The 68704-nt window shown below is 55.0% G+C and overlaps 2 protein-coding genes and 1 long non-coding RNA gene across 7 annotated transcripts in view; 2 read left to right on the top strand and 1 right to left on the bottom strand.

Moving 5' to 3' along the window:
• The first annotated feature begins 9216 nt into the window (after nt 1-9216).
• Nucleotides 9217-37432, top strand: BCL9L (BCL9 like). Of its 4 annotated transcripts, XM_082683554.1 has the most exons (10): nt 9217-9962; nt 16300-16364; nt 24912-25013; nt 26278-26663; nt 27333-27452; nt 29952-30162; nt 30323-30407; nt 30491-32783; nt 33269-33550; nt 33997-37432. In XM_082683554.1, exons 3-10 carry the CDS (start codon nt 24988-24990, stop codon nt 35088-35090), a joined length of 4497 nt encoding a protein of 1498 aa, XP_082539680.1. In that variant the 5' UTR covers nt 9217-9962; nt 16300-16364; nt 24912-24987; the 3' UTR covers nt 35091-37432. The 4 variants fall into 4 exon arrangements, with proteins under 4 accessions (XP_082539680.1, XP_082539681.1, XP_082539683.1 ...); XM_082683555.1 differs by lacking the exon at nt 16300-16364; XM_082683557.1 differs by lacking the exon at nt 24912-25013.
• On the bottom strand, nt 37304-51362 carry CXCR5 (C-X-C motif chemokine receptor 5). 2 transcript variants are annotated; one of them, XM_082683644.1, is made up of 4 exons: nt 51232-51362; nt 50860-51152; nt 48217-48333; nt 37304-40052 (listed from the first exon to the last, which is right to left on the bottom strand). In XM_082683644.1, exons 3-4 carry the CDS (start codon nt 48271-48273, stop codon nt 38985-38987), a joined length of 1125 nt encoding a protein of 374 aa, XP_082539770.1. In that variant the 5' UTR covers nt 48274-48333; nt 50860-51152; nt 51232-51362; the 3' UTR covers nt 37304-38984. The 2 variants fall into 2 exon arrangements, with proteins under 2 accessions (XP_082539770.1, XP_082539769.1); XM_082683643.1 differs by lacking the exons at nt 50860-51152; nt 51232-51362 and having other exon boundaries at nt 48217-49164.
• A 14510-nt stretch (nt 51363-65872) lies between these two features.
• The window catches only part of LOC309840967, a 19249-nt gene continuing 16417 nt past the window's right edge, over nt 65873-68704 (top strand). The window contains exons 1-2 of the long non-coding RNA XR_014298871.1: nt 65873-66039; nt 68399-68500. This is a non-coding gene — a long non-coding RNA (uncharacterized lncRNA). The remainder of the gene's footprint in view (nt 66040-68398; nt 68501-68704) is intronic.

Raw genomic sequence — 68704 nt, 5'->3', positions numbered from 1 at the left:
TTCTGTAACTAGAAGGCAACAGAGCTAGGACTCAAAATTGGATCTGTAGAGTTCCAAAGTCAGTGCTTTGTTTTATTTTTTTGCTATATCAGCCTGCTTCTAGAAGACTCTTGTACTCAAAAACCTTTTGAATTTTCTTATTCTTCCTTTAGGCTTTTGAGGTTTATGATGATATGATACCACCCCACCTATAAAACCAGGTGTCTTCTTGGCTCTCAATGTGTATCCACCAGAACATTTGTGTGTTTTAGGGTTTTGCCTTCATCTCTCTCGTGTTAAATATTTTTATTATTATCTTATATGAAAATACAGTATCATGTTTCACACATATAAGCCTAGAGAGATAGTAAACACTTTGAAGAACAAGAAAAGTATCCCCAAGTCATCTCCACCCATAGAATGTTAGGCCAACTTAATAAGAGGAGATGATCAGAGGTCTATATAAGACCTCAGCAATGTATAATGGACCAGACATGGTTCAGAAGCGGTTCGGGAGTGGGGGGGGGGGCAGCAATTCAGGTGAAACAGAATCACAGAATTGAGGGGTTTAGTAAGTTCAGTCTAAGTCATCAGCATAATATGGTTGCCAAGGGTAAATTCAATTTTAGGCCATATTAATAGAGATACACTATTTGGAATAAAGGAGAGGTTTGATAGTCCTGCTTTACTCTGAGTTGGCAAGGTATCAGTCATCATAGCAGTGGCTGTTTAGTGAGCTGGGAACGTTGAGGCTGGAGGGGAGGAGTCAGGACTCATTAAAGCTCAAATTGTGAAGGGGAGGAAGAATTAGACTAACATCATGTGACACACTGCTTACCAGGGCCGGTGAAGGTGACGGTAGGTCCTGATTGGGGATGGTGGGGAACCTGAACCAGGTAGTTGGGTCTTTGTTGAGGCCCCTTCCCACCAAGATCTGTGATTCCTCCTGCTTTTGTCCTTTTTGTACCCCTCACCAAACCTTCGTGCTCCCCTGGACCTGAGGTCAGTCTCCTCTTTCTCCACAGGGCTCCCTGAGGATGCCACCTGCACTGATTACATCAAGTCCCCATCTTTTCATTATTTAGCATCTTTCATTGTGTTTAACTGTTACTACCTTATGAGCTCCTTGAGGGCAGTGAAACATGATACTGTATTTTCATATAAGATAATAAGAAAAATTTTTAACAAGATGGAGATGAAGACAAAACCCTAAAACACACAAATGTTCTCCTGGTCAATACGCGGGATCAAAACTTACTCATCACTGACTGTTCTCAGCCTCCCTCATCTCCCCTCCCCTCACCCCCAAGATAATTTTATCCCTCACCTGTTGTGGGAAATCTTGTCTCGGCCTGCTCAGTTCCAGAGCTTTTGTGATGCAGAACTGGGAGCCGAGCAGGTGAGAGACAGGAGGCCGGAGCCAGGCAGCTTTCTTGTGGGTTAGGGAGAATCTGGGTAATGGGTGAAAGAAAAGGAAAATAATGAAGCCTGACAGGCTAAGCCAGTCTGTATGATAAGGGGATGAAAGCGGGCTAAGGGAGGCAGAGGAGCTGCGTGGACTACAGAGGACAGAACCTGGTGGAGAGTGAGTCAGCTGCCGCACGCTGTAGCAGACAGAAGAGGGAAAGGGAATTTTAACAAGTGGAGCCCTAGGTTACGAATTGGATCATCAGGAGATACGAATAAACTTTGGGATTCCTTTTTGAAATGATTTTTGGTGGTGGCAAATTATTTGGGTGGCGGGATCCCAGACTATTTTCGGGTTTCATATTCTGCCTCTTTCCTGGGTTCCAGCATCGTGCAGGGCATGGGCACCCCCAAGACGCAGGACTCCAGTCCCAGCAGATGAAGTGGACATGGTCCCAAGGCCATGAGATTCTGCCAAGAAGATTGGAATGTTAGGCTTCTTCTCTTACCTTCTCTTACCAAGAGGTTTGTCTTGGAAAGCCATCGCCTAATCTGGGGCTTCAAGAAGTGCCAAATGCCCAGCAGTTAGAAGCGGTTATAGGTTTTGACAGACAGAGAACATGAGCCCCAGGCAAGTCCATCGGCTTGCTCGAAGTCACAGAGCAGGTCTGAAGTCTGACTGGGACTAGGACTACGCTGGGCCCAGGGATTTATCCACAATCCAGGGATGGCATTGTTCAACTGGGCCAGAGAGCCACCTGCTTATGAAGAGAGTCTTTTTTTTTTTTTTTTTTAATATTTTATTTATTTGACAGAGAGAAATCACAAGTAGATGGAGAGGCAGGCAGAGAGAGAGAGAGGGAAGCAGGCTCCCTGCCGAGCAGAGAGCCCGATGCGGGACTAGATCCCAGGACCCTGAGATCACAACCCGAACCGAAGGCAGCGGCTCAACCCACTGAGCCACCCAGGCGCCCCTGAAGAGAGTCTTGATGAGAGAGAAAAGGGGGAGCCCCAGGAGCCTGGGCAGCTGAGCCCCCCTCCCTGTGTTCAGAGCCCTGATAAGGCGTCCAAGCCTGCCTTCCCAGATCTTGTGGCCTTGCAGGAAAATGAGCCAGACACAGGAAGAAGTCCAATGGAAAGTTGGAAGCAAGCACTGCAGTGGTGTGGTGGGGAGGGTCTGGACTGGGAACCAGGAGGCCTGTGTACCACGGCCAGCCATCACCCACCAGCCACCGTCCTATCACCACACTGGGCCTCAGTTTCCTCACCTGTTAGGTCTATTTTTTTAATTAATGAATTATTTTATTGGGGGGCAGGAGCAGAGGGAGAGGAAGAGAGCATCTTAAGCAGACTGCACTGAGCAGGGAGCTGACACGGGGCCCCATCTCAGGACCCTGAGATCATGCCCTGAGCCCGAAAGCAGGAGGGGGAGGCTTAACCGACTGAGTCACCCAGGTGCCCCGACCTGTGAATATTCTCTCAAAAACAAAAGCTCTCTAATGCCACTTATAAGAGCAAATTACTGCACTAACTAACGTATCTTGTTGAGAGCTTCATGCTCGCCCCTCCCAGCACAATCTCAGAAAGGTCCTTGCCCCTTAGTTGATGGCAGAAAATAAAATGTTCCCAGGACCCAGAACTGCCAGGCAAAGTGCACGGTGAAGGGTAGGTGACATGTGACTCTGGGCCCCAGCTTCCTGGTAGCCTCTCCAGGACTTCTAAAAGCCACCCTCCTCCCCCCCTCCCCACGCCCACCGGCGCCCCGGAGTGTGTATTTCTGGATCCACTAACCAAGCCTGCTTGTTTGTTATCTTCCCGATAAAGAGCCCAGAAGATAAACTCATCCAATCCTTTTGGTTTACATATGAAAAAAAATAAGGCTGGAGGCAGGGTGTGACTAGGCCAGGGTCACACGTGACTAGGCCAAGGTCACATACTCTTGACTCTCAGGTCTGTCCTCTTTTTAGGTCTCGGGGAATTTCTTAGCAATGGATTATTGCTGTGGGTGGGGTGAGGGAGGTACCTGGCTGGCTCAGTTAGCACAACATGCGACTCTTGATTTCGGGGTTGTGGGTTTGAGCCCCATGTTGGGTGTAGAGATTACTTAAAAAATAAAATCTTTAAAAAATAAAAAGAAAAGGAATGGGTTGTTTGGGAAGACAGCCTTAGAGATCCCTCCCTCCTCCCTCGTAACATCTGGTGAGATTCCTTGCTGGGATCCTGGTCTATCTTTAGGCCTCCAGGGATATGTACTGTCTGCCCAGAAAGAACCTTAGGCGCACCTTAGGCGGCCATAAGTCTCAGCTCAGATGTTGCTCCCTGAGTTTGTAGGAGACTTTTCAGGCTCCTAACTCCAGGATAAGGGTCTCTTTCAAGTGCTCCCCAAGGCTTCATGATACTGAATTGAGATCACTTGTTCGCTTGTCTGTCCCCACCTAGACTGCAGGCTCTGAGGGCAAGGACCACATCTGTCTTGCTCACCGACATATACCTACTGTCTGGTCCAGTGCCCGGTGCATAGTAAGTCTTCAAAAATAGTTTTTGAATGAATAAGTAGATGGGGTTGGTCAGAGGAGGATTCCAGGAGGAAAAGGCAAATATTGAGGCAGGTGTCACAGCCTTAAAGGAGGACAGAATTGTCCCTATTTGGGTGAACTGGCCACAGAAGAGGGAAGTCTTAGATCCTTAACGGGAAATGGGGAGAGGGTGGGAAGTAAGGCAACTGGAAGGAAAAACAAAGGGAGGAGGGAAGGAAGTCTGCAAGGGCACTGGCCTTCAGTAACCTGGGAGGGCTTCTGGGTGGAGGGGAGAAAGGGTCTCAGCTCTGAGGGGGAGAAAGGGAAGTGGTTTCGATCACTTAAAATCCCTCAAGCGGGGTACTTTTATGAGGAGAAACCCAGAGGGCAGCTTGGCTGGAGGAGAGGGAAGCTGGAGTGCAGCAGGCTAGCTGGTGGAAGCTTTGAATATAGGTTTGAATTTGATGCTGGGGTCTGGAAGGAATAGGCGTTCTGGGAAGGCTGGGGGCACAGAAAGAAACAGGTGAGGAGCAGCTTCCTTCGACTGACCCCCTCTGTTAGGTTGAGACCCTCGGAGGACGGGGTCATGTCTTCTGTTACCCGCCCCCCCTTCCAGGTCCCTGGGCACCTGGGACCCACAAGTAAGAGTCCCCTCAGGCAAAGATCTGGAAGTAGCTGAGGCAGCCTGCTGAGTGGGGGTGGCAGAGCAGGCGTTGTGGGAGCTCCCTCCTTCCATCAGTCTTCCCAGAGGAGTCTCTTTACCTCCGGAAGTGCTATTCCTTCTGGAGTAGTACTCCAGCTGTCTCCCAAGTCCTCCACCCATTTCCACCTGAACAGAGCTGGAGCCGTTAACTGCTAAGCCAGTTCTAGCCACCAGGGGGCCCAAAACAGGCAGCCCTTAGGTCAGTGTCCCTCCACTCCCCCAACCCACCCCCCCACACCTGAAGGCCAGGATGGGCGGTGCCTCACCTGGCTCTCACACGGAGTCGGGTAGCCCCGTTAACCCCTTCCTGCCCAGCCTGGGTTACTTCCCTCAGGCGGAGTCATTCAGAGTACTGGAAGGCAAATCTGATGGTGGAGGGGTTGCTGCCCGAGAAAGGGGCTGGGGTGAAGGCGATATCAGCGTTTCCAGTTACTCAGGCGCTCGTCCTAGCCGGAGCTGGCGGAGGCTAGCATTCCCTGCCTCCGTTGGGGAGCTGTCTCCGCAGAAAGGCGAAGGCAAAAGAGGCAAGGGTTGTGGTCACCTGCGCTGGGCCTCACAGGGGATACAGAGAATGCTGGGGCAGCCGCAGGAGCCAGACTTCCGGGTTCTCCGCCGCCTTCCGTCTGTCAGGGACCTTTGTAATGACTAGTGTTGGTGGGGGAGGGTGGTCAGAGACTGGAGGGAGAGACACGGAGGACTGGGGTTGGGGGAGTAAGGACAATTAAGATTTGCCCCAGAATGGGCCAGATCACTCAGCTCTCAGGTGCCCGGTTTTGTGCTTATCCCCTCGAGTATCGGTCAGCCAGCCTTCCAGGGCTCTGATCAGCCCAAATCCCGAGACTGCATTCCGGGCCACAAGGTGTTAAACAGTGGTGGGAGTGGGGTCCGGAGTCCCTCCCTCTTTCTCTCCCTCCCAGCGTCACCACCCCGGAGTCCACCAGGCTGGCACACAAGGAGTTAAGTCTGCCCGCAATCTGCAAGACTGGAGCCGGAGAAGGGGAGGAGGGGGAAAGGAGGGGGGAGAGAGAAGAAGGGGGAAGCAGACTGCAGGGAGACAGCGCCAGGAACCCCCTCCCCAGGGACCTGGCCCCTGGGCCCCCAGCCCCAAAAGAGGCCCTGCCCTCCCCGGGGTCGCGCTCTCTTCCCCCGCCCAGCCTCCGCCCTCCAGCTTTGTGTCCCCAGGAGGGTGGGCTGCTGGATTTCCAGCCAAGCCTTGGCTGCCTGCTCAGTTTTTCCAAACCCTCCAGTCGGGGAAGGCGGGAGCCCTGTCAGGATAAGAGTCCCTCCCCCACTGCCCCTGCCGGCCCCCTCTCCCAGCCTCCTTTTTCCTGCCCCCGCACCTTTCCCAAACTTCTTTCCCTTTCCGATCCTGGCCCCTGCGCCCCCTATCCCCACCTCTGTTGGCTCCCAAGTTCCAAGTTCAGGTTGTAGGGGCCAGGTGGGTCCCATATTCCTGGCGAGGCGCTGGTAGAGCCAAACTCCGCAGGCCGACACTGAGACCTGCTGGGCGCCCGCCCGACTGCCAGCTGGCGCCCGCCCCATCCCAAGACGTGGCCCCAAGTCCACCGGGGAAGGTGGCCCAGGGGTCTCCCGCCCCGGGACGGAGGTGGTGCTGGGGGCGCCGGCAGAGCTGGACAGCGGACTCTGGGCTGCTGGTGCCAGGCCTTGGGGCACGCTTCGGGAGGGGGCAGAGTGTTCCCAGCGTTGGCACGGTTCTGTCCAGCAGGTCTATTACATAATAATCACCATCTATCAGGAAGCCAGGCAGCTGGAGTGAGTGGGGAAGCCAGGATGCCCGGATCCGCTCCTCCTCCAGACCCAGGAAGGTGTCTCCATCAAGATGGGGGTGTGGGCGCAGCCCAGAAGTGAAACGATGTGGGGGTCGAGGGGCAAGTGAGGGGCCCTGGGCAGTCTGAAGGCGGCCCCGAAAACCCCGCCCCAGAACTCTGACTGACAGTGCTCTGAGCCAATGATTGAAGTCACTGTAGGGCTCAACGTTAACCCTTTCTTGGGTCCTTAGTTGCTTTAGGGGATTAGAGTCCCTTCCCAGGAACTGAATCCCTCCCACCTGCGAGAGGTTAGGTGAGGAGTCCCAGCGGGAGGATCCTTGCGTCCTAATCGGCTCACGAAGTAATCTCAGATCATCGGCAGCCCTAGCGCCGCGCCCCCTACCCCCTACCCCCGCCTCCAGTCCCAAAGTTAATTGTGTTACATGATGCGGTTGTGTGTGTACACTCCGATTCCAAAGCCAGGCCCGCTTGGCACCGGCACACCCACACTGAGCCACGAACAGGCACCCTCACACACCTATACCCATGCCGGCATTTCCACCGTCAGTCGCTGGCACACCTGTGACACTCCTCGTGACACAGTGACACACAGATGCATGGAAACACCCGGTGATTTCTCGAGTTGGCCAGTAGAGGGAGCCGCTCGATTCCAGCAGTGGGCTGCCAGCCCCTCTTCTCCTCTCCTCGCTCACTCCAGGGTTCCACCCAGAACTCGTGGCTGCCTGGAGCTCAGCTCCGCATCCCAACCTGGACCCTACTCTGGGGGAATGAGTCACAGCCCCACCCAGGGGAGCGCGCCACACGGCTGCTCCACTGGACATGCAGCATGCACTTGAACTTACTGTGTACCACATTTTACAGACCTTTTGAAACACAGCCGTCACTCACTTCTGCAAACACTGTTTTCTGGACCTCCTGTGAACCGGGCATTGTGCCAAACAGATCGTAACATGCCCATGTGGTTTGTCATGTATGTAATGGGAAACTGATCCACATAAATGGGGTGGACCCTTCCTCCTAACAAGCATTCTGTTTGAGAAATAGCCCCCTTTCCCTTGCGGGTTATATTATATCCACTGGACCCTGGAAAGCGGAGAAGAAATTAAACCCTTTTTCCATGGGTCAGGAACTATCCTAGGCTCTAGGATCTTTCACACCAGAGCTCAGCTTTTCTGGGCTTCAGTTTTCCGTGGGAATACCTACCTCATGAGATTGTAATGATTCAACCCCTAACCCATCTTGGTGTTTGGTACAGCAGTTAGGAGGCATTTGAGGAAGTTTTGTTGAACAGATCAAAACACGATCTAGAGATAATGTGTATGAAGAAGCTTTGTAAACTGATGTTAGATACACGGGGGGGGGGTGGTACTGTGATCTTTTTTTAGTGTTTGTCCCCCATCTCCACCTGTGCCTCCTCAGACTTTGCCCAGTGCCCAGCTGCTGGCACTCTCAACTCATTGAGTGAGTCCCCTGCTCCCCCAGCAAGTGAATGGAAGTGCTACTATGAACAGAGTGCTTGAGTGCTGTGGGGAATACAAAGGCATAGGAAGCAGAGTTTGGACCCTAAAGGATCTTTTGGGGCAATCAAATAAACAAAACACCCATCTCTGTTGGGTGGCATAGATGTAATAAGTAGTCAGAAAGGAGGATGGTCTATAAGGGTTAGGGCTCTCTGGGGACCCAGGAGGGGCCTGGGAAAAGGCAGTGAAACTGAATACCAGGAGCAAACAGGCTTGTTTGTTTTCTTCATTTCTGAAGCAGTCTTGTTAGTAGTTGGTATTAATTTTGGGTGGGAGCAGTAGGATATAAGGAAAGCATCCTGGGACAAGGAGTCCCAAATTCTTCTCCTGGGCTTACCACTTTCTAGCTGTATAACCCTGAGGAGGTTATATATACTATAAGGCTCAGTTTCCCCATCAGTGTAATGGGGCCATAACCTCTTTCTCAAAGGTCAGTGGTAAACACTGACATCACATTTGTGAAATGCTTTTATTTTTTTTTAAAAGATTTTATTTATTTATTTGACAGAGATCACAAGTAGGCAGAGAGGCAGGCAGAGAGAGAGAGAGAGGAGGAAGCAGGCTCCTGCTGAGCAGACAGATCCCAGGACCCCGAAATCATGACCTGAGCCGAAGGCAGCGGCTTAACCCACTGAGCCACCCAGGCGCCCTGTGAAACGCTTTAAAAAAGTGCTTTACAATTTCTTATTCATTGCATCTACCCTCTTATAGGGTCTTGTGTGTGTGTGTGTGTGTGTGTGTGTAGCACTTTGAGGTTAGGAGTTCTTTGGAGAAGACAAAGATTTTACTTCCACATTTTCTTAGCATCCACTTTGTGCTAAGGACTGAGATGAAAAACATTCAGTCTATGCCCTCAAGGACCTCATGGTCTACTAGGAAAGACAAATGAATAAAGAGATGCTCGGTTTATAATGAATGTGGGTGGGTACAGTGAAAAGGGATCCAGCAGAGAGAGAGAGAGAGAGAGAGAGAGAGAGAGAGAGTGTGTGTGTGTGTGTGTGTGTGTGTGTGTTGGGGGTTGAGGGGAGTCCAGGGAACTCCCACCCCTTCCAATCAGTGTAGACTGGAGGGTAGTTTTGTGAAACCTCTCTCCAGCCGGGGATGTTGTTGGCGCGCCTCTTCCCCAGTCCTCAGGAATGGGGAGGAGAGGCGGATAGAAGCCCCCTCCCCACCCCCGGGCCAACCTGCCTCCCGCATCCCGGCCGGGCGCCTTACCGAGTCAGACCACTGGGAGGCTGGGGGAGCCGGGTTGGGCGAGGAGGCGAGAGAGATGGGGGAGCTCTTATTTTGACAGGGGCCTCTCCGGGCTCTGGTATGAAGGCAGAAGGAGGCAGCCAGAGAGCCCCGATGCTTATTCAGGCTGGGGAGAGGAGCCGAGTGGAGGGGCGAGCGAGGCTCCGGCAGCGCAGGGGAACCCGGGGAGGCGGCGGCGCGCGGCGGAGCCAGTGGCCGGACATGCCCCGGACCCGGGGCCGCTGCACCACTGACGCCGCCCGGAGCCAGCCGGCCGGACGCCCGCACGCCTGGGTCCCCCGGCGCCGCGCCGCCCGGGGGCTGCGACCCGGACCCTCGGCGTCCGACCAACAATAAGCGCCCAGACAGCCCCCTCCCCGCCCCGCGCCCGCCGTCCCCGCGGGCCTCGGGGAAAGTGAAAGGAGGAGGCGAAGGAAGGGAGGAAGGAAGGAAGGAAGCAAGGAAGGAAGGAAGGGAGGAGGAGCAGGAGCCGGAGCCGTGAGGTTTGGGGCCGAGACCCCAGCCCCGAGCCCCGGGCCGGGCGGGTGTGCACGCTCTCCCGCGGCTGTCCGGCGCCCACGACCATGCTCGGCGGTTGGGAGGCAGGAACCCAGGCGCCCAGCGACCCCCGGATACCCTCTCCCGGGCCGGGCTGGTATTGAGATCAAGGCGTCCAGGATCAAAAGATCACCGCCTGCCCGCCCCCCTCCGCACCTCCAACTGGCAAGCCGGAGGACCCCAATCCAGTCACCGACCCTGATCTGGTCATGGCGTCCAGCTCCAGTCTGGCGTGAGGACCCCCGACCCGCGCGAGGTGAGGGGTGGGCTGGGGCCGAGGGTGAAAGTCATGCCAGGCGGGCAGAGGCGCGAGGAGGGAGATCCAGTTTGAACTGGGGAGGGGGAACACAGTCTGATTGTCTGTTGCCCTCTGGCACGCACCCCCAGGCTGTTTAAGGGCTGGGGGACTCCCCCAGGGTTAGTGGTGACTACTCTTGGGCCCCCAGTCAGGTTGGCAGCCCCAGAGCTCAGGGGGGAGGGCTTAGGGACAGCCAGGGGACCCTGCCACCCTAGCGCAGAGAACAAGGCCGGCCTTGGGCCAGCTGGAGCAGCAACCCTGCCCTGGGGGCTTCTGGGAGATGTAGTCCCCCTCCCAGGCTCCCCAACCCCTTGGGTCTCACACCCCAGCACTCCTCCCCTGGCTGATGGGAGCCTCCAGAAGGAAGTGCATTAGGATTGGGGATTGCTGGGGTTACCCTCTGCCCCCAAGCAGTGCCTAGGAGCAATAGGGGCTGTGACTCCTGGAGTCTCCCCTGCCAAGGATTCTCAGCAGTGTGGGCTTGGCTGGGGGGTGGGGCAGTCACACAGTTCCTTGGAGGTGTCCCTGCACTGCTAAGGGGAGGCTCCCTCTGCCTTGGTGCTGGGAGCTCCTGGGGGAGGAATATGAGGAAGAGAAGTGAGACTTAAGGCTTTTAGCTTGTCTGGAGTATGCCCTATCCCTGGGCTGCTGGAATTTTGGTTTCTGGAGACACTAAAGTCTATTCTCCCCTTCTCCCTCTGGGCTGCTGAGAAAGAGCATGTCCCTCACAGTCTGGGAGTCTGGAGGGTGTCTCTCTGGAGCAGTGAAGCCAGGATCTGCTTCTGTCTGTCTGTCCAGCCTCCTTCCTTCCGGGTTTTTCTGACACCCCCTCCTCCCGCCTCCCTCAGTCTGTCTGCTGCTTGGGGTGTGTGTCTGTGTCTGGGGAGGCATGGAGGGGGGCTCTGCTGCAGGGAGGAAGAGTGTTGCTTTGGGAGAGTGAGCTGGGCATGTGACTGAGCCATGGGATAAGGGGCTTGAGGCCCACTTGATCTTCGGCCTTGGTTTCCCGTTTTACCTAGGAAAGCTGTCTTCACTCTGTGTCTGCTGGAACCCTACTGATGTCTCTGGGCAGCTCTCTGAGCCTGACCTCCAGGGTGGGTGGCCTTCTACTCCTCTTGTTCTCCCCACTCCTCAGCCTCTCCGGAGAGCAGACACTTCTGCTGGGCCTGGCTTTTCTGCGGCTCCCAGCACGGGTCTTGCCTTCTCTGGGTCAGGACCACGATTTCATGGCCCCAGGGGAAAGCATGATCAGGCCCCGTCTTTCTGTGTCATCTGTGAGGCCACTGGTTTGAAGCCTCAGGATGCAGTGAGAATGGGTCAGGAAGGTGAGGGGTAAGGGAAGTCTGGTAGAAAAGGAAGGTGTTGCCTCCCCAAGGTGATCAGGCTCCTTGGCCTTGGAGAACCAGGCCTGGAAGGCCAGGGTCTAGCCACCTCTCTCTAGAGGCTCCCTGCTTACCTGTGTTGCTCCTGATTAGGGGTGGAGCCTGGGGGAAGGGTTGATGTTTGAGAAGGGTGCTGGTTTGGGGGTAGAGTACCTATCATCTTCCATCCACGGCAACACTTGTGTTTGGAATAGCAGGGGCCCCATGGCTGGAGATGGGTCCTGGAGGTCCATGTGCGGGTTCAAGATGAGTTTCTAATTACCGGGCTTGAGGGTCAAGGTGGGATGACATTACAGAGTCCTGGGGAAGGTTTGGTGGTCCACAGAAACCTGGGACTAGTGCAACAGTCGTAATGGGGGGACTTGCGAACTTGCTTATTGACCCTGTGCAGGGCGCCTGTGCCTCTGTCTGCGTAGTTCCTGGCCCCCAGCTTCTGGGTACCTGGGTTAAACAGAAGCCTTGGGCTGGAGACTCTGCTTCCCTGAACAAGCAGGACAGTAGCCTTCTGGGCAGAGGCCTAGTGGGTGGCAGTGTGGACTCAGCTGGAATGCCTGGCACCTGCTTTAGATTAAAGAAGATGCCTGCAAAGGGGGGATGCCTGCCTGTGGGGGAGTGGCCGGGATGGAGCCCAGGAGTGGGGTGGAGGGAGAAGAGAACCAGGGTTGCAGGTAGCAGCAGCTCTGGCAGGAGTGGAAGGAGTCGGAACTCACCCAGCTCCGCAGCCCCTCCTCCAGGGAGTATAAGACCCGGAGCTGGGGGCACCCCCACACTGCCTCTGGCGCCACAGGCTGAACTTCTGCCCCAGTGCCCAGGGGATGGGGCAGCTAAAGGGAGCCAGGGTGTCTGAGTATCCGTTCTTCCCGGGACTGGGAAAAGCCTGCAAGGAAGTGGGGGGAACACTTTGGGGTTCTTGTTTACTCTTCCTGGGGCTCCTTGGTTGCTGGTGGTGAGGCACCCCAAAAGCCTGGGTACCCAGGGGTGTTGGGGAAATGGCATTCCTTCCTTGTGCCAGGAGCCCTGGGCACTGCCCGGGTGCTGACCTGGGGGGAGGGGGCAGAAGGGGATGGCAGCGTGGGAAAGCGGGCAGCCGTGGGAGCCAAGCGGGTGCAGGCTGGGTGCCGCGGGCAGGGAGCCTCTGCCAGGCCCGCTCTCCCTGGGGTGGGGCTGGCTGTTCCAGGGACTGGCTCAACCTGTTGAGCTCCTGGCTGCTGTAGCTTGGCATGTGTGCCCCTGCCTGCCAGCCCTGGCAGCTGCCCACCATAGCCACACTGGAGGGGCTGCCCCCAGGGATCTGGGGAAAGGCAGCTCAGAGTGGCCAAGAGGCCGGGATGGGTCTGGTAGAGGCTGTTTCCCCAGGTCCAGTCCTCTAACTATCAGAGCTGGGCTGGGGCCAGTTGGAGGGCTAGGTAGCCGGAAGCCAGGAGCTGGGGGGCTAGGCAGAGAAGGCCCCCACAGCGCTCTCGCTCTCGAGGTGCTGCTTGTCCTTTGGATGGGCGGCCCTAAAGGCAGCCTGGAGTTACAGCTTGGAATTTCCTCTGCTGGGTGCCAGGGCCAGGCCTCCAGAGCCCCACCTCCAGCCTGGCCTGACCTCCCCTCCCTGGGAGAGAACTGCCCACTTTCCCTAGAGGCTGGGGGAGGGGCAGTAAGGGCATTCTGCTGCCCTGGGAGGGGAGGGGTGACTTCCTGGGTGTGGGGGTATGTGGCATTGCCTCAGTCTCCCCAAAAGCCCCCCTCCCCATGAAGAAGAGGGAAGCCCCTGGTTCCCCAGGAGCTGTCTCCCACCTTGCTCTGAGTATGGGGAGTCCTGGGTCCCACGGAGGATCTCTGAGCCCTGTGGGGCCCTTGCTGTCCCCCCACCCCCTCGGACCCCTTAGCTTTGGGCCCACCTTTGGGCTCTACTAGCTGGTAAAGGGGAGCCTGGTTGTTACTCTGTAGAGGAGAAGGTGCTGACCACCGCCCGTAAATGGGGGAAGCGGGCACAGGCAGCTTCCCTCTTCCTCTCACTCCTGAGGGGAACGGCAGCCTCCCCTGCCTTCTTACTTTTTCAGTCAGTGGCCAAAGCAGAGTCCTCTCGTTCTTCGCCTCCTTTCCACCCCAGGCCCTTCCTGCTGGTGCCTAGACCACCTGACCTTCCTAACCTTGGTGTCTCTTCCAGGCCCCCCCTCCCTGGGGGGCTGGGATTCCCTCTGCCCCACCCCCTCTCCAAAGGGCTGGTGGCCCTTCGCTGGCCTGCCTTCCCCTCCCCCTACTCTCCACCCCCCAGCCTCAACTGAGAATGGCCCTGAATCCAGCATTTCCAGCATTTCGAAACCAAGATTGTTTTGAAATCCCTGAGTACTTCTCCACCCCCCTCTGGCTCCCCTCCTCCCCACTAGTCCAGAATTTAGTCCTCTAATCTGACCTCACGCTGTGCATTGCCAGGGTCTGTGTGTGTATGTGAGTTCGAGTGCTAGCACTCAGCCACGTGCATACTACTGTGTGTGTGTGTGTGTGTGTGTGTGTGTGTGTGTGTGTGTGTGTGGTGTTTGTGTATCCCAGTGTGGGTATATCTTCTGTCTGTCAGCAGGTCTGTGTGACTGGCCTGTGTCTTTTGTGATTCTGGCTCTCCTCATTCCTTGGGAGTATGGCAGCCTCTGTGGGTCTCGAGGCATTCTTAGGGAGTTTGGGGTTATTTTTAGGAGGTAGAGATCTTGGACGTGTGTCTTTGGGAGTCGTGTCTGCGTCTCAGTTGCACGTCCCAGGGAGTGTCTCTGAGGAGTGTGTGTGCTTGGGGTTGTGTCTCTTCGATGAGTTTATGTGTGTGTAAACATGTGTGTGTGTGTTCTGCTTCTGTTCCTGCTTCTCTCCTCCTCCCTTTGAACATGACTGGTGTGTGTAGTCACAGGTCTCCCCGCAGCAACCTGGGACATGGAGTACTCTGTCCCTTGATAGGGAGATTTCCTGGAGTGGGGCCAAGGCTTCTGGCAGGGCCAGGGTCCTTGGAGAGAAAGTGGTGGCATGGGGAGACTTTGGGATAAACTGCTCCCCTCCCCCCGACTGGGCTCTCTTCCTCTGCCGCTCATAGACACCCAGCACCTTTGGGGTCCCAACACCCTCTTCTTGACCTCATGATACAGTGGTGGGTGATCATAGGGAGGCCAGTCCCCAAAGGAAGGGCTAGGAGAGGGAGTTAAGCCTCCATCCCAGTCACTTGCTTCACTGGGGTTGAGGAAGGGGCTGGCCGCATCAGACCTGGGAGCTTGGTGGCTAATTTAAGATTCAGGAAAGTTGACTTCTTTAGCTAGGGGGAGACAGCAAAACAAGACAAGACATTCATATTTCCAGTCTTTACAGAAGACAGAGGAAGCTAGAATCCTAAGGGGGTGATATTCCACCCCAGAAATACAAGGCATTTGGGGTATTTGGGGTGGGGCCAGCTGCCATTGTAGCCTGGGAAGTCCTTCATGTTTAAGTTCATTCTGCAATTAGACAGTGTTCTACAGTGGGGGAGGAGGCCGGGGGGAGTTTTTTTTTTTTTTTTTCTTCCCAAAGCAAGGGTGGTGATAACAGAGTTATGTTAGCATGGGATTCGGGCCCCGGAACCCTTGTTAATCTCCTATGACTCAGTATCCCATCCTGGGGTCTCAGGCTCTAATTGAATGCTTTCTTCTAGAAGCTCTTGGGTCAGATCAGTGAGGAAGAAGAGGGCCCAGGCAGGGGCTGTTTGTAGGAGTCCAGGGCCTGTGCAGACAGCAGCAGGATGTAGGCAGAGGATAAGCTGTCCCTTCCCCCCACCCCCGTGGCCTCTGGTCCCAGGACACAGTGGGAGGAAGGGAGGCCTAGAGGCACAGGTTGGTACAGTGCTCAGTGACCCAGCAAGGGGAGGGCTTTGGCCAGGAATTTTCAGTTTGTTTCTCAATCTCTGTCTCTGAGACACGCACACACACGTCACTGCAGACACCTTCAGGAGATGAGCCTAGAAAAGTCACCTAGGGGGCGGCAGGGCAGGGCACTACCAGATGGGGCTGTGTGGAACCAGCTTCATTCTGGCAGAAGAGGACCCGCACCTGCCCTCTTGAACTGGAAGTTGGGCCCAGCTGGAGGTCTCCTACCCAGCTCCCCCTTCCTGGGCCTGGGAGCAACACAGGCTGGACAGGGTTAAGTCTGGTTGGCAGGGACACCCCCCTGCCCCCAGTGCAGAGAGAGAGAGAGAGAGAGAGAGAGAAAGAGGGAGGGGTGGTTCGCAGCTTGCTCTAGTTGGCGTCTCTCCCAGAATTCTTCGGAAAAGAACTCCCCTTTGACCCCCAGTACAAACTGAGCCCAGCCACCAGCTTCCCTCCCGCCTGCCTGTGGGAGCTTCACCCAGCCCCCCTCCTACAGAACTGCTAAGCCAGATCCTCTCACCCCAGGCCCTCCCAACCAGGCCGGTGGGGACTTTGCGTCTTCAGGGGACAAGGGGTATAGCCAAAGGGACCACACATGGACACGGGAGAGGCCCCATTTTTATCTCTGACATAGGATGACCCTGGGGCTGGCTGGCACTGAAAGCCAGGGTCCTCTGGTCTCCCCATCCCTTCCCCCAGGACCTCAGGCCAGGTCATGGGAGTCATTGGCCCCGCCTCTGTCGAAGGCATCTTCCAGTGCCTTCTCCTTTCCTGCTTCCAGGATAGGGAGGGGGAGCAGTGTGGTGCAGCAGCTGGGTCAGGCCTGGCTCCCAGCCAATCCACAGAAGTCCTGGAGTGGGGGGTGTGTGTGGTCGTGTCCGAGTAGCTCAGAGACTTCCTGGAGCTGCAGGCTGTGTGTGTGTGTGTGTGTGTGTGTGTGTACACGTTTCTGTGGTGTACATGTTGGGGGAGGGGCTGGGGTTATGGGAGGAGCAGGGCCCTAGATTGCTGGCTTGGGGCTTCTAGCTTTGAGTGACCCTCTCTCCACAGGGAGCCCCCTTCCCAGACCACACCCTTGAGCCTGAGCCCGGCACACGGCACACGTTACTCCTGAGGTGAGAGCTCCGTGTGCTTGTGCCCGCCCTCTGCAGCCTCCTTGCTGCTCTCCTGTCTGCTGGTCTCCTGCTTGGCTTTTTGTCTTGGGCACCCTCCTCCTGGCTTTCTGCCCCCACTTCTCCTTTCATTCTCCTGCCCCCAGAGGAGGGGAGCTAGCAGCCTTACAACCTGGAACCTGGGGGGTGGGGCTGGGGCAGGGAGGGGTAAAGCCCCACCCCTGTGAAAGTCCCAGGTCTTCTCAGAGCTGGAATCTTTCCAGGCCCGGGAGGTGGGGAGCTCCTGCCCAATCACCCCTGGAGGGCAAGGTAGGGTTTCCTGGTCATCCCAAGTGCTTGCCCCGCTCTGTCCTGGCTTTGGCCTCCCCCTGCTGAGTCAAAGCCAGGGTGGCTATCAGCCACTGAAATGTGGTTTCTGCCCTGGCTTCCAGACACACACACACACACACACACACACACACACACACACACACACAGACACACAGACACACACACACACACACACACACACACACACGCAGGCACGCTCTCTCCCTACTGCTAACCCCCCCTCCTTCCCTCCCTCCCCTCCTTCCTTACTTAGCAACAACTCCCTGAATTCACAACAAACACGCCTGTAGGCTCCTGGGCTGACTAGGGAAGGCTGCAGAAGGCCGAGGTCTGGGAGGAGGCACTTCTCTCAGACTGTCCTCCGGAGGGAGGGGCTTCTGATCCCCCCACTCTCCTTCCTGGGGGCCCGCTGGAGGCCACTGCCTCTCAGGGACCAGGAGGAAGTCATCCCGTTTCCAACTCAGGCAATGAAAAAAGTGGGGAGCAGTGACAGGTGTGGCTGAGCAGGTGTGGGGGCAGGGCTTGGACTCTACCCTTCATTAGTGAGTCCCACTTGACTTTTGACCCCCACCTGGAGAGGGAGAGGGGTGGCAGACTCCTCTCCAGCCCACCGGTCTCTCTCAGCAGGGGCCTGGTATTGTTGTCATGGTAACTTGCCTGGCTCCCTTAGGACTATTAGGGACCTGGATGGGCGAGGAGGACATAGCGGACTGGGGGTGGGTGGGACTGGGGGCCCCCCTGGAGAACTTTGCTCTCAGGGCACCTGTGCCGAGGGGGTGGGGAGGGGTGCCCTCTCTCTGATCTCTTCCTTGGGCAGGAACTTGTGGTCTCTAGCCAGGACCTGGGGCACATCGGGCGTAGAGGGAGTGTGTGTGGAATGGTGAGGGGCGCCCATTCTCTCGTTAGAGCACTGATACAGGGTGAACTGGTCTCGCAAAATGGTTAAGAACCCAGTTGCGGGCATGTCTGGGTTCAAATCCCTATTCTTCTCATTCTGGACTGTGTAATTTAGGCAGGTCACCTAACTTCCTTGTGCCTTAAAGTGGGGGATCATAAAAGTACTTTGGTGTAGAGCTGTTGTGAGGATTAAATTAGATCGTGTGTATGTGTAGTGTTCAGGATAGCCTGATGCGATGGCGTAAAATGCTCAGTATGAGGTAGTGAGCCTCCTCTTTGCTCCTAGACATTGCTTTCTCCAGGAACTCCTAACCCCACCCCTGGGGGCACTTTGGCCTGGAAGAACGGTTGGCCATCGGCAGTGGAGGACTGGGGAGTGCGGGTGGGGGTGGGGGAGAACAACCTTCCCAGTACTCTGGACTCGGAGATTCTAAGACCCTTCCAGACTCACTTTCTCACTGCCTCAGTCTCCCCACTGTTGGAGCCAGCTCACATCTTGGGTGCAGGTTCACCAAATGGCTATAGGCCCAGAGAGGGGCCTGGGGGACGTAGGACATGTCCCTCCCTATCTGCCAGTGCTTCTCAGGCTGAGCTCTCCCTCCCCCAGGCTGCTGGCTCAGATCAACTTAGCACCCCTCCCACCCTTCCATCCCTGCTGCTCTGTTCTTGCACCAGGCTGAACGCCACATTCTGTCCTTAAATGGCTTAACTGGCTGCCTCCTCTCCTTCCTGGCCTAAGGGGTCAGGGACCTTCCTTGGGGAGAACAGTGGCAGTGTGGAGCTGTGACATGCATGGCAGCTGATAGGGTTGCCCCAGGGTCCCCCGGATTCCCTGTACCCTCTGCCTGGGCATTTTCCCCGAGTGTGGCAGAGCAGTGCCCAGGCCTGTGATATGTATAGAAGCCCAGATGGGCATGCCTGGCACCTGCCACGCACAGACGGGCAGGGAGGAGGCATCCTGAAGCTCAGAGGAGGGGTGGGGTCACATCAGTATCCACAGGGGCCAGAGGACTCTTTTCGTGGGCTGCGTGGTAAGTGTGGGCAGTGCTGGAAAGAGTTCTGCTTCAGCCCTGTGTGCCCTGGGGTAGGGTGAGTGCCAAGGAACACGGGGTGAGCAGGGCTTCTGAGGGGAGTGTCATGGAGCCGAGGCTTGGGAACCTCTGGAGGAGGACCCCAGGCGTGGACAGCAGAGTGGACAGACAGCGTTTGGCTCTTCCAGGGAGTGAGTATCCAGATCTCAGGGGAAAGTGGATTGTAAGATGTGGCAGAAGTGCCTGCGATCCCAGGGCTCCTGGGTCTGAAACCTGGGCTTGGTGGCCAGGAACCTTCTCTGGCCTGGTACCGCCCCTGGCTCCACGCATCCTTCTGGAACCCTCAGCCCTTCTTCTGGAGCCAGAGAGGACCCTTCCCTTCTATGGGCCTGAAAGTGAGCGCTCTGGGTTGGCCTGGGCCGTGCTGCACTGCTGGGCTGGCCATGCTGCCTATGCCTGGCCCCTGGGGCCTGTTCCTTGGGCAGGCTGGGGCTATTTTTGGGATCGGGCTGGGGCTCTAGGGCTGGTTTCAGATGTTCCAATGTGAACAGGAGAAAATGGGAACAGATGGCTGGAGGGTCCTGCTGGGAGCAGGTTATTTTTAGGGCCTTATTAACCCTTTGGGGGCTTGTGGGGCCACCCTGAGAGGGACAACCCTCTCTAGTTGAGAAGAGGACAAGTCTTTTCCCTGGACCCCTGCTTTCCAGAACTTCCTGCACCAGTTGCTACTCTGGCCCTCTCAGACCCTTCGCTCTTTAAGGACGTGCATGCATGAGGAGAAAGTAGGCTCCAGCTTCCTCCACCCCACGTCCTGCAGGAGATGACCAAGTAGGCAGGGAGAGGGCTGCCTGGCTGGGGGCAGCTGGGCCACTATTGACGGGAAATCCCCTCTGACTTGCCTCCTGGGGTTTTGAGACACACACCTGAAGCTAAGAGAGTGGATAACTGCTTTCTGGGTTCACACTCTGGTTTTGAGTGTATGTCGGTGAAGTCAGTGATGCCCAGGGAAGAGCTAGCTCTTCCAAGAGAGCAGAAGAGCCATGTCTTTGTACCTGGTCCCCCTTATATGATGTCCTTGGGCCCCATTCCCTTGGATGCTCCAAGGGCAAATGCCTACCTTTATTTACCAAATGCCCACATATCTGGGGGCTACAAGAGGGTAAAGAAGGGGAGGGACATTGTGGCCAGAGGTGGTTTCTTGAGGGCCAAGTATGTCATAGGCATTCTCTGAGCTGGTTTCACTAAGAAAACCATCTTACCCTATACATGTACCCTCACTTTGAAGATGAGGATACAGGTCAGAGGGACAAGTCCTCTAGCTCAGACAGGGCGGGATGTGATCGGCACCTTGTCTCCCTGACCGTGAACCCGGCCCTCGTAGCCCTCAATGCACTCCAGGCCTGGCATCCCAACCCCAGGAGGTAAGGCTTCTGGGGACAGGATCTCTTCAGGGAGCAGGTTTCTGGAATGAGTGTGGGAAAGGAGGCCTGGGGGCAGGGGACCCTGCCTGTCCCTGGTCTCACAATCCCCTAAGCCCTTCTACCCTGAGGGTGCCAGGACTGACACCAGAAACCCCGTTTGGCCTTCCTGTCTTCCCTGCGGGAGGATCACAGGCATACATCCTGTCTCTCAGTCCCCACCCCCACCCCGTCCTGGCCCACAGGCTCCTGCTTCCTGCAGGGTCACGGCCATCTGGATGTCAACGTGGGCAGAGCTGGAGGGCCCTCCAGGTGCTGCTGGGGCCAGGGGCTTGGGCCAGGCAGGCGGGGTGAGGGGGCAGGGAGGATGTGTCTGCCGCTGGCGGTACCTGGGGGAGCAAGCAGAGTGTCGGGCGCTGGGTGAGGTCCCGCCCCGTGGTGCGCTGCTGGCTGTGCCAGCAGTCTGCCCGCACTCTGGTCCTCTCACAATGGCCCCATTGTTCCCAGCCGCCAGGCAGTTTGGAGGAGGTTCCTAGGCCACCCCTAACCCCCCCCCCCCAAACAGGGGCCAGATTAACCCCTTGGAGGACAGGCCAGGTGAGGGCCTACAGGGGGCTACCCTGCCCAGTCCTCCCTTCTGGGCCTCCGGGCTTTGGGAAGTCACCTTTCACCCACATGTACCCAGCGACAGGACCACTGCAGACACCGGGGTCTCCCCCAGGGAGGGAGGAGCACCTAGACCCTCTCCCACCCCCACCGTGGTGCAGGTGCCAGGGGCCAGGAAGTGCCAGTGGGGTGGCAGGCGGAGACCAGATATATTTGGGCCGGTGGGGCTAATTCCAGCCACCACTGCCTGCCCTACTGGCTCCTGAGCTCCTTTCCTTCCTGTGAAACCAGAGCTGGGTTGGGCCTAGCTCAGGATTTCGGTGGATTTAAAGAGGCAGCACCATCCCTGCCAGCCTGGCTTCCTCTCCCCCTCCCCAGGTAGGGTCTGGGGCAGAGAGAGGACTGAAGAGAACTTCTGGCTCTTGCCTTGCCCTGGGCTAACCCTGGGCCCTTACCCCGGTTGGGGGTACCAGGCTCTTGGCAGCTCCTCTCTCCCAGAGCTTTGGGCGGGTGGGGTGGGCGGGGGTGGGCTGTGGTTTCCTGTGTTGGCTGTTTGTGCCTGGCCCAGAGTGCCCGCCGCCTGCCTGGGCTTCCTGCCCTGTCTTGTTTCCTTGTGCCCCCCACCCTCCCTTCCCCCTCCGCCCTGAGGGAGGGAGCAGCCAGGGACTGGGCAGCAGCCTTTGGGGGCACCCCACTGCCAAGGCATGACTGCGTCCCAAGGTCTGGCCACCTTGGCACTGGCTGAGGGAGCCAAGAGAGGTGACTTCAAGCTTGTCTAGGCAATGCCACTTGTCTTACAGACTCCAGAAGGGACAGTGGGCACCAGAATGGGCAGAACACCCCCTTCTCCCCAGAAGCACCTTGTTCAGAGACCCCGACTAAAGTAGTCTGGGACTAGGAGTTCCCACAGAACTGCAGGACTGGGGTTGCCTGGCAACACTCTGGGGCTGCAGGTAGGGCAAGGTGGTTTGTCAACCAGACAAAAATGATTGATTTGCATGGTCTCCTTTGGCAAGAGGTGGGGTTGGGGGAAGTGGGGAGAGCTGCCAGGAGCCAGGGTGAGGGGAAGGCCTCCGAGGACCCACACAGAGGGTCCCAGAGCAATACCTTGGTCCTCGAGCAGATTTCCTGCTGGGCTGTGAATCCTTGACCTCCCCACTTGGGCTGAGTCACCACCTCAGGAAGAGGAAGTGACCTGGGTGGTAGAGGAGAGCTTCTAGGGACCAAGGAGTCCAGAAACCCAGGGGAAAAGGGACCCAGCTCTTGTCTTGGGAGCTGCATCTCCTTGAGCCCAGGGACAATAATTCCACCCCCATGGCTCACGGAGGGCCTGAGCAGCCCATTTCTTCTCTATAGAGGAGTCTGCCCACCAGGCTGGGGAGCATGAAGCCTCCAAACCATTTTCTTTTTCTTTTAAAAGATTTTATTTATTTGACAGAGAGAGATCACAAGTAGGCAGAGAGGCAGGCAGAGAGAAAGAGGAGGAAGCAGGCTCCTGCCAAGCAGAGAGCCTGATGCGGGACTCGAACCCAGGACCCTGAGATCATAACCTGAGCTGAAGGCAGCGGCTTAACCCACTGAGCCACCCAGGTGCCCCTCCAAACCATTTTCTTGTTTCCTCTCTTTGGTGGTTTTGAGGTAGGCAATGAGGCCAGTGGGCCAGCTGGAGAACCAAGCAGGGGGTCCCAGCGCTGGGGCAGCTGAAAATAGTCAGGTTGCCACTGGTGTGTGAATGCCCATTATACCTGTGCTGGTTCTGTGTTGAGCCTCCATTGAAGGCATCCGTGGAAGCCTTCCTGATCTCCCTCCCCCCACCGGGGTCAGGTCCACCGGCTCCCCCTAACGCCCTAGAGAAGGCCATGGGGAAGCAGCTGACCTCAGGCTCTTTGTCTCAACAGCCTCCTGGTTTGTGCCCCTGGCCCTTTGCTCCTGCTTGTGAGCACAAGTCACCACTCCAGCGTCCCATGCCTTTCCTTTCCCTCATCCCAGGCGCTCCTGCTCCTGTGCTGGGAGGCCCCCTTCACTCCCAGCACCCACCAGGAGTTAGCCACCCCCCATCCCTAGGCCCTCCAGGTATCTTGGGGGGAGCTGAGGGTGTAGAGGAGGAATGGTCTTTGGGAGCCCCTGCAAACTCCTGAGGGGTAGGGGGGAGGTGTGAGATGGGAAAGTCCTGACTCATCTGTGCTTGACTCAGCTCGCCCTGCGGTGGGGTGGGAGCGAGGGGGTGGAGTTGGAGAGGGGAGGGCCACTCCAAGATCCTTCTGAGGACTGACTGGGGACACCGGAGAGAACTAATTTTCTAACAGCCCCTTCCCAAAATATTCCAAGTCCCAACATTTGAAGCTGTAAACACAGGAGGTAGTGCGGGCCTAGAAGCCCACCTTTCTGGTGCTGGCTCAGATGAGGAGTCTTGACTTCAAGGGAGGGGGGAGGAGACACTGAAGTTGGGGTAGGGGAAGCCCCAGGAATGGGCTCTTGGAGCTGCCACATACTGGTCACATGACCCAGGGGCACACAGATTCCTTTTGGCACACCTCAGTTTCTTTCTGGTGAAATGGGGATAATAATACTGTCTCTTTAGGTGATAGGTAGTTTTGAGGACTTTGTTGGTGAAGGTGCGAGCTTGACTGAGAAGCGTCAGGCCACAGGCCCCGTCCCTAAGCCCAGGTCCCTCTCCAGCCCTCCTCTTAACTGCTTCTGCTCTAACCTGTTGCAGGAGATTGGGGCTGGCGGAGGGAGGTTTCCCAGCCGGCCCTGGACTTTGGAACCGTCCCCTGAGGAGCCTCTCTTCCCGGAGGGAGACCTAGCAAAGGGAAGGCCAATACCCTGGGGTTAATTTAGGGTTAGACTCCCACACGGTTAGGGGTGGGTGGGGGCCTCGCCTCCGCGTCCAGCCCAGCCTCCAGCAGCCCCGCTGGGAGCGGCGAGAGTGCGCACCGGTGTCACGCTGGGCGGATCACGAGGGCGAGGCTGGGCCCAAGTCTCCCCCCTCCCCCACCTCGATCGGTGGGGCGGGGGAGCGCAGGGCAGGGGGCGGTTGGGTGAGGCTTCTGTGTTTGCGTGAGTCTGTTGGTGTATCTATGGCCTCGCGTGTTTGTGTGTACGCGCGCGTGTGTTCCTTTGTCACTACCAGGCTCAACTTTCTCTGGTTCCCTTGGGGCCGGGTCTCGGTCTTTTCATCCGTTCCGTGAGTCGGCGCGCTCCCTCTCTGCCGTCGGGCAGCTTGGGCGGCTGCGGGTGCCCCAGGCTGATTCCGTGCTCCTGCTTGGGCCAGCGCCTCCCTCGTCCTCCAGCACACCTCCGCGGGTCGGCGTGGGCGCGCCTCTAGTTTCCTGGGCTCCGTGCGTGTCTTTGTCTCCCCGTCCACGTGTGAGCTGTGAGTGTGTGTGAGTCAGAGTTCGGGTGCTTGCGGGTCTCGGCGCCCCTGCCAGGCGGCGCCCAGGGCTAGGCCGAACCCCGGCCCGCAGCCGCCGCCGCCGCCCCGCCCAGCCCCTGGCCGCACTTGGCCGGGTGTCTGTCCGTGCGGCGCGTGCGGGGCCCGGCGAGGCACGCTGCAGTCCTGTCCGTCTCCCGCTCCCTCGCTCGCTCGCTCGCTCGCTGGCTCCCTCGCTCGCTCTGCCTCTCCGCTCGGGCTCTGCCGAAGGGGGCGGGGTGGGGTGCAGGGGCGGGGGGGGGGGAGGAGGGGAGGCTCCTGCATTCTTGCGGTCGGGGAGGAATCTGAGCCAGCGTTACTGGTCTCCAGAAGAGCCCAGCTGCAGCCCCGGGGCCCCGCCAGGCCTCTCGCTGCCCGCCCGGGCCTGCTGGAATGGGCACGGGCTAGGCCTCGAGCTGGGGGCGGGGCGGGGCATCGCCCCTACCCAGGCCGCCTCGGCGCCGGGGGGCGCCATGGGGGCGGGGCGAGAGGAGTACCCCAGCCGGGGTGAGGGACGTGCCTGGGAGCGGGAGTCCCCCAAGGGGCCAGAGCAGACCTCACGGCCGCCTCACGCGGGCGCCTTTGCAACCTATCCTTTTAGTGACTTCTGCCTCTGCCGCCCGGGGAAAGGGGGGCCCTGCTAGAGACTGCAAGCTCCCTGAGGGTCAGGTGCGGGAGGGATGGGGATACAATCGGCCTCTAGGATAGAGACCCCACCTAGTAGTCCTTCCTTTCCATTCCCACCTTACCCTGTCTAGTTCCCTAGTCCTAGGGCTGTTGGGTCCTCCCTTCTCCCCTCCCCTCCTACACCCCCTCCCCAAGTCACAAGTTTTCTCTTTGGGGCTTGTTGCTGCAGTCCGTGCTCCAGTACCGAGTACCTGGCTGGGCCCTGGGCACGCACAGGGGCCGTAGCCCCACTGTGTGTGGGAGCCATGAGGATCCTGGCTAACAAGACAAGGTGTGTGGGTGTCGTGGAGGGCGGGAAGTGTGTGTGTGTGTGGAGTGCGGGGAAGGGAAGGGCCCAGTGATCATGGGGCTGAGATGTGCTGGCTTGGACAGTGAGCCCTATGGCCACTTGGCTTCTAAGGCCACCGGTGGGCTAAAGGGGGGTCAGAATGGGATGGCCTGCCCTGAGGCAGGAGCCCACAGCCTTCATGTCTGGTCCCAGGGGACAGAGGGCAGTGGCAATCAACTAGGCCTGCTGTTCTAGTCCCTCTCAGCCCTTGCCTCCTAAAAAACGCTTTGAGCAGACCCCGGCCCACCCCACTGTCGGGTGCAGTGGCGCCCTCTGGCCTCAAGTCTAGCTGGGGGTGGAAGCTGGAGGGAGGGGCGGTGCCTGCCTCCCTCCTCTTCCCCAGGAGAAGCCGGCAGACAGGGCCAGGCGGCAGCAGCAGGACAGCAGAGCTGAAATAAATCTGAGCTGGTGTGGAATGAGGGGGGATAAATATCCTCTCCCGTGATGTGATCTTTCCAGCGGCTATTAATAGGTCTCCGGGGAGGGGGAGGCGGTGGGGGGAGCGGGCTGGAGCTTAAAGGGCCCGCAGCCTGGCTGCAGGAATCCTTGGCTTCCAGCTTCGCTCCAGTCTGCTCTGCACACCGTGCCCCTCCCCCTTCCCTCCTGCTCCTGCCTGCCTGCCTGCCAGCCCTGCTGGTGGACCCCCTTCAGGCTTTCCCCTCCTGCTCTGAGGAGCTGTCTGGACCAGTGGGTACCACTCTGCAGTGTGCTTGTCCCCATGTCCCCAGGGGACTAGGGCTGAGGCATGAGCAGTGACCCTGGGGTCCTGTGCCCCTTACCTGCGGGTGTGGAGCACATCAAAGTTGAGGATTAGGACCTTGGAAGGAGTCTGGAGAGAGCAAACCCTGAAAGAGATGTTCAGGTGTTGGTCAGGTGCTAGTTGGGGGGAGTTGCTGGGAGGCTTGCTGTCCGATGGATGTTGGGGGTGGGGGTGGATTCTGCCTCCCCAGGCCCTGGTTTGTACTTGAATTGTGGGGTCTGAGAGGTGGAGAGGATTGCCCTATCTTCACTCCCCAAGGTGGAGAAAGGCATCAGCCCTTGTCTGAGGGACCACAGGAGGAGATAGGGAATAGCTGGTGGTCTTAACACGCTCCTTGGCCCCCCCCGCCCATTACCATTAAGTGAGGCAGGATGGGGACAGTTAAAATGCAGGCATGCTAGGCCCCTAGCAAGATTAACCTTTCGTGTTTCTCCCACCTTGTCCCAGGTTACCCCACCCCAGGAGGAGAGAAGCTCCAGGGAGCCCGCCGCTGTCCCCGCGCGGCCACTGCCCCCCAGCCCCAGCCAAGCCAATGCACCCAGAAAATAAGTTGACCAATCATGGCAAGACAGGGAATGGAGGGGCCCAATCCCAGCACCAGAATGTGAACCAAGGACCCACCTGCAACCTGGGCCCGAAGGGCGTGGGGGCGGGGAGCCATGGGGCCAAGGCCAACCAGATCTCACCCAGCAACTCAAGTCTGAAGAACCCCCAAGCAGGGGTGCCCCCTTTCAGCTCACTCAAGGGCAAGGTGAAGAGGGAGCGGAGCGTGTCTGTGGACTCTGGAGAGCAGCGAGAGGCTGGGACCCCATCCCTGGATTCAGAGGCCAAAGGTACCCCATTTCCTGATTCCTAAGACCCCAGTATGTTCCAGTCCAAGGCCCATGCTTGCTGCCCCCTTTGTCTAATCCTTTTCCCTTGCTTCTCTCCAGCATTTATGTGGGGTCACCTTTCTCTTACCCCTGTTATACCCACTGGCTTGGCCATTCTCTCAGGAGCAGGGGTGGCCAGGGTGGGGCCTTGTTATCTTCAGGTGCCACCCATGGAGGGGCCACACAGCGTGATGGTCAGCTTCATTCCTCTCTGGAGGGGGAGAGGGGGGTGCTCTGGGGTGAGGAGCAGACCCACACACCTCCTAAGGAACCTCCTGGTATCCCATCTGGTGGGAGTCTTTGAGCAGGCTCTGGGGCCTGCAAGGGTAGCAGTGGCTCTCCCCTCCCTCACCACCCCCCCAGCCCTAATTAGAACCAGTTGTGGTTGGGGATTATGCTGTGCTTGGTGCTGGGTGGGGGAAGGGAGACAGGCAGCGGGGCTGGAGAGAGAAATCAGAAACAAATGGTGTGGTGGGGGCCAAGGGCTGGCAAAGTGCCCACCATGGCCTGGGCAGTGCCCTCTTAGGGTGGGACATCTGGGAGAATGGGCCCATGGAGACCCTGGCTGTGGGAGGACGGGGCCTCTGGGCATTTGGTTTGACCCCTGCCCGCCTTGTCCTGCCTGGGCAGAGGTGGCACCCCGGAGTAAGCGGCGGTGTGTGCTGGAGCGGAAGCAGCCATACAGTGGGGACGAATGGTGCTCAGGACCCGACAGCGAGGAGGACGACAAGCCCATTGGGGCCACCCACAGTGAGTGCCCATTGCTGCCAGGATCTTGTGGCCCATGGTGCCCCAGGGACATGTCTGCCCTGAGGGAGCCTCCCTCTCCTCACCTTCAAAGGCCTGAGTCTGAGATAGAGCAAGGGCCAGAACCCAGACTACTTCTTTCCCGTCTCACCTGTCACTCGGTCCCTCCCTACGCTGTGACAGCTTAGCCCCTGCCTTCCAGGTGCTCAGTAAGCCCCTCTTCCTAGGGACAGAGGTGCAGTGGGGTAGCCCCTCCTGGCCCTACCACCCCCACCTCCTCCCATGAATTCTTGGCCTCTGCTGCCACCTACTGGTCAATAGAGGGAGGGTGGCGAGCGTCCTGCATTGCTGGGAGCCAGACTGTTGGTTCAGAAGTCTGGCTGAGCCTGGGTGGGAGCTGACCTTGGCTCTGTCTCTGGCTCCCATCCCCAGCCTCTGACTGACGGCTGGCAAATGCCTAGCGTGCATCACCAGGACGAGGTGTGGGTGTGGGTGGATGCCCACCCTTCTTATTCTTTTATTGACCAGTGTGTATTTGGGCCTTGCTCAAATAATGGGGAGAACCGGACACTCTTCCACTCTTGGGAAGCCCGCACACATTTATTGGGTGATTTCCCTCACCCTGACATCTCTTTGAGGGGAGAAACAATTTAATGCCGGTGAACTAGCCAGAAAATGTTAAATTGTGACCTGCTCGGTGGGCTGGGACCCTAGAAAGTAGGAAGGAAAAAATGTTCTGGCTCCTTTGCTACTTGGTTTAATCCTTCCAATAGCCCTGGGAAGTAGGTGTGGTTACGGTTAAGATGCCTGTTGCCTGGTCACAGGCCAAGCAGATGTTTTTGGAAGGAGTGGACCATGTCTGTGGAGGTGGGGTGTACAGGCTGGAACTTTAAAGGTCCTCTGGTCCCAGGTGCCACCCCAGGGGACTGGCCGTCCATGAGCCCCTCTGAACCCATCAGGGACAGATGGGGGTGGTCACTGCCTCCTGGGACCCACAGCCCCCATCAGTTCGCTTTTATAACTTTAGACTGCCAGGATGTAGAAACATTGGAAGAAACAGGGAAATACGGAGAAGGTGCTACCATCCCGTCCCCAGCACTAAGGCAACCACTGATACTATTTTATTTGTAGTTGCCAAGATGTTCTCAGAGAGTTCTTATCTTGGGGGCAGCCGATGTAGCGGCTAATAGCGCAGACGCTGCAGTCACACAACTTTGGTTGGTATCTTGGATCTCCCATTTATTATTTGTGTGAGTTTGGGAAAGGGTCCCAGTTTCCTCATCTATAGGAATGGGTTTCTTCACAGGATTGGTGTGAGGAGTAAATAACTTGCTACGTGTGACACTTACAACACTGCTCGTTTTCATTATTGTTATTGTACTAGAAAGTTCCTTATTGGAATAAAGCCTGCCTCCCTCCTGTAACTTGTACCCGGGAGTCCTAGCTCTGTGTACGGAATATTATGCACCTTCCTATTCCCAGGACAGCCCTCACACACTGAGGCCAGCTCTCAGGCCCCCCAGCCCCCAAGCTTTTGTCTCTGTTATTCTGTGCAGAATTTGTTTATCTTGGCATGGGAGTGGGTCCACTGACTTACCTAGTCTCGTTAATGACCACGCATAGATCTTTTTGGGGCTTGGACTTCGGTCTACTTTGTGACCATGGGACAGACATCATTTGGTGCTCAGGTGGTCAGTCTACGCCGGGAGGGCACCCACTATGCCAGTCTTTTCTAACTCTGTTTTCTAAGTGATTGTTGTTGTTGTTGGCGACATATTTCTGAAGTTGCTGTAAAAATAGATTTCTTTGACATGTCCCGCTGTGCAGAGCAGGGAGTTAGTGTTCCCATTTTATAGATGAAGCAACAGAGGTTTAAAGGGATGAGCTGTCTTGTTCCTAAGGGCACAGAGTCCGTTAGTGGTGAGCTAGAATGCAAAACCAGTTATCATTTGACTCATCAATCTGTGCAGTCTCTTGGCCTTCTTGCCTCACCTGGTCAGAGCATTTGCAGGTGCACACCCCCCCCCACACACACACACCCGTAGTCTGTGGGCTCAGAACAGGCCTTTGGAGTCCCAGCCCAGGTTCAGATCCCGGTTCGGCACTGATGGGCTGTGTCATGTCGGGTGAGTTAATGTCATTCCTCCAGAGTTGTTTCCTCCTCTGTAAAGCAGAGTGTAGGACACCTGCCTTCCAGGGATGTTGTGGTCAGAGGGAATCACATCTGTAAGTGTCCTTTGGGATGCCACGCACAGGGGAGCCTGTTCCATTTCCCCTCCCCCTCATCTCCATATGGTCCCCATGATTTCTGTCCTGGTTGAAGATGTCTAGGGCAAGTAAGCGTGGACACCAGGCACGTACCACCGGAGTGTGGCAACAGATCACCTAGCTGGCCTGAGCTGAAAAGCAGTGAGCCTGCCTGGGATGGGGGGGGGGCAGCGCCAGCGGGCTCTCCTTTCTGAGTCGAGGCTGCTTACCCGGCTTCTCTCCTCTCTCCTGCAGACTGTAATGTAGCAGACCCAGCCATGACGGCCCCACAGCTGGGTCCCGGCCAAGCCGCCCAACTTCCCCTCAGCGAGAGCAGCGCTCCAGGACCCCCACATGGGCCGCCGCCTGGCCTCCGGCCAGACGCCCCTGGGGGTGGGGGTGGGGGTGTCCCTGGCAAGCCTCCTTCACAGTACGTGTACGTCTTCACCACCCACCTGGCCAACACGTAAGTGCCTCGGGGCAGGCCCAGCCTGTTCTGTGCCCCCTCAGCCTGCAGGGAGCCAGGGCTGCGCTGGGCTAGGTGGGGGAAGGGCAAGAGCTCCCCCCCACCCTCCCGCCAGCCCACCTGCCTCCCTGACCGATTTGTGCCTGACCCTTCTGTGCAGGGCCGCCGAGGCCGTACTGCAAGGCCGGGCTGACTCCATCCTTGCCTACCACCAGCAGAATGTGCCCCGGGCCAAGCTGGACCAGGTGAGTGGGGCGCCTCTGAGAATAGTGGGATTGGCTGGTGCCTCCCCTTGCCTGGCTCATGCTCTGCCTCTGTCCTCCCACAGGCCCCGAAAGTGCCACCTACCCCAGAGCCGCTACCCTTAAGCACGCCATCTGCGGGCACCCCGCAGTCCCAGGCCCCTCCGCTGCCACCGCCGCCCCCATCGGCTCCCAGCAGCGCTCCACCCACTCTGCCTTCAGATGGGCCACCTGAAGACGCCAGTCAGGACCTGACACCCAACTCGGTGGGAGCAGCCAGCACGGGCGGTGGCGCCGGGGGCACCCACCCTAACACCCCCACAGCTGCCACCGCCAGCAACCCACTGCCTCCGGGAGGAGACCCCGGTGGTGCCCCTGGCCCTGCCCTGCTCGCGGAGGCTGCCCCCACAGGAAACGGGCAACGGAGCCTGGTGGGCTCTGAGGGCCTGTCCAAGGAGCAGCTGGAGCACCGGGAGCGTTCCCTCCAGACACTGCGGGACATTGAGCGGCTGTTGCTCCGCAGCGGGGAGACGGAGCCCTTCCTCAAGGGACCCCCAGGAGGAGCCGGCGAGGGGGGACCACCAGCACAAGCCCCTCCTGCCCCCCAGCAGCCCCCCACAGCCCCTCCCAGTGGGCTGAAAAAGTATGAGGAGCCCTTGCAGTCTATGATTTCACAGACGCAGAGCCTGGGGGGACCCCCGCTGGAGCACGAGGTGCCTGGGCACCCCCCAGGCGGGGACATGGGGCAGCAGATGAACATGATGATGCAGAGGCTGGGCCAGGACAGCCTGACACCAGAGCAGGTGGCCTGGCGCAAGCTGCAGGAAGAGTACTACGAGGAGAAGCGGCGGAAGGAAGAGCAGATAGGGCTGCATGGGGGCCGCCCCCTGCAAGACATGATGGGCATGGGGGGCATGATGGTGAGGGGGCCACCGCCTCCCTACCACAGCAAGCCTGGGGATCAGTGGCCCCCCGGCATGGGTGCACCGCTGCGGGGCCCCATGGATGTCCAAGATCCCATGCAGCTCCGGGGCGGACCTCCCTTTCCCGGCCCCCGTTTCCCAGGCAACCAGATGCAACGGGTGCCTGGTTTTGGAGGCATGCAGGGGATGCCCATGGAGGTGCCCATGAATGCTATGCAGAGGCCTGTGAGGCCAGGTATGGGCTGGACCGAAGACTTGCCCCCCATGGGGGGGCCAAGTAATTTTGCCCAGAATGCCGTGCCCTACCCTGGCGGGCAGGGTGAAGCGGAGCGATTCATGACCCCCCGGGTCCGGGAGGAGCTGCTGCGGCACCAGCTGCTGGAGAAGCGGTCGATGGGCATGCAGCGCCCCCTGGGCATGGCGGGCGGTGCCATGGGGCAGGGCATGGAGATGGAGCGGATGATGCAGGCACACCGGCAGATGGAGCCGGCCATGTTTCCTGGGCAGATGGCTGGTGGCGAGGGCCTGGCAGGCACCCCCATGGGCATGGAGTTCGGCGGAGGCCGGGGCCTCCTGAGTCCCCCCATGGGGCAGTCTGGGCTGAGAGAGGTGGACCCTCCCATGGGGCCGGGCAACCTCAACATGAACATGAATGTGAACATGAACATGAACATGAACTTGAATGTCCAGATGACCCCACAGCAGCAGATGCTGATGTCACAGAAGATGCGGGGCCCCGGGGACATGATGGGGCCGCAGGGCCTCAGTCCTGAGGAGATGGCCCGGGTGCGGGCCCAGAACAGCAGCGGTGGCATGATGGGTGGCCCACAGAAGATGCTTATGCCCTCGCAGTTCCCCAACCAGGGCCAGCAGGGATTTTCTGGGGGCCAGGGGCCCTTCCAAGCCATGCCCCAGGACATGGGCAATACCCAAGACATGTTCAGTCCCGACCAGAGCTCAATGCCCATGGGTAACGTGGGCACCACCCGGCTCAGCCACATGCCCCTTCCCCCTGCATCCAATCCTCCCGGGTCCGTGCATTCGGCCCCCAACCGGGGGCTGGGCAGACGGCCTTCAGACCTCACCATCAGTATTAATCAGATGGGCTCGCCCGGCATGGGGCACCTGAAGTCGCCCACCCTGAGCCAGGTGCACTCGCCCCTGGTCACCTCGCCCTCCGCCAACCTCAAGTCACCCCAGACCCCCTCACAGATGGTGCCCTTGCCTTCGGCTAACCCGCCGGGACCTCTCAAGTCGCCACAGGTCCTCAGCTCCTCCCTCAGTGTCCGTTCGCCCACTGGCTCGCCCAGCAGGCTCAAGTCTCCTTCCGTGGCGGTGCCTTCTCCCGGCTGGGTCGCCTCACCCAAGACAGCCATGCCCAGCCCTGGGGTCCCCCAGAACAAGCAGCCGCCTCTCAACATGAACTCTTCCACCACCCTGGGCAGCATGGAACAGGGTGAGTCAGCTGAGCCAGGCCGTGGGGTGGGGGTGGGGGTAGGGGAGTGGGGACGACTCTGGCACTGGGGACCTGGGAGGGGAGCGGTGTGGTGTGTTCTTACTGGGGCAGGTGAGCGCGCAAAGGCATCTGTGCGGGGCGCAGAGGCGGACACTGCTTGAGGGAAACATGTCAGCAGCTGAGTGTGAGCTTCCACAAGGAGTGCCATGGGGCTCTGCCAGGCATTTGGAGGGGTTTGCTCTTGGGCTGTCTGCAATGTCTGGGGGCCCCGAGGCTGCAGGAGCTGCCCGAAGCAATGGGGCAATAGTGGCAATGGTGGGCAATGGTGATAATGGGTTGAGCAGAACACTGGAGTAGAGGTGTGCCTGGTGGAGTCAGGAGATTTGGGGGCTGGCCTCTTCCTAGCCTACCATGTATGTGAACCACCAAACTCGTCTTCCCCTCCCTGGTTACCCGCCGCTCTTTCTGTCTCCCTGCTTCTGTAGGTGCCCTCCCGCCTAGTGGCCCCCGGAGCAGCTCCTCAGCGCCTCCCGCCAACCCTCCCAGCGGTCTCATGAACCCCAGCCTGCCATTCACTTCCTCCCCAGACCCCACGCCTTCCCAGAACCCCCTGTCACTGATGATGTCCCAGATGTCCAAGTACGCCATGCCCAGCTCCACCCCGCTCTACCACAACGCCATCAAGACCATCGCCACCTCCGACGATGAGCTGCTGCCTGACCGACCCCTGCTCCCACCTCCGCCACCTCCGCAGGGCTCTGGGCCAGGTGCGAGGCCAGAAGGGGGTGCGGGGAGAAGAGGACCTGGGGGTGGGCCCCGGGTGTGGGAAGAGCTGCCACGGCCAGCTGTTGCTCCTGTGGTTATGCTGGCTCTCCTGTGCTCCCAGCGGGCCCTGGGAGTGGGAGGGTGATGTCCCAGGTCAGGTTTCCTCTTGACATGGAGTAAAACCAAGCCCAGGGCAGCGGAGTATCGTTTCCGACATCTGGTGAGTGACATTGTCTGTGGCAGACTGGACCAGAACTCGGGTCTCTTGGCTTCTAAACTGCATACCTGAAATCTGTGTCCCTGTGGCCAGCACAGGCCCATGGTAGAGGCCCTCACCTCTATTGGCATGAGCCTGGCTGGGGTGGGGGAGGGTAAGAACTGAGTCCTGCAGCCTTCCCCAGCATGGCGCACACAGCTCCTGACCCCTTTTTCCTCTCTCTCGCCACAGGGATCAGCAATAACCAGCCCAACCAGATGCACCTGAACTCCGCTGCTGCCCAGAGCCCAATGGGCATGAACCTGCCAGGCCAGCAGCCCCTGTCCCATGAACCCCCACCTACTATGTTGCCCTCCCCTACCCCTTTGGGGTCCAACATTCCACTGCACCCCAATGCGCAGGGGACAGGAGGGCCCCCTCAAAACTCGATGATGCTGCCTCCAGGGGGCCCAGACTCCCTGAATGCCCCCTGTGGCCCAGTGCCCAGCTCCTCCCAGATGATGCCCTTCCCCCCTCGGCTGCAGCAGCCCCATGGTGCCATGGCCCCCAGCGGAGGTGGGGGCGGGGGGCCCGGCCTGCAGCAGCACTACCCTTCCAGCATGCCTCTGCCCCCAGAGGACCTGCCTAGCCAGCCGCCGGGCCCCATACCCCCTCAACAGCACCTGATGGGCAAAGGCATGTCTGGGCGCATGGGTGACGCCTACCCCCCGGGCGTGCTCCCTGGGGTGGCGTCAGTGCTGAGCGACCCCGAGCTGAGCGAGGTGATCCGGCCCACCCCGACGGGGATCCCTGAATTCGACTTATCGAGGATCATCCCCTCTGAGAAGCCAAGCAGCACCCTCCAATACTTTCCCAAGAGTGAGAACCAGCCCCCCAAGGCCCAGCCCCCCAATCTGCATCTCATGAACCTGCAGAACATGATGGCGGAGCAGACCCCCTCACGGCCCCCCAACCTCCCGGGCCAGCAAGGCGTCCAGCGGGGTCTCAACATGTCTATGTGCCACCCTGGACAGATGTCCTTGCTGGGCAGGACAGGTGTGCCCCCCCAGCAGGGCGTGGTGCCCCACGGCCTGCACCAGGGAGTCATGTCCCCACCACAAGGTCTCATGACCCAGCAGAATTTCATGCTGATGAAGCAGCGGGGGGTTGGGGGGGAGGTCTACAGCCAGCCCCCCCATATGCTCTCCCCACAGGGCTCCCTCATGGGCCCCCCGCCCCAGCAGAACCTCATGGTGTCACACCCACTGCGGCAGCGCAGTGTGTCTCTGGACAGTCAGATGGGCTACCTCCCAGCGCCGGGCAGCATGGCCAACCTGCCCTTCTAGCAGTCCCCTGGGGCGGGTGGCTGGAGCTGGGGCGGTCCCGCAAATATGATACCCTTAAAGAAGTTCCTTCCCCTCCAGTGTTGGGATGGCCTGGGTCAAGGGGTGGGGTGGATGGGGTGCGAGGGGCTTGTGTGGGGAGTGGCATTTGTGGAAACCAGACTTGCCGGCAGCTTGGGGGGAGGTGGCAGAGCGGGGTGGGGGGGTCTTGGGTTGGGGTTCCATTTCGGCCACTGGGACTGCCCCTTCCACCCCTCCCCAGTCAATGGAGCCTTTCTCGTCCCTCATTCTCTGCACCCCTCCCCTTCTTCAGCTGTGCTTTCAGAGTCCTATTATGGAATCCTTGGGGGGAGCAGAGAATCCTGGGTGGGGGGCAGCCAGAGTAGAGGAGAGATCTCCCCTACTCTGTCTCCTTTCTGTGGCTCGTTTCCTAGGCTCTGTGTGCTCCTGGAGCTTCATTCTGTTTCTCTGCTCCCACCGGTTTTTCCTTCTGTCTCTTCCTTCCTCCTTTCCTCTCCCTGCTGCTGTGGCTGAGCCCCTCTCCCACCCCTCCCTGCAGGCGGCTGGCCCGGTGGGCAGTGCCAGCTGCAGCTGTAAATAGAGCGCTGCGCTTTTGTGCTGGTTTGTGTGTGTGCTGTATTTCTGTGTTTTGATAGAAGTCACAAAAAAGAGAAAAGGTTAAAAGCAACCCTTCCTTCCCCTCCTTCTTCAAATTGTTGCCCCTTTCCATTCCCCTGGACTCAGGACCACGCAGTCCAACACACTCTCCCACTGTTTGCGGGTCTCTGGGTCCATAAGGATACCATTCCGGTCCCTTCCTCAAATGGTGAAACGACAGATACCCCACACCTAAGCTGAGGTCAGACCACCTGGGCTTCCATCTGGAGAGCCCCTTCTGGGCTGAGATCCGCCCTCCACTTCCCACCCCCAGAGTGGCAGCCTGTCTGCTGCTGAATGAATTCAGGAGAACGTGTGCTCAGGCTGGCTTGTTCGCCCGACGCAGGAGACCCCAGGAGACCCCGGGCCCTGGCTTCCCAGCTATGGATGTCTGGCGTCCCCTGCTGCTACACCTTAGTCAGAACTTGAAGTCCTTCGTCCCCAGTGTGGGATGAGGGAAAGGAGGAAGAGGTGGAGGCTGTGTGGCTCCTTGCGCAGAGCCAGGGAGGCACAGCAAGGCGGCCCAGATGGCTTTGTGCCTCCTGCAGCAGCCCCCAGCCGGGGGAACCCCCAGGCCCTGATTTTTCTGGGAGCTGCCACCCACTTCTCATCAAAGGTGGAAAGAAAAGGGGTTGGCTGAGTAAATCTGTGTCCCTCCAGTCTCCACCCTTTGAGGAGTGATTAGAGAAAGTGGTGGAGAAGCAGGGGGCGTCCTACCTGCCCACTCACCGGCAAGGTCCCTCTGCCTGGGGCTCCGGGCACTGTGCCCAGGCCCAGGCACAGCCACTGCCTCCCCCTTGCTCCCCTGCTCTTTCCCAAAACTCCCCACCTGCCTCTGGTCAGAGCTGAAGCCATACAGACTCAGTGTTTTGCCCCCTTGGCCCCAGGAGTAAAACACTTCTCCTTTTCTCACTTCCTTTCCTGCCTTGTGAGGTGGCAGGGCAGTTCCCTGGCCTCCGTGCCCTGCCTCCAGGGCCAAGGGCCATTTCTAGACAAGGTGTCTTCTGCCACGGCCCCGTCCCTAGCCTTCCTGATCTGCAGGGTCTGGCCTTGCATTGGCAGCTGTGATACAAAGGGAATTTGCCCCACTTTTCCCAGTCTGGTGCTGTCCTCAGTCCACCGTCAGCCAGGTCAAGCGCTTCCTCTGGGGCTGGCTGGCTGCAGGCTCCTGCCTCCCCCAGCACCTCCCTGGGGCCCCGGGGTCAGGGCCCTGACACCTGTGTTTGGGGGCCACCTGCCTTCCATCCTGCCAGGCGCTTTGCCCACCCTGCCTCAACCTGGGCCCCGGGCCTGCCAGCTGCACCCCCCCACCCCCACCGCCACCCCAAGACTCCCCAAACTGACTCTTAAGTGTTTCCTGCCCAGAGGAGAGGGATCAGACCGCAAAGGGCCCAGTGTCCTCCCCATTCTCCTCTTGCCCCATCTCCGCCACCAGACTAGCTTTCCAAGGTGAACTCCACAGGCCAGCCTATGTCCCTCCATCCATGGCCATACCCCCAGCCATTTTGTACCATTATATAAATATATATATATAAATATAAATATATAAATACAATATGTGAAGACATCTTCTTGTTTTTATTTTGAAACAATTTTTAGGCTTGTTCCGGGGGTCTCTGTGCTGCCTGTACTGTATTGACCTGTTTTATAGGTGCCTTTTTATTAAAAAGAGAAAATTAAAAATCCAACCTCTTGCCTTCTTTGCTTCCGTGTCTGGCTACTCCCCAAACCCAGCTTACTGTTGGATGCTGGGAGGAAAAAGGGGGACCCTGGGGCTTTCCCAGTGTTCCATGGTGAAGAGAGAGTCTCTCCCTCCTCCCCTGGGTCACAGGTCTGATTTCCAACATGGGGCCCCCCAAGGGGGCTTGGTTGGCTGCCCTGGAGTGGGACTGGGCCTCCCCCAGATGTCCCCTCAGCAAGGGCAGGGGTCCCTGACATCATCCCACCCTAGCCAGAGCAGGGGCTGCGGAGGAGGGCGGGAGAGCCCTCCCCGCAGAAGGCGGGCAGGCAGGCACGGAGCGGTTTCCTCTGGTTCCATCTGAGTAGTATCCTCTCAGGGGCAGGGCTCGGCTTCCTGGGGCTTGGGGACTTCCCTGCTTCTCACCCTGCCTGGCCCGAGGGGATGCCTTGTGGCTCTTGCGAGGCCCAGAGAGGTGGCAAACTCTGGGTCTGGCCCGCAGGTAGGGGGCTGGATGAGATGACCCCAGAGGCCCTTTTCAGTCTGTCATTCTTCTCCGGGGGTCTGCATTTCTGTTCCGACCCTCCGTGAAGTGCTCCCTCTGTGTGATTGGGACCCCTCTGCTGCCCCAGTTTCTCCTGGTTGTCTGGCCTGTGGAGAGCCGGGGCAGGAAGGAGCAGTCTGCCTCCTTCCTTCTCAGTGGCCAGACCTACCAGGGCTCCAGACCTGACTGCCCCTGGCCCATACTGGGGCCTCTCCACCCTGGGCAGAGAAGACAGACAGCTGGCTTTGGTCTCTACTTGTCCCTCCTTGAGGCTGAGGAAGGAGAATCGTTTCTTTCAACGGCTTTTCTCTGCTGGCTTGGCCTCCGTTCTTCCCTAGGATGCCGGCTGATGTCTGAGGGTGCCTGGAGTCTGCCCTGAGTCTGCAGACCTCCCCGGCCCGGTGACATGGGGCTGGGCCCGGGGCCACTTGGGTCAGAGCCGGGAGCAGCTTCCTGGATTGGGTCAGTCGGCATTTCCTGCTCGGTCCAGATGCAGGGCTGGTGGCCGGGCAGGGTGTCTGCGTCTGTCAGGGTCCAAGATGGTTAAGGCCACATCCTTTCGCCAGCGGGCCTTCCCTCAGCCTCGTCCTCCATCTCTCCCCTGGTGCTCTGCCTCTAGCTTCTTTCGGCCCGAGGGCTGAGAGGAGAGGCGGGTCGTTGTGGAGACCCCTGGTCCCTACGATGGCGGAGTGCGTTCTGGGAGGCGACTGACCTTCCCAATCGGCAGGGCGGAAGCAAAAGTTGTTTCTTGAGCTTCCAACAGTTAAGATGAAAGAAGGGGAGACCGAAGACGGGGCACAGGCTTCCACCGCTCGGCCTCGCGACTGCTTCCGCTCCCTGGACGGCCGCGGGGCCTCGGGCGGAAGGGCGCGCAGGGACGTCCCGGAAGGAGGGCGTGGCTCTAGCTGCCCCGGATGAGGAGAGTGGGGGTCCCATATCCTAGGGTCCCAGCTCCTGCTGGAAGGGGTTCCGGCAACACCGCACCCGCACGGAAGGCAGGCCCGAGGGGGGCCAGGACCTAGAAGGTGGTGAGGGAGGTGGCGTTCTCGGACTCCGAGAGGCTGCTCTTGCGCCACGTGGGGAGCAACTGGCAAAGGGACGCGGGGCCGGCACAGCCCAGCTTGGTCAGAAGGCGCGACAGGTCGCTGCGGAACTTCACGCCCGCGAAAGTGTAGAGCATGGGATTGAGACAGCAGTGGGCCAGGCCCAGGAACTCGCTCATGGTGATGGCCACCGAGAGGTAGCCGTTGAGCTCACAGCTGTAGCCCACGGTCTTCAGCCTCGCCAGGGTGTCCAGGAAGATGACGATGTGGTAGGGTGACCAACAGAGAAAGAAGACGCTCGTCACCAGGATGGCCACCCTGACTGCCTTCTGCCTCTGAGGGCGCCGCTGGGCCTGGCACAGCCTGTGCACCACCCCGACGTAGCACCAGCCCATCACCAGCATGGGCAGCAGAAACCCTCCGACGTGGTAGAGGAAGCGGGAGGTGAACCAGGCGTTGGTTTCAGCCCGGTTCTCCTGGGAGAAGGTACAGCGGGGCAGGGAGTCGTTGTGGTGGGGTTGGCTGACTTTGGCGAAGAGGATCTCCGGCAAGGCGAAGAAGCAGCCCGCTCCCCAGATGGTGGCACAGGTGATGTGGATGGAGAGGAGGCGGCGGTGGCGGTAAGCGTGGACGGCGTGGACGATGGCTAGGTAGCGGTCCACGGCGATGCAGGCCAGGAGCAGGCTGCTGCAGTAGAAGTTGATCTTGTGCAGGGCGATCACAGTCTTGCAGAGGACAGTGCCCAGGCGCCAGCCCACAGAGCCCTCTACCACGGCGAAAGGCAGGATGAAGACCAGTAGGAGGTCGGCCACCGCCAGGTGGAACAGGAAGGTTTCGGTGGAGCTGCGTGTGTGCCGGTGCCGCTCCAGAATCACCAGCACCAGGATGTTGCCCATCATACCCAGGAGGAAGATAAAGCCATAGGCCACCGGCATGAACACAGCCTTGAAGGAGGTCAGGAGGGGCCCCTCGACGGTGGAGCAGAGGTGATTTTCCACTGTGGGACTCTCAGTGCTGTCGCTGTAGTTGCCTAGTTCTCTGTACTGCAGGGGCGGGGAGACAGCAGGGCGGGAGTGAAGGACCAGTCTCTCTCCACCACGCAGGGACCCGGACTCCCCTGTGGATTTCTCCTGTTCCCCCCACACCACCCCCTAATGTTGCTTTTGTCCCTGTACTCCCAATATGTCCCACCGACCAATTCCCAATCTCCCTTTGTGTGTCCATGAACCAATCACTTTGCCTTTTCCAACTTCAGTTTTCCCCTGGGAAAGGGACTAATGCCCTGCAAGGTCCTGACAAAGATGGAAGGAGATACATGGTGTATGTGGTGGGGAGACGCTTCCCTGAAGGGCACCTGTAAGTTACTTTGTGTTTATGTGTCCTCAAATATGGAAGGCTGTGGGCTCCCAGGCTGGAATCTGGGGAATGGACCTGGTTGGGGCAAGGAGCCATCTGGTCCAGTTCTGAACAGAGCAGTGGGCACTGGAGCCTAAGATCCTGCCAAGGGGGTAGCCACTGGGGTAGGCTCCTGGCTTCCTCTTGGGATGTCTCCCTATTCCTGAATGTCTTCATTATCCCCGAAATGGTAGTATTAGCCACCTGTTTTGTTTAATCTGCGCAACGAGCTCGGGTATGTGATATTCCTATCTTTTTTTTTTTTTTTAAAGACTTTATTTATTTATTTATTTATTTAACAGAGAAAGCAATCGCAAGTAGGCAGAGAGGCAGGCAGAGAGAGGGGGGAAGCAGGCTCCCCGCTGAGCAGAGAGCCTGATGTGGGGCTCGATCCCAGGACCCTGAGATCATGACCTGAGCCAAAGGCAGAGGCTTAACCCACTGAGCCACCCAGGCGCCCCTGTGATATTCCTATCTTATCCATGTGTCTTGCTAACGGTCGGGTGAGAGGTTGGGTGTGTTTGAACCCATGCTGATCCACCTCCAGATCCCATTCTTTGACCCCTACGCAGTGATCCACCTCCAGATCCCATTCTTTGACCCCTACGCAGTTTTGTCTGGGGTTCCCTCAGGGCTACTTTCCGTCACCGGTCATCTCTCTCCTCTGCTTCCCTTTGCCTCAGAAGCAAGTGAGGAAGGGGAGATGCCCACTTTGTCTCCGGAAGCTCCTCCTCCCGAGCCTCCCCCTCCTCCCTCCTCCTCCGCCCCGCCCCTGGCCACCAGTGCTCAGGTTGTTTACCCAGCTAACCGCAAAGGAAGACTGGTATCTGTTTTCATACCTTTCACTCACAGCTGTCCCTCTGCACCTGCTCCTCCTCACTTCCCAGCCCCATTCTCCCCCCTCCACCAGACCCCTCCCCATGGTTTCAAAACCAATTATAACCAACTTCTGTGGGTTGAAAAAGATACTTCTATAAATGATGAGCCCAGGGAGGGAGAGGATGGGAAAGAATACTCTGCACAGACCCTCTAGCTGGTCTCACGTTGCCCTTCTTCCAGGAGAGCAAAGGGCTTGCTTTCATTTGAAAACCATGGACTGGCAGAATGAGGTCTGCCTTCCCCTACAGGGGTCTTGAAATGTCTAGGAGATAGCCTCTGACTTTTCAAAACTCATCTTCTCCTTTATTGCTTTAGGCACTGCATCCTCCGTGTTCCTCATCCTGCTGGCTGCCTGCACCCAACACCCCAGTGCCCCCCTGTCTCCAAATCTTTGCTCCAACTCTGCCTTGTGCAGAGCACTCCTTTCTTGCCGTGATTGCCTGGCGAATGCCTAGGCTTCCTTCAAGGTCCCGCTCAGTCCCACCTCCCTACATCCCTCCTAGCTTGGGAGGAGATTCTCTTCTTACAGTCTGCGTCTCCTTGTTTTATTATGGCATTGGGCATTGCCATGTGAGTTTCCTCACTAGATGGCGAGCTCCTGAAGCTGGCCCTCTGTGTCCCCCTGGCAAGGCCATGTGTTTCACACATGACAGACATGCAACAGATGTGTGCTGAAAGGCTCTGAGGGCAGGTTCCCTGAGACAGCCAGGCGCCCTTCTGTTCTGACCCCTTAGGCAAGTCCGTCTCTGGGCCACCATGGAGACTCAGACATTCCTTTTCCCCTTCCTCGGTTCCTGCCTCCTCCCAATGCCCTTGAGAGCCTGGAGCCTGTCTTGGGTTCTCTTGCCACATTGGGAGCTATGCCCGATACTGTCATTGACTACAACCATTTGGCTCATGTTGGAATTCAGCAGGAGGCAAATGGGGAAATAGTGAGATGAGTAGTCTCCATGCAGAGCAAAGCAGTTCAGACCCAGGGTGAAGAAATGCGGGGACCTGGGGCTGTCTGTGGAGCTGGACTCTACCTGCCTTTGGGAGGGCTTAGGTACAGTCTGCCTTTCGGGCCCGGAAAGCCCTTTATGAGAGCCACTCAAGTCCTGACCCTCCAAACCATCCAGGCTGATTGGTTTATGCTCATTTAAAGTCAGGACAGTGGGCTATGTCCCCAGGACCCCTGAAGCCCCATCTCCTGAGAACCCAGGTTTAGAAGACCGTTGAGAGGAAACTATCTTTCCCTTCTTACCAAGAGCTATTTGTTTGGCAAAGTGCTCAGGCAGGGAGGACATGGAAGGAACATGGGAGGAAACTGGTTTCAGGGGTGCTGGGAGTTGTTAGTACATCTCAGCAGGAGGTGTCAAACAGACATTTTGGGGGCTTGGGGGTGGAACATGTCAAAGCCACTTCCCATACCTAGGGCATCAGTCACCACCACCCCTTCCCAAACCCGGGAGGGAGGTAGTGAAGCAAGGTTGGCTCTGGTCTGGTGGGAAGTAGAGGGATCATGAATCCTATATGGTGTGGGGAGTGGGGCACAAAAGGGACCCCTCTAAGACGCCTACCCAGAGGGAGCTCGGTGTAGACAATCTGGCCAAGTGCTTACTCATTTCTTGACATCAAAAGCCACAGGAGCACAAGGCCCTCATATACACACACACATGCTCTGACGGCATCCGGTTTAGACACAGCCACGTGCCCAGGTCAGGCCACGACAGCATGTGGCCTAGGCGGGTACCCAGCAGACAAAAGCATGCTTACAAGCCAGGGACTCATACCCCAAAGACGGCAACCCAACACGAGGAGAGGGATGTAGCTGAGCGCCGAGCCAGGAATCTAGGTGGAAAATTGCTGTGAGCGCTGGGGATAGGGCAGGAGAAGGAGCTAGCACATTCCAGGTCCCAGTATTGAGGAGGAGAGAGGATGAACGGGGGAGAGGTGGGGGGTACAGGGAGAGCAGTGCCGTAGGGCCCTGCACTGGCCAGGGAGAAAACCAGCGAACACTTGCTGACCAGATTCTGTTTGAAAAGGTGGGACAGGGGCTGACAGGGGCATTCCTCGGGAGTCTGTCCTGGACTGCCTTCTCTCTGAGCCTCTCTTCAGAGCCCAGAGAGGCCCAAAAATGACCAGATGGAATTGGTAAGGAACAACAGAGAGATCGAGACCCGCGTTTAAAAGTTCAACCGTCCTGGGGCGCCTGGGTGGCTTAGTGGGTTAAAGCCTCTGCCTTCAGCTTAGGTCATGGTCTCAGGGTCCTGGGATCGAGCCGGGCATCAGACTCTCTGCTTGGCGGGGAGCCTGCTTCCCTTTCTCTCTCTGCCTGCTTGTGGTCTGTCTGTCAAATAAATAAATAAAACCTTCAATTAAAAAAAAAAGTTCAACCGTCCGGGGACAAGTTAGGGAAGACCTGGCTTACCGACAGTTGATGAGAAAAAGACCTGAGAATGTGTTGATTGCCAGCTTCAGATGAGTCACAGGGTGACGTGGCTCCCAGAAGGGGTACTGTCACCTTACCCGAGGTGAACAGAAACCTGGTGGGCAGCTGACACCACCCCGGTTTGTTTGGTCTGGACAAGGGTGACCAGTTTGCTGAGGGGTCTGGAAGTCCCTGCCCTGGAAGGAAATGTTCAGGTCCCAGCACTCGAAGTCTAGGCAGAAGAAGAGCTGCCTTCTTTGAGGACTAGAAGAGCTGCCGTGGCCAAGAGGGCAGAATGGGCTTATCGTGGGAAGCTCTAGAGGGAAGACCAGGAGGAATGGGCAGAGGCTGGGGTCGGGGGTGTTCTGTCAAAGGAGAAAGAACCTTCTCCCAGGCAGAACTCTCCAACAGGGGTTTGGGCGGCGCCTGGGAGGACGAGGAATGTCTGAGCTCAGGAGCGTGAGGAGGGATTCTTGCCCTGGACAGGAGACTGGGTCTTGCCTTCAAATGCCCCTCACACACAGCTCCCAGACGCTCGGGTCCTCCGGCTGTCATGCTCTGCGCAGGGCTGAGTGGGCTCTCAGCATGACCTTCGTTGAGCTCAGCACCTGCGTGGGAGCTTTGTTTCCCTAGCTCATCTGCCCTAGAGCCAGAGAATGCCCCAGACTGACCTTGCCGCTCAGCCCCCAGGAGAAGGGAGGGCTGCCGAGTGTGGGGCTCATCTAGGCAGAGCCCCACCACGGCAGGGGCCTCAGTCATTCTGGCCATGGGAGGCATCTGCACACACATGCAGTTGGTTGTTCTGGCCATAGGGAGCACAGGGAGGCTCTATCTCCTTTTAGGTCCCTGTATGGATATCTCCACTCAAGAGTCAGGAGCTGTGCATGGGCCAACCGGGCAGCTCTCCTCCAGCCTTCAGTGACTTTAGGGGGGAGGGCATCTGGGGGATTGAGACTGGGGTTTGTGTCCTAACCTCACTCTTCCTTTTGAGGGTCCATACTCCCAAAAGACCATCCGAGACTCTGGCTTATCACTTGTCACATCACCCCCTTGCTCCCTCTCCCCCTTCAGGAGCAAACTTGCCAGGCCCCTCTTTCCTCTCTGTCTATGGCCTGATTAGGAACATGGTACTGCTTCGATGTGGTTCTGGGGGAAGACTTTAAGCTATTCTTACCTTTGCACTGAGTCTTCAGTGCAAAGGTTTAAGGGGGTCCTCTCCTGGCATCCCAAAGTCAGTTCACGCTTTGGGGACAGTCACACAGTTTGAGGCGGACATGTATCCTAGGTGTGTAGAGCAAACCCTTGAAGCCATCTCCTGGGTCCGCAGCCCCTTGAAATATTTTGTCCTGTCCTTCCTGAAAGACTTGATTCTTAGCGCCTAATTCATGGCCACTTTTTATGACATTAGCCAGAGGGATGGGACCTGTGTCCTTAAGAAAAGCAAGAATTCCTGAGGGACACTGTGGTCTGAATGCCTGAGCCCAGATTCACCTCAACACTGACCTCTCCCCAGGCTGGCCCTGGGTCTCTCCCTCATCCCTCACCCCTCAGACAACCCCCCACCCCCATGTTGGGGCCTCCTCCCCTGGGATTCCTCTGGGACTTTTGACCTATTTTGAGGGAGTGCTCCTTCCCTCTCCCAGGCATAGCCCAGAAAGAGCGTGGTTTTGGTTTCTCTTTCTTATACCTCTTGATTAAATGAGATGGTACATGTGGACAGGCTTTGTAGCCCATGATGCTCTGATCACAGTGAAATGGTTTTAGAGGATCATCACTGAGGAGTTAGGGGGAGGCAGGCCCTGGGACTGGACCAGATTGGCCCTCCTCTCTAGCAGCTTCCTCTCCTGGCTTGTGTATGGGATAGGGCTGGAGGTGCAGTTTCTGCCCAACCCCCATAGGTACCCCAGTCCAGGCCCCCCTACTGTCAAGAGGAGGTCTGCACTCCGCGATCCAGTTTCCTGCAGACAGAGACTTCTCTTGATCTGCCTAGATCTGTCTTCCTAGCAGAATGGGTCCCTGGTATGCCCACCCCAGGGACCTTATTCCTTGTGCTCAGCCATCTAGATTTCTTGTTTGGGTCTTCCATTCATGGGAATAACAGCTTATCTTTGAAAAATGGACATTTTAACTGGCTAGAGTTGATCTTAGAATTCAGGGGGTAGAAGGGAAGACAGGATGACCAACACTTGGCAATGGCCAAGGGCCCTCAGTTTTTAACCTAACGTTAGAGTATAGAACCCTGTCTTCTAGGACAGTGAACCAATACTTGGTTTGGACGAGGACAGGAAAGGGAATTGGAAGTAAAGAGCACAGAAGCGAGACTAACTTCAGAGAGAAACGACAGGCAAGGACTTCTGATACATCATAGGCCAATAAATACATATTGAGAAGCTACTATGGGCAAGATCGTTCTGCTGCTCTCTGCCATCCCGGGGCCTCTGTGCCATGAGACACTGTCAGGAGTTATAAAAACTGCGTGGAGCTGCAGTGAGGGGGTGGGGTGGGGTGGAGGGAGAGGGTCTGTGCTCCTGAGGGGAAGGAGCCCGGAGAGGGATCGTGTCCAGGGAGTAAGGGAGAGCAGGATGAGGCCCCGAGAGCTGGTGGAAGAACTCCAGAGCCTGGATCGTCCCAGGACTCCTGGGCTCCTGACTAGACTCTGATCAAGGGAGGTTGGGCGTGCTGGGATGCCTGGCCCAAGACCACTCAGGTGGGTTGCGACACTCAGCAAGTAGCCAGGTCTGTCTCCCTGGGCTGTCAGTTTTCTTTCTTATATGGGACATGCCCCATTGTCCCCTGCCCCTGCCACCACCTGTCCCTAGTAGGTCACGCAGTGGAGTGAGGCATGCAGTAAGGGGAAACTCTTGAGGTTTCTCAGAAGCCCAGACCGGGCAGGTCTGGGTTGGTTATGATGTTATCCAACTGGGTCATGGTTCGTGGTCAGCTCAAAGCTGTGGGCAAAGGAAAACACCCACTAACCTAATCAGGGGAGGCCAGGGCCAGGACAGGGAGCCAGGCTGGGAGGGAGGTGCCTTGTCAGGGTGGTGCAGTTTAAGTCTGGTCTAGGGTATTGCTCAGACTCAGTGATGACTCTCAGGGTCAACTTCATGGGCATGTGATCCTACACTTAGAAGAGTTCCATGCTTGGTTTAGTGCTCTGCTGTTGCTATCTTGAAATTCTTAATAATTTTTGAATGAGGGGCCCTGCATTTTCATTTTGCATTGGGTCCCACAAGTAAGGCAGCAGGTCTGATTAGACTCATGGTTCTGGCTCTACTCTCATCTGGGGATTGGATCTGAGAGGCTGGACTTCTCCCCACTTTCCCCCCTTGTTCTACTTAAGAGTTCTAAGCTCTGGGATCTGGGCAGGTGAGAGGCAGACTTTTCCAAGCAAGTCTGGGAACATGGTGGGTAGAGTTCTTGTGGAGACTCTAGCCAGGGGAACTAGAGGGTGTTGTAGAATATCTCAGGGTGAGTGTAGGGTCAGGGTATAGGAGAAAGGGTTTATGATCCAGCCCAGAGCACAGCTCAGAGAAGTCCTTTCCTCTGAAGTGCCATTGGCCATGGGGGAAAAGGAGGAAGGGAGGAAAGAAGTTCCCAAAAGATCCTCATAAACAGCCCCCACCTGCCTGTACACCAGAGCCCCAGGGCCTCCGTTGAGCTGTTCCCTATACATATCCTTTGAGAGCCCGGTCGACGGAACCACTCTGGTTCACAGGAGGGACTTGGGTGGGTGGCCGAGTGTGACATAGGGGACCGCGTTTTCTTAGCCCATCCAAGAATACCTCATCTCTAGAGATTCCAGTTTTTTTGAGGGGGCTTACAACATGCTCTTTAAAACATTTCTAGGATTAGCACAAGCGTTCTCCCACCAACTTGGCATCCCTTTGCCCCTGGACTCTGACCCATTGTGTGGTCAGAGGTCCTTGCTGACCACCTGGTCTCACACTTCCTTGGTTCAGCACATCATTATTATCTAAAGCTTCCAGTGAGTGGATTTTTTTTTTCTTCTGCGGATAGACTGTAAGCTATTTAAGGATGAGGACCAAATCCTCAACTTCTCCATCCAACACAGAATGTAGAACCCTAATGATAGGATCACAGGGCAGGAGATGAATAAATATACTGGCGCAATGCCAGGTTCCCGAGAGTAAGAAAACCTCCCAAGTACTTTCCCATCTGGGCCCTTATTCTACTCCCGAGAGATAAGGAGAGAATCTTCTTTTGAACAATGGAGAGGCAAAGTGACTTGTTCCAGGTCACACAGCATGTCAGGGAGGACGCAGACACCAGAACCCATACTTCCAGTCCCCCGAAAGAATGTCTATTTCAAGCAACAGCTCTACGGATCAGCGTCTTCCAGGGAATGGGAAAATACAGTCGTAAAGGCAAGAACCATGGGGCCTGCCTCGATTCTGCCAACCCACAGCGGGAGGGGACTCCACAGCTAGCCCCACTTTCCCGGTCCCGGGCACAAAATATCTAGAATTCCAGGGAGGGCCTGGGCAACCAGCTGTCCTACTCACCACGTCCTCCAGGTTGTAGTTCATAAGGTCCATGTCCAGGGTTAGGGGGTAGTTCATGTTTGTAGCCGTATGTCAACCAGGCTGGTCACTGACTGATGCTGAGAGGCTCTCTGGTGCCTATAGAGAGGTGGCGGCCGTCAGCTGCAAATTTAAACAAATGAGCAGCGCACCGTCTCCTCAGGCTGCGTAGGACCCGCTGTCTGCCTCACAGCTCATCACTTTTTTTTCCACTGGGTCTTTTCTGTTGTGTGTGTATGTGTGTGTTTTTTTTTTTTTAAAAAGGGAAAATCCCCAGAACATCAGTGCTAGTCAAGCATTTCAGCCTCTTTCCTGGCAATGGTTGTCTCAATGGGGCTTGTGACTGTTATGAAGGCCGGCCCTGGCTTCTCGTCCCCATTCCTCCCCATAAGGGAGTTGTACCTTGTAATAAAAACCACCTCACCAGTCTGTGGGGCAACAAGGGGAACTCCACATAGAAAGGGAACAGAAGGACAGCCTTCCAGGATCTCTTCTCCAAGCCACCTTCAAATCTTCACCTTTCTTGCCACTTGGGAGACCGATCATCCGGTTCCCCCCCCCAAGACTGAAAGTCCCATATCCTGGGAAACCCCTCACTCCCAGGCTAATGGGGACACTTGGTCACCCTACTTGCTACCATCCTTTTGCCCAGGCAGGGGCAAAACCCCTTCCCTTTCCAGCTCAAGTTCAGGAGAGAAAGGTTAGAAATTTTCAAAGGGAACAACACTAAAACATTACTGGAAGTCAAAAATGAAATCACCCAAATTACCAGCAGAAAATGTAAGTAGTCATAGAGTCATCTTCTGACTCAAAAAGAATGATGTTCTAGCTGCATATGAACTTGGTTGGCACCTGATTATTAACCTCAGAGACTACCCAGCTGGAGTAGATTCTTACACAGGAGGACCCCGAGGTTAAGAATGGGAGAGGAAGAGCCTCGGGGCCCATAGCTAACCAGTGGCAGAGCTGGACCTTGAAGCCAGCTTTCCTGACTGCATGTTCAGTGTTTTCTCTACACCAGCTGCTGCTCCCACGGGCTCATGCAACCCTCTCCTTTCTCTCAACTCTGTTCTGTCTGAGGACCCCTTCCTTTAAGAAGCCCCTTTATAGGCACTGATCAGTATCCCGTCCATGTCTCCTCTTTGTGCCTTTTCTTCCAGGAGAGGACATTGCCTCCTTTGAGCTCCAATAATGTAAAAATAATGACAACAACCAGGGGCACTCACAAGGTGCATGCGACTTCTTGGCTCTTGTCATCATCTTCCCTTCCAGCCAAATTACCATTTGCTGGGATTCTCCCCTTTCGAATGTCTTCATCTTTTCCTCCATATTCATCCCCTGTCTTTCTTTCCTATACACCTTGCTTATAAGCACCACTGCACCCCAACAGATACAACTTCCTTGGGTTTCAACAATTTGAGGAGTTCTTGGCCTCTGTTTGTGCTGTTGGGGCCCATCTTTCCGCTCTTCATTCACTTACTGGCTTCAGCAATGGCTTTCGAGGGGGAAGAACCCCAGGACAAGGGGTAGGAGTTCTCTTCCATACTTCCAGCCCCGAAACGTTCAGGAGGAAGCTGCTCCGATGTTTCCTGTGTCCCATGCTTGCTAAGCCCATTCTTCCAGCCCCATGCCGAAACACCCCTGCCCCTCCAAACCACTGATATATTCAAATTCATTTTTGCTGCTCTAAGTACATGGATTAGGAAGGAATATAGGAGCACCTGGGGGCTCAGTTGGTTAAGCATTCGACTCTTGATTTCAGCTTAATTAATGATCTCAGGGTTGTAAGATTGAGCCCTCTTCCACTGAACTCTGTGCTGGGCATGGATCATGCTTAAGATTCTCTCTCCCTCTGCCCATTCCTCCCCCAAGGAAGGAGTATAGTATACAGAATCACATAGGAGTTAGAAGGGAATTTGGAAGATACACCAGTCCCTCCTCCTTCCCCCTCCTTTGCCCCCAACAAATGCAAGATTCTTGTCATTACATCCTCATCAGAGGGCCAGCTGGAATTGGACAAACATCACCAGGGGTAAGAAACTTGTTCCCTTCAAAAGATTGTGTTTAAGGCAGGATGATTTAATCATCCTCATGCTGAGTCAAAGCGTGTCTCCCTGTAACTCATCCCAGAGGTCTTGGCACTGCCTTCTGTCCGGATTGTCTAATAAACACCTTCTGAAGACAGACCACCTCCCCATTAGTCTTCTCCTCTTAGAGGGTGCCTAAGTCCTTCTAAGTCCTGGGTGCCTTCAGTCCTTCTTCAAAGGACATGATTTCTGGGTCCCTTATCAGCCTCTGGGTGATTTCTGGTTAATGGTCCACATATTATCTGACTAGGACTTTCTATATCTTTCTATAAAGATAAGAATTTCCGTGTTCAAGACTCTGTACATACATAACTATAATTAAAATGGCCTTACCTGGGGCTCCTGGGTGGCTCAGTGGGTTAAGCCTCTGCCTTCGGCTCAGGTCATGATCTCGGGGTCCTGGGATTAAGCCCCACATTGGGCTCTCTGCTCAGTGGGCAGCCTGCTTCCCCCTCTCTCTGCCTGCCTCTCTGCCTACTTGTGATCTTGCTCTCTCTGTGTCAAATAAATTAAAAAAAATTTTTTTTAATGGTCTTACCTGTGGGCTCCCACTCCCCTCAACAACATGCCTCAGAAACTTCCTTCTTGAAGGTTCGAAGGCATCATCTCAACCCACAAAGGGAACTTCTGCAGTCCTGGTTCAGTCAGCCCTGCTGTGCTGATGACTTAGATAAGTGTGTCATTCTTCAGTCTGTCCCGGCCCTGATGGGAAATATTGGCGGGACAATGCAAAACACAGAGCTCTGCTTCTTGTCATTAGAGACCTACTGCTCTCAAAGGCCAGGGAAGACTTCATGGGAGAAGCAGGACATGAGCTGAACATTGATGTACCTGGAGGGGAAGGTGCATGGTTAGCATGGTTAGTGGGAGATACTGAGGATTGCATGAAAAAATACAGGGAAAGAATTACCTAAGGTTCAGGGTGTGATGATGGTAGTGATGGTGATGATGGTGTCGTAGCAGGAGGAGGCAGGACAAGATTGCAGTGTGCGCTGGAGAAGATGGGAATTGCTCGCCCTTCTCTCACAGCTGCCCATTTCCTTTGATGCATTGTGGGCCCAGAAGAGGAGTCTGGGAGGAGGCTCAGAACGACCTCTTCGTTGTGGCAGCAGGCTAAGGCAGGGAGATATCTATGAGCTTCTCAATGGCCGACCTGGGTTTTATGGAGCAGAGGAACCTGTGACTGTCTGGGTCCTTGAGTTCCTCATGCTTCTTGCCGTGGGCCCATTCAGACGTTCCTTCCCATCTCTCCAGATGCTGGGACATACTGTAGGTCCCCAGGGCCCACTTGTCCCAGCCACTGACCTCGATGGTTTGCCTTAAATGGATAAATACCACCTGATCATGAATTCTGATGTCTTAGCAGGTTCAGAGAGTAACTGCCTCTGGTAGAAAAGATGATCCTGTGACTTTCAAACCCATAAAACCAGACCACCCCCCAACCCCAGCAGAGAGAGCAATCACTAGGCTATAATCCCTTGACCGTGAGGATGAGATAGCAGGAGTTCCACCTGTTTGTGATAATCACATGGTTTTGGGGGGTGGGGGGAAGAGCTTCCAGATCGTGCAGCCCAAATTTTATTTCAATGTGCCACTTGTTTATATTTCTACTGCGTGGTTTTCCAATCTCCACACCACAGGCAGCCTACCCGAGGCTGAATTGTTTTCCAGGCTTCTCATCAAAATGACTGCTGGTGGTTCTGCCACGAGTGGGCTTGTGTCTGCCTTCGGGAGTAACTGCTTCCCATCAATTAGCTCAGGTGAATTTTCTCAGTAATTTTACTTCACAGTTCACGGATTAGATTAAATTTCTATTTATTCCAGAGACCAGATATAATCGCTTGTTTTGGAGTTCATTTCCCACATCCCACAGAAAAATTAAGCTGTTCTGCAGAATGTTGGGTGAAGGGAATGGATCGGGGTTTTCCCTCTGTTCTTCCACTAACCTGAGACACTGTCTTCCCATCGGGGCAGAGATCTTGTGTCTGCTTTCTCTGAGTTTTTCCCAACTGTTCAGAGCAGAGCTCTGTAGGTCCCCACCTAGTGAGTGGGCCTGCGGGAGTGTTGGACATCTCTCTAGGCACCAAAGGAGAACAACAATGGCTTTCGGATAGTATTTACCGATGTACAAAGCTCTACAATTTTGGCATTTAATTTTACTTCGTATTTAACTTGATTTCACATTTAATCCTATTTGATCCTCAAAACACCTTGTGTGGGAGATATCAGTATCATCCCTGACTTTGTTTTGGGGCACGGGTGGGGGAATGAAGAAACAGGGGCTCAGTTCTTTGCTCAGGATTACAGGGAGAGTAATTGACAAGAGTGAGGGTTGGAAGGCAGGTCCTGTGGACAGCAAACCTGAGGCTCTCTCCACCCGACCACACCACCTTCTCTCCGGGATTGTTTTTGCAAAGGACCAGCACTTAATCTGGTTATCCGAGGGGAAAACTGCCTCTGCCCTTCATGGTCCGCTCAGCGGTTTACTCACTACGTGCCATGAAGTGTGTGAAATCCACACACATTCTTTCCTTCCTTCCTCTGAAGTCTTGTAAGTGTTAGGTATTTTTATCACATTATCACATATGTGGAAACTGAGCTTCAGGTGGTAGTAGGAAGTAGTTGTGAGTGTTAACAGCTCACTCAGGCACGGGGATTCAGAAGCACAATACAAATCAACACAGGAAGTGGGGTGGTGAAGGTTCTCAGTGCGGGGAACTAGCACCCACGTACAGCTCCTCTCTCATTAGGTAATAGGTGGGAGACCTACAGGGAGAGAATGGGCTGCAGGTGCTTGGAGGCACATCAAGGTCAGCTCAAGGTTACAGGGGCCCTGAGTGCCCTTGGGAACAGGTTCCCAGGGGTGGGCTGTGTGGCCAGGGTGCTCAATCAGGTGTTTACATACTGAGTGGGAGCTGAACCTCCAGCAGAGGGGGAATGTGAAGATCAAGGGTGACAGGATTCGGGCTCCATCCTGGGAGCACGTTGTGTAACAGAGGAGGCTAGAACAGATACGTGTGTGCAATCTTGCACACTCATAGGCACACGCACCTTGAGAATGCTTTCAAAGCAACATATATGAACGTACTGTATGTTAACATATATGAATGTACGCGACTTATGTGAACGTACTATGCGGGCTGAGTGCAGCAGTGTGGAAGGCACCAGAGTAAGGAGAAACCCCGCGTTCCCTCACACACGCGTGCAGGGCACGAAGGTGCTGCAGGAACTGTGGAAGAACGCTGGATTTACACCAGGAGGCCCACATCAGAGACCTGGAGCTTCTGTTTTCCACCAAGACTGCTTTTAGACGGGACACTGCCTAGCTCTTCAAAGACACCCCAAACCCAGAATGTCCATTAGCATCCCTAGGAAAATGGTTCTCAGATGTGATGCCGCAGAATCAGCTGGAGGGCTTGTTAAACATGGGTGGCTGGGTGTTCCCTCAGAGTTTCTGATTCCCGAGGGTGGGACCTGAGAATCCTCGGTTCTCACAAGTGTTCAGGTGATGCCAATGGTCCTGGCCTGAGAACACTCTTTGAGAAGCCCTCCCTAGGGTACTCAGGGTTGCTACACAGAGATGGCTCAGCCCGACACGGTGGGTATCCCAGGCTGGAGCTCCCGACCCAGCCCTGCACCACTCTCGGCCTCTCCCTGCAAAGGCTACATAGCTGAGGTCTCTCTAGCACAACGGGTAACACGCCGTGCAGCGGGCGCCATGACACGTAGCTGGCTTCTCCCGGAGCACCCAGCCTCCCTGGGGCCACGCGGCACCGCTGAGATCTACAGCAGGCTGCTTCGGGCACTCTCACCCCTGGCGTCTGTCCGCTTGGTCTCGGCCTCAGCTCCAATCGGTGGTGCTTACGCTCTGCTAGGTCATCTCCAGCCTGCCCTGGCACCCAGTCACTTTGACGTGGCCCCGGAAAGAAATAGGTTTCACATCACAACCTTGTTGATGTGTGTGTACACACACACACATTTCACAAGTAATACCACGCCCTGTTATGTGTGACATACTCATCTTGTGTACTCTTTGTTTACCTCTCTCTCTCACAATCTGTTTCTTTAATGGAGGTCGCTCAACCCAATTATTTTCGTGGATCCATAAATAAGTCACAATCCCAGGTATGTAAATAACAAATACAGCTTCTCCAAGGGGCAGTGCCGGGGTGGGTAAGCCGGCTCAGTGTCCAACTCTTGATTTTGGCTCAGGTCATGATCTTGGGGTTGTGGGATTGAGCCCAAGGTGGGGAGGGGGCGTGGTCAGCTCTCAGTGGGGAGTCTGCTTCTTTCCCTCTCCCTCTGCCCCTCCCCTTCCAAAAAATAAAAAATAAAAAACTTCTCTGAGCCTTAGTTTCCTAATCTGTACACTTGTAAGATGCCTACACTGCAAATCTTGTTGTTCTTTGTCTTGAATAATATCGTGTCTGCAAAAGTTTTTTCCAGAGAGAAATCTTCCATGCTTATGAAGTGCTATTAGACACACACATGCACACAAACACGTGCTTTTAATTTTTTTTTAAAGATTTTACTTATTTATTTATTGACAGAGAGAGAGCTCACAAGCAGGGGGAGTGGCAGGAGGAGGCAGAGGGAGAAGCAGACTCCCTGCTCAGGAGCCCAGTGCAGATCACCACCCCAGCCCAAGGTCGATGAAGGCAGGTGCTTAACCAGCTGAGCCGCCCTGGAGTCCCCATACACATGCTTTTTATTTCTATTTATTTATTTATTAAGATGTTGTTTATTTGACAGAGATCACAAGTAGGCAGAGAGGCAGGCAGAGAAAGAGGAGGGAGCAGGCCCCCCGCTGAGCAGAGAGCCAGACAAGGGGCTGGATCCCAGGACTCTGGGATCATGACCTGAACTGAAGGCAGAGGCTTTAACCCACTGAGCCACACACATACTTTTTAAAAGGGGCCTGGAAAGGAAAGACTTTATGCAGAACTTTGAAGGAAGGGAGAGGGAATGGCCTCAGGCCCAGCAGAGGCCGACCCGTGATATAAAGCATTTATATATGCTGGGGAGAGGGTGGCGGGCACTTTGTCTGGACTGGAGCAGAGGAGAACGTGGGAAGAGGACGAGAGGCAAGGACAGCGAGCAGCACAGAGAGCCTGTCTGGGCATTTGGATTGCAGACAGAGCTGCTGCAAAGCACAGCGTAGTCTTCAGAAGCAACAGAACTTCACAATGAAACGGATTTAAGGAGGTTTGTCATTTCAAACTTCCAAAAAACATTCATCTGTCGCCTGTATGTGGCTGGGTTTATTAGTGAACAAGACAGGCTAGCCAAGTGGATGTCTCTAGTAAGGGTGGGCTCCTCGGATAACTTAATGCATTATTCCTTAAGCCTCCACTGTATGCCAGGCACTGAACTAGGCGCTGGGAAAGCAACAAGAAGCAAAACCAAACAGGCCTCTTGCAGTTTACAGCCTGGCCAGGAGGCAGGTGTTAGATAAGCATACGTACCTAGTAATAATGATAACTTGCAATTCTAAAAATCTGAAAGTGCTACGAAGAAAAAGAACAGGGTGCCCCGAGAGAGTATAATAACATGAACTCAGTCTTTACGAACTAATAACCACATTTGCAATACTCCCAGATTGATTTATAGTTTATGAAGGCCTTTCTCATTCTTTGTCTCACGAGGACCTCGTCTCGAGCCCGTGGAGAAAGCCGGCCAGGATTTCTTAACTTCTTTTATGTATAAGGAAACCAAGGCGTGGCAGGTGTCGCGAGCAGCCCGTGTCTATCCAGTTGGAAAGGAAGCACAGCCGGTTCTGACTCTAGACCCCTTGCTCTGTCCTCTGCGGACAAGAGATGGGTTGGCCCCCAGTGGCCCGCTTAGCCGGCTTGTTGTAGACGAGATGTCAAGTAAAATGGCAAAAAGTTCATCTCCTCCATGCCCATGTCCTCAGAGCCCCTTTGAGGGAAAAGCTGTGGCCAGCAGGGAGGGGGCTGAGTTGGACGCCTGGCGCCGAATGACCGAGAGCGGGGCCCGCAGGATGGAACTGTCTTGACAGGCAAAGGCAGGAAACGGCTGAAGCAGAATGGTGACATGACATTTGTCAAAGGCATCCACACCCAACTCCGGCAGTGAAAGTGTACCAGGCCTTGGGCGGAGGTGATGGGCTAACGAAACTCACCACCGCATTCACCTCTGCGATTGGGGACATGGTAAGGCTGGCCCACCTGCCATATCAGCACCTTGATCACGGAGCTCATCAGAGAGAGGTTTCCAAATGACTCGGCCCCGCTGCCCCAGGAAGGAAGCTTTCTGGGCTGCAGTGTGGGGGCTGCTGGGTGTGGGCCAGACACTTGAAAGGGAGTAAATGATGACACAGCAGTGAGGGACAGGGTTGCTGACACTGTGGGACCAGCTCTGGAGAGGAGGCCGGGAGAGGCTGATAAGGGGCTGCCCCTTGTCCTTACCTGCCCAGCGGGGACATTGGAAAATCACACCAGTGGCCCCTTGTAAGGCAGCCAACAGGTGCCAGACTCCAGAACTTGGCATTTTAGGCCCCCGTGATCTGTCCCCGATGTATGGTTTTGGTTTTCCAGGTGGATAAAGACTTATTGAATGTTCACTGAGTGTTTCCGAACCTAACTTCCTGCTACTGCCTTGCAGGTGCCCTTGCCTCCAGCCCCGGGGACCCCTCTGCTCTTCCCTACTTCCCCTGACACCGTTCCTGAACCTCAGCAGCTCTGTCCCCACATTGTGGCCAGATCCAAGCCTGAACATTCTCAAGGCCCATCTTGGTGCCTCTTCCTCCTGAAGACGCCACTGAATCAAAGTAATTGTTTTTGCCCTTGACTGAATCTAGCACTTTCCCTGGATTGCTTACCTTTACCTTGCACTGTAGTTACTCATGTACTCTATTAGGCAGAGAGCTTTCCGGGACAATCATCATACATAATTCATTCTTTCCCCGAGAGCTTTGTACCAGGAGGTGTTCGATAATTGTCTTTGACTGACTGACTGAATGAAGAGGGAATGAGGGTAGGGATCCGTGGAGAAGTGGTGGGAAATCTGGGGTTGGGCCCAGGGGCATCTGGCTCTCCATCGTGGCTTTCTGTGGCCTGAGCCTGTGGGGCTTCTGCTGGGCCTGCCAACAAGGTCAGGAGAAAGAACACAGGCTTGGACTCTCAACTTCCGTGCTCAGGAGGTGTGTGTCCTTAGGCAAGTCTCTGTCTTCTTCCTTAGCCATAAATCATGTAACACCTACCTCAAAAGATTATCATGAGAATCAGTACGTGATCAATACACGGGAATAGTCAATACCTAGTAGGTGTTTCAGTAAAGTGTGTTTACCAGTTACCCAAGTGAGAGTAATGTTTTAGCCTTCAATTTTAGGTGGGAGTGGAGGTCAGGCGGGCATTTGCCTTATTGTCCGTAATAGAGACATCTGTGTACATGTAGGTTCCTTCTGTCTGGATTATAACCTCGCACGGCGTCAGGCCGCAGGGTAGAGGCAGCGGTCCCCAGAGGTCTGCTGAGTGGGGGGAGGAACATGTGCACGGTCACTGAGTCAGTTGTCTCTGGAGTTTAAAATCCTACTTGCAAGGTGCTCTGCAAACTAAACGAACATAAGCTGTCGCTGTTCCTAATGTTCTACCTCCGACAGAAGAATTCTAGTCCTCTGCATGGGTGGGTGCTCCCTAGGCCCCCCAGCTGGGTGCTGTGGAGATGGCCCCACGCAAGAGGTAAGAGATGGCTGCCCCAGAAACGAACTGGGGCTTTTTGCCCTCACAGGCCTGAGGTAGGGTGGAGGAAGCCACAACCCGCCAAGCCCGACAGACCAGCCCAGTGTGTGGAAACTGGACCCTGGCCCAGGCCCGATGGCTGTGAACTCACTGTCCTGGAGATTGGTCTGGGGGGGCTGAGCCCTGGTCAGCTGTAAAAAGAGGACTCTTAGGGTTGGGGGCTGGGTAAAGAGAGTGGCTGGGGAGGGTTCTGGGGTTGGGGAAGAAGGAGCCCCCGACCCATGCATCTAATTTTGCTTCCAAGGTAAGCAGAGTGTGGAGTTGTCAGGCATTTGGATATTGAGATGTAGAGTTCAGATGAGAGGAAGGAGCTCATTTGGCACAGTCCAGTGGTGTTTACAGCCCAGGGGGAGAAGAGACAGACAAGAGAAGGACTGCGGTCTAAGGCATACCAGGGTTTGAAGGTTAAGGACCTCTACTCATTCATTAATGCTTACAGCAACCTTCTGAGGAAATTACTTTTCATGTCTTCATCTTCCAAGTCATGAAACTGAGGCATAAAGAGGTTCACTTGCCAAAAGCCACATTGCCGGCGAGCAGCAGAGCTGGGATTCGCACCCACAGTCTGGTTCCAAGTGTTATGCACTTTGCCTTTGGGTTCTAGGGGTGGGGAAACTGAGGCTTAGGTGAAGTAATTGGCTAACACTGGCAGCAGAGCTAGGACCAGAACTCTCTCGCTGACTCTTTGGGGGGTCTCTGCTTTGTTAATCACGCTGCCCTGTGACCTGCACAACATTTGTATGGTGGGGAGAAAGCCTGTTCTGTCTCTCAAATTACAGCCCTTAGACAACTGCCTTTCCCACTCATACATGAGACTTTTCCGGCCCGTCGCTATGCTCGGAGAAATGGGATGCCAGGTCTAGCTGCCAAGTGAAGCTCCACCTCTGCCACCCCTCCTCTGCCCCCTCTCCTGGTCAGGAAGCCCACGACTAGACACGCTTCCTGACTTCTGGAAGCTCAGGTCTTAAGGTAGCCTGGCGGAATGCTTCCATGTGGCCATCAGCAAGCTGGTACCCTTCCCAGCCTCACTTCCGTCTTCAGTGAAACTAGGAGTTTGGGTCAAGACAGTGGTTCCCAAAGCTGGCTGCGTCTCTGAATCACCCACCTGGGGATGGTTTGGATCCTGTCTCGTCCACAACAGACCCAGTGGCTCTAGCTCTTCCAGATTGAGGCCCAGGCATGTGTATGGTGGTTCGGACACACACCTTGTTAAGAAACCCTAGATAAGATGGTCTTTAGGTCTCCTCTCGGATCTCCTGCTCTGTGGTTCCAGAGCCTCCGTCGCTCTTGGGCTGTGTTCCTTTGATGTCTCTCTCAAGGCCTAGCACCTGGTGGACCTATGCGTAGAAGGCAGGAGACCTGAGATCTCATCGCCACCAGGCCCATAACTCAGCTCCAACAGAGAGGCTTCCTCTCTTTGGACCTCAATTTCCCCATCCACCAGAACAATTTGTGGTGGGGGGGGTTGCTCTAGATTCATTTACCCAACAAGTATTTATTGAGCATCTATTCTAGGCTAAGATGTGCAGAGCACTGGGTCTGAGTATAACTCATGCAGAATGGTAACGTCATAAGGGCGAGGGTGGGAGGGGCGCTTCTGCCTGGTTGCCCAGACTTCTAGGCATGGATGCCAGAGTACCTTGTTAGCACCTGCGTGATCGTCCCCTCGCCCCAGACCCTGGCCCTGGCAGTGCCACCTGGTCTCCACAGCAACAAGCAAACCTGCTGGGCTCAGGAAGGAAATGGTATGCAAAATTGGTCAAAGAAAAATGAATAGCTTTTCTAGATAATCATGATAGCCAGTTCTGAACCATGAGACTAAACCATCTCGTTCAGACCAGCACGACTACAACCTGACTTTCCCAAGTGAACTCCCAAGCATGGCCACGACAGCACCTAGGAGCTGGGTAGAAATGCAGGATCCCGGCCTCCACCCCCAGGAGGCTGAGTCTGCTTCTTAAGAAAATCCCCAGCTGGGACGCCTGGGTGGCTCTGTCGGTTAAGCGGCTGCCTTCGGCTCAGGTCATGATCCCAGTGTCCTGGGATCGAGTCCCACATCGGGCTCCCTGGTGAGCAGGGAGCCTGCTTCTCCCTCTGCCTCTGCCTGCCACTCTGTCTGCCTGTGCTCACTCTCTCTGACAAATAAATAAATAAAATCTTTAAAAAAAAAATAGGAAGCTCCCTGGCTGACTGTATGTTAACATTTGAGAAGCACTAAACAAAAAGAAATCACCTCAGAAAACCCTTCATAAGAAATATAGGTGAGACCTGGATGAGCAGAAGCCAGTGACTTTCCTCACGTGGATCATGACTGCATGTAGCATGTTCTGGGATAATGCAGAGCGGTGGTGTGGAGACATCCATTCTCACCCACGTGGAACGTGTCAAGGTGATTTGTGAACGATTCCTCTGAAAGGATTAATGGATAAGAATGTTGTTGTTTTTAAAGAAAGTAAACATAATTAGGTGGGATTTTCCCTGTTAGACAGAAATAGTGTTACATGAGAATATTCAGATCTGGAGGAAGTTTGACTGTGGCCCCACTACTTCCTGGACATGTCACTGGTATAGACTGAATTGTGTCTATCACACACACCCCCCCGCCAGATTTACATGCTGACGCCTTCATTCAGTGTGACTGTATTTGGAAATGGATTCTCCCCCTGCACACACACTTGCCGCATGACCACAAAGGAAAGGCCATGTGAGAACAGAGACACAGAGCAACCATCTACAAGTCAAGGACAGAACTCTCACCAGAAACCAAACCCTTCCGGAACATCCGAACCTTGATCTTGGACTTCCCAGCCTCCACAACTGTGAGAAAATAATTTCTATCATGTGAGCCACATAGTATTTGGTGTGGCAGCCTGAGTGGACAAAGAGAGCTGTCCTGGGAAAGATCCTCAGATTCCGAGTTCAGTAGCGGGGGCGGGGGGATACCACTGATGACCCTGTTAGGAGTGTTAACATGGAATATTGTGTGAAATGTGCCAGCGCAATGCCTAGCCCTGACCAGCCTGAACAGCAAGTACAATGATAACGACTGTGGCCCTGGGACACAAAGTCACAGAAACACCAGTGGCACCAAGTAGACAACCCGGAAACATACCTTGGCATTTGTAATAAGTTCCAGGGGTCAGGAGAGGGACTATGTTTTTATTCACCACGTGTCATTTTCCCCATGCCTACCATACATGTAGCACATAGCAGATGCTTCAAAATATCTGTTGAATGGGGCGCCTGGGTGGCTCAGTCGGTTGAGCGTGGGACTCTTGGTTTCAGCTCAGGTCATGATCTCAGCGTCAAGGGATGGAGCCCCACATCAGGCTCTGCCCTCAGTGCAGAGTCTGCTTAAGAATCTCTCCCTCCACCCCTCCCCCACTCTCCCTAGAATAAATAAATAAATCTTTATTATTTTTTTAAGGTTTTATTTTTTTATTTGACAGAAGGAGAAAGAGCATGCACAAGAAGGGGGGTGGGTTGGGAGAGAGAGAAGCAGGCTCCCCCCACTGAGCAGGGAGCCCAACTGTGGGCTCGATCCCAGGACCCTGGGATCATGACCTGAACCGAAAATAGACATTTAACCAACTGAGCCAACCAGGTGCCCCAATAAATAGATCTTTAAAAAAATATTTGTTGACTGCCTGAATTAGAATTTAATACATGCTAAAGAAGGATTTATGAATCAGTGGTGAAAGAAAAGACCCTTCTTCAAAGGATGCTGGAAAAAATTGCTGACTTGGAATAAAACAATTCAATTTTATCATTTCATCCCATAAAGGGGCTTTCAAACATTTTGTGACCATAACCCACAGTAAGAATAACGTGAGTCCTGATTGTTCTAAAGTGGTATTTGCTAAGATCAGAGAACAGACTATGTTTTATCTAAATCTCTTAGCTTGATTTACAACTTTTAAATATGAGATCTCCGGGTTAGGGTCTTGCATTTACACTCTTGCCCCGGGTCTGTTTCTGTCAAGGGCAAGCCAGGCTGAACAGATGGATAATGAACCCTCCTCCCCAGGATAGGATCGGGTGTGAGGACACATACACACCCTTGGAGCTGCAGCTCCCACTGACACTTGACCCAAAACTCTTTGCCTCTTTGATAGGAATGGTGAGGAAATGAAAAACTGTCATTTCGAAGCAAACATTGATCCATCTTCATTCTAGAAAAGTCTCTTTCGGGGACTTTTAGTTATGCAAATGTAGAGCAGAGCTCCTCTTCTGAAATGGAGCCACCCGTGACCCATGGCCCAGGAGCTCCATTCCCCTGGTAGAAGCAAGGCAGTAGCCCATGTTGGAGGCAGAAATTCGTCTTCTGATGCTGTTTCCTTTCCTAAAAATCTGATATAAGATACACTTTTACAATAATAGTTAATGAACAATTATCATGTGCCAGATACTAAGCGAAGCACTTTATGTGGATTATCTCATTCGATCTTCATAATACATAATATATAATTTTTATAAAGGATTTTTAGGGGCACCTAGGTGGCTCAACCATTAAGTGTCTGCCTTCGGCTCAGGTCATGATCCCAGAGTCCTGGGATCAAGTCCCACTTCACACTCCCTGCTCAGCAGGGGAGCCTGCTTCTCCCTCTCCTACTCCCCCTGCTTGTGTTCCCTCTCTCTTCTCTCTCTGTCAAATGAATAAATAAAGACATCTTTAGAAAATTAAAATTAGAAAAGGATTTTATTTACTGGAGAGAGAACACACACGTGCGAGCTGAAGCAAGGTAGAGGGAGCAGCAGAGGGAGAGGAAGAAGCAGACTCCCCGCTGAACAGGGAGCCTGACAGGGGGCCTCTATCCCAGGACCCTGAGATTGTGACCTAAGCTGAGGGCAGGTGCTTAACCGACTGAGACACCCAGACACCCCTATAATCTTTATCCTATAACTGGGGAAACTGAGGTTGAGAGTTTAAGTAACTTATACAGAGGTCTTGCAAACAGCAAGTGGCCGTGCTGGGATTTAAACCTACAACTGACTCCAGAGCCTATGTCCACCTCTGTCATCCTCTGGAATTCTTCCAGGTCATTAACGATGCCCTAACATGGAGAGCCCAGACTAGAAGGCCATGCTCAAGATTGGCTCAGACTGGAGCAGAGCAGGAGAAGCCATGAGCTTCTGTGACGTGTGTGCCGACTGCGGCCGTCCTTGCTGACTTTTGGGGAGACTTGCTTCTCCAGCCTGGAAGGAATGGGTGGAACCACTTCACAAATACGGCACACAGATGCAACAGATAGGAAGGGGCCAAAGCCCTTTCTTCCTCTGGGTCAGGCCAGGGAGAGCCAGGTGACCACATCAAGTTCAGAGGGACAACGCTGGGGAAGGCTTTAATGGGATGCTGAGACAGAGAGCCAGACCTTCTCTCAGAAGCATATGGCCCACTGGACAGAGGCCTCTGGCCAGAGCGAACTGCTGAGGTAAGCCATGTTGGAGAGCTGGAGGAAATCGGAGAAGAGCCCCTACCGGCAGTCTGCTGCCCCATCCTGGATAGGGCTGTCCCTTGGTGCAGGCTGGGGCTTGACACGGAGTGAAGACCCGCAGATTCCTCATGGAAGGATGTCCTTGTCCTTTTGGCCATGAAAGCAGGTAGGACTCAAGAGAAATTTTTGTGGATTTAGCTTGCTTCTTGCTTTGGAAGTGTGGTTGATGGGCAATGTTACATTAGTTTCAGGTGTGCAACATAACACAGCCTTCTTTTATTTAAACCTTTCCAATGTTGTTAGCAGAGCACGAATGCTGCATGTGTGCCTCCCAGGCATGCTCCTTGCTCTTCCGGAGACTCCGGGTGGGGGCTCTCCCATCTCTCCACCAAGTAAGTAACCCTGCCTGGAGCCCCGGCTCAGGGGGTACCCTTCTACTGATGCTCCTTCACCTTAAGTTTAAGCTACTGGCTCATATTTAGCTTTTTTCTTTCTTTCTTTTTATAAGTAGGCTCCACATTCGGTGTGGAGCCCAACACGGGATCCAAACTCACAACCCTGAGACAAAGAGCTGAGATGAAATCAAGAGTCAGAGGCTTAACTGACTGAGCCACCCAGGTGCCCCATGCCAGATCTTTTTCATACAAACTTCTGTCGGGCCACTTATTCCCAGCCTAGGTTTCTAGTACACATGCAACTGATTAAAAGTAAAGCAAGGGATGCCTGGGTGGCTCAGTTGGTTGAGTGGCTGCCTTCGGCTCAGGTCGTGATCCCGGCGTCCTGGGATTGAGTCCCACACCTGCTTCTCCCTCTGCCTCTGCCTGCCACTCTGTCTGCCTGTGCTCACTCTCTCTGAGAGATAAATAAAATCTTTTAAAAAAAAATGAAAGTAAGGCAAAATTTAGTGCAGATCGTTCCCACCTTTAGTTTTGTTTGATTCTGGTCTGCTGAAATAATGTCAGTGTTTTCTTCTATCACCTTTTGTAAGAATCTCCTTCCTTTCTATCTTTATATCATCTGCAGAACTGATGAGCACTGATTACTTTGCAGTTAATGAAAAATGACTGCAGAAACTCATTCGTAGTGATAGAAAATGGGAAATGGGGCAAAACAGAGCCTTGTGGTGTGTTGCCATGAGAGGGGTTTTCAAAGTGTGGCCTGGGAATCCTAGGGTTCCCTGAGACCCTCTCAGAGGGTCTGTGAGATGAAAACTACTTTCAAAATAATGCTAAAAATGTATTTTTCGCTCTCGTTTTATTGCGCACACATCTTGGAGTTATCTGGAGGCTACGCGATGTGTGAGATTGCAATGAATCAGGCAGAAACCGTTATAAGAAACTAGTTGTCTATCATATGATCTCCCTGATATGAGGAAGTGGAGAGGCAACGTGAGGGGCTTGGGGGGTAGGAAAACAATAAATGAAACAAGATGGGATCGGGAGGGAGACAAACCATGAGAGACTCTTTTTTTTTTCCCCCATAAGAGACTCTTTTTTTTAAATTTATTTATTTATTTGACAGACAGATCACAAGCAGGCAGAGAGGCAGACAGAGAGACAGAGAGGGAGAGAAGAGGAAGCAGGCTCTGCTGAGCAGAGAGCCCGATGTGGGACTCGATCCCAGGACCCTGAGATCATGACCTGAGCCGAAGGCAGAGGCTCTAATCACTGAGCCACCCAGGCACCCCCGCCATAAGAGACTCTTAATGTCACAAAACAAACTGAGGGGTCCGGGCGGGGGAGAGGGGTAGGGAGAAGGTAGTGGGGTTATGGACATTGGGGAGGGTATGTGCTATGGTGAGTGCTGTGAAGTGTGTAAACCTGGCTATTCACAGACCTGTACCCCTGGGGCTAATAATACATTATATGTTTATTAAAAATTTTTTTTAATTAAAAAAAAAAGAAACAAAACTTAAAAAAAAAAAAAAAGAAACTAGTTGTCTTCTGTGAGCCAGATGTTAAAGGGATTTGCAAAAATATAAACCAGAACCATGCTATCTCCACTTTTTTTCCTTTTCGAGAAGTTATTTTTCGTTAAAAAGAAAAAAGGTCACACACAATGGGTCTATCACTAGCATTTTTAAAAGCAATGAATAAATAAAGCATGTAACATTTTTTATTAATTTTAATTTCTATTACAATAAGTGTTCATAGAGATGACCTACGTAAACAAAAGTTTTCTTGAGGGTCCTCAACAGTTCTTGAGAGTATAAAGGAATCTGGAGACCATCAGTGTTAAGAACCACAACATTAGAGAGAGTCTCTGGGCTGATACCCAGCCCTTACTCTGTGGGTTGTCATAAATAATGTGAAAATTCTTTTCAGAATGTTCCGAGCACCTTTCTTCTAAGGCAAAGGCAACGTAGCAGGGCTGACACTAGAGACTGAAGAGCCCGGGGTTCTAATTCTGGCTCCATCACTAACTAGTGGTGTGATCCCGGGTAAACTTCTCCATGTCTCTAGAGACCAGATTCCACAGGTCTTCACTGTAAAAGGGAGGGGCTTTAGAAGATTGGCCTCTAAGGTAAATGTTCAATTTCTCTTTTTGTTTGTTTTTTAAAGATTTATTTATTTATTTGACAGATAGAAATCACAAGTAGGCAGAGAGGCAGGCAGAAAGAGAGGAGGAAGCAGGCTCCCTACCAAGCAGAGAGCCCGATGCGGGGCTTGATCCCAGGACCCTGGGACGATGACCCGAGCCAAAGGCAGAGGCTTTAACCCACTGAGCCACCCAGGCGCCCCAAATGTTCAATTTCTTAATGACTAAAAGCACTTTTACAAAGCACTTTGGGGGAGGAAGGAAGGGGAGGAATTTGTTCTTTATTTTACCCACAGAGAAGTTTAGGTTGGAAGATGTGAAGAGAAAGAAATGCTCAAGGACATGCCCTGAGGCAGCATCAGACGCAGGAACTGAAGCCAGGGTCCTTGTCTTCTGCCTATGATTTGATCTACTCAGTGAATAATATGAATAATAATAGTATTTTCATGGGTAGAGCATGTAAAAATAAATTCTTATTGTGAAACAATTCCAAACTTTGAAAAGTTGGACAGATAGAACAAAGAACTTCCACAGGTTTCATGACTATGGTAGCCATCCCCCAGTATGGCCTCCCCGTAATCTCTGCCTCTGGGTACCCATGGCCTTGGGGAGTCCCTACCTCCATTCAGCAGTGCTGATCTGTGGGACCCAGAGGACATTAGGTCAGTATGTTGAAGTGATAGTGCGTGACTTTGAGACTTTGTCATAGTCTCAATAACGTCAATGTTATCCATGTTGCTCTTAGATGGCCTTGGGGGATGCCCCCCCCATAATGTTTCAAGGACATTCAAGCATCCCTGTGGAGAGTCATATATGTTGCAGAACTGAAGCATCATGCCAATAAGCAGCACTAATTTGCATTGGGTTGGAAGGAAAAGGCTCGATTATGATGGAGGCTCAGAGTTGACAGAGCCCTGGGGTAAATTAGTGAAGGTGGGTTGCTGGCCTGGCCACCTAAAAGAAAACAGCATCTAGTGGTCTTTTCTAAAAGGTATAGACTGAAAAGCACTAGCCAGACCCCTAGCAAACCAAGTGCCATGGGTTATGTTGATTTGCTTTAGCAAAGAAGTCATACCTGGTACTGTAGCTGCAATGGGAAAACCACCAAGTTTTGAATACTCCATGTTATTCTCCAAGGCCCATCAGACTTTTTTTTTTTTAAAGATTTTATTTATTTATTTGATAGACAGAGATCACAAGTAGGCAGAGAGGCAGGCAGAGAGAGAGAGAGGGAAGCAGGCTCCCTGCGGAGCAGAGAGCCCGATGCGGGGCTCGATCCCAGGACCCTGAGATCATGACCTGAGCCAAAGGCAGTGGCTTAACCCACTGAGCCACCCAGGCACCCCCCCATCCGACTTTTGACAGATGAATAGGTGATTGGAGTGGAGATAGGGTAGGAACCACCACCCCTGTGTCTTTCAAGACCTCATTGGTGGCATTAATCTTTTCGGTGCTTCCACAAATGTTATACTGGCTTTAGTTTACCATTTTAGTATGTGGACACAGTTCCAGTGATTTCCGGTTGGCTCTTTCTTTCATCATAGTCTTTACGCTGTGGGTCAGAGGACCAATGTAGGGAGTCTACCAGTTGTCAAGTGTATCTACTCAGATACCTACTCAGCAATGGATACCCACCTATATGTTCTGGAGCTGAGGAAATACTAATGGGATGGTTCTGGGAACCACTGGGCTTGCTGTGAGATGGAGCCAAGCCAAAACTTGGCAAAGATCATCTGACTTCCATTAGCCTGCACTGACAGGGGACAACAGCAGCATTTTGAGTCTCCAGGGATTAGCATCAGTTGGAGCCACAGTTCACTAATCTCCCAACAATCTGGTTATGTTCTGTTCCTAATGCATAGTTACCTGTCAAGTGGCTTTAGGGGAAAGGGTAGAAGGAAGATTGACAATAGGACTTTTTGGCAGTAGAGTAAGGTCCTTCCTCAAGTGGTCCCAGTCGTTCCTTCATTCCAGGGGGTCGGGGTTTATGAACTGGCTCCAATCTAAGAACTGGTTGAAGGACCCTTACTCTGTTATCAGGAGTCAGACTTGTATTCACACAATGGCAGTCTTTTCACGTATACAAACCAAGTGAGACTTCAGTAGATTGCCTAGGCATTTCTGTCCTAGGGACACTGTGAGCACCTAGCCACGCCAAAGCTCGGCAGGCCCAGCCACTCTGAGGCCTGCTTTGGCTTTGCTGCCCATTATAGTAGTTGACTTTGTCTCAGTTACTAAAGGCCTGCTCTTGACTCCCAACCCTCTGGCATCCAAATTATCCCTGTTGCATCAGTTCAGGGAGCCCACTTTGATGATGGTGTTTCCCATTATGCTTTGCTTTTAGAGCCCTGCAATGATGCCAGTGTTCTTCCCACTAATGCATTTCTCCGGTGAAGGCAGTGTCCTTTGGACCCTACCAAGGAACATCATGAGGCGGTTTTACCTTGTAAGTCTATTCTCGCATTCTGGATACCTTTCTCTTCCATATCAGAAGTTCTGACATCTCAGACTCACTTAGCGCAAATCCTCGGTGGGTTTAACAGCAAACTATTCGGAGCCATTCCCACTCAACCTGAACAACTACATTACATTCAGAATCTCTGCTCAGTGCCCTCATATTAATGCATTCAGCCCAGTCCAAAACTATATT

This window comes from Mustela nivalis, assembly GCF_964662115.1.
Source record: "Mustela nivalis genome assembly, chromosome: 9".
NCBI classification, from domain to species: domain Eukaryota; kingdom Metazoa; phylum Chordata; class Mammalia; order Carnivora; family Mustelidae; genus Mustela; species Mustela nivalis.
The sequence above is the reverse complement of the archived record's forward strand: the minus strand, read 5'-3'. Positions and strand labels throughout refer to the sequence as shown.

Bases quoted from the DNA above. Each gene is read 5' to 3' on its own strand.
- BCL9L (XM_082683555.1), top strand. From the start codon at position 24,988: ATGAGGATCCTGGCTAACAAGACAAG. The intron at 27,453-29,951 runs GTGAGTGCCCAT...TCTCTCCTGCAG, and splicing joins GCCCATTGGGGCCACCCACA to ACTGTAATGTAGCAGACCCA. The intron at 30,408-30,490 runs GTGAGTGGGGCG...GTCCTCCCACAG, and splicing joins CCCGGGCCAAGCTGGACCAG to GCCCCGAAAGTGCCACCTAC.
- CXCR5 (XM_082683644.1), bottom strand. From the start codon at position 48,273: ATGAACTACCCCCTAACCCTGGACATGGACCTTATGAACTACAACCTG. The intron at 40,053-48,216 runs GTGAGTAGGACA...CCGCCCCTGCAG, and splicing joins ACTACAACCTGGAGGACGTG to TACAGAGAACTAGGCAACTA.